Genomic DNA, 54621 nt, shown 5'->3' with positions numbered 1-54621 from the left:
TACCAACATGAACGTTAACTAACAACTTCAGTTGCACTCACCCTAATGAGAGTCATGCCTACCTCTACTAACTGTGAGAGCAGCAACAGCCTCCCCAGGCTTTCAATAACGTACCACTCATGCAACGAAAATCATGGGTTTTATATGGTCATTTTGCACTGCCATTTTTAGATGTGAGACAATTCCTGGATCTCAAAACTATTGAAAAATTTAATATGTTGCTTATTTCGATGTTCTATAGCTACATTTCTACAACATAGTTTTCTCTCTCTAGTTTGTTTTTCTACTGCATGCCACTTTTTCATTTTTTTTTACAGCAATAAATGGAGTGAGGCAACTTAGGGAAATGAAGATGCCATTTTTTTATATTTTGAATTTTAATATCTTTATTTTCTAATTTTCTGGGTAATTTTTTTTTAGTGTCATAATATTAAAATTTATAAAGGCTTTTACTTTTTTTAATCATGTTCTAAAAAATGAATTAATGAGCATTAATAATATTAATGAGTGTGTCAATTAATTTATAAATATTAACATATCATGTTTCCAAATGAGCGTGTCGTATTCAATAAGCCACATCAACATATTTCTCTAATTAAATGACTTAATTAGAGTGCCAAATTTAAAAACTTTCATAGAAAAGTTTTTGCTATTTATTATTAAAATAGTTTTTTCGGTATATACTATTTCCATATATATATATATATATTGTAACTATTGTGCACGTTGTCGATAGGGTTTTTTTTTTTTTTTTTTTGAATTTTGATATCTCTATTTTCATTTTTTTTGGATAAAGTTTTTTTGAATTTTTTAATATCATAATATTAGAATTTATTGGGGGTTTTATTTTTTATTTTTAAGCATATGATATGGAAACATTTTTTGATACTTTTTTAATCATGTTTACTATAATATTATAATTAATAATAATGGTTAACAGTAGTTCATATAGGGAAAAAGCATCTCAATTTTAGCATATTGATGCAAAAAAATGAAAGTTCTTAATGGAGTATCCCCATTTCTTATTGGATTTCGAAAAAAAAAAAAAATTTAACGAATTTTAATACTTTTTTTGGATTTTTAAGGTTTAATTCAACAGATTCGGCCGATTCCCGATCCGAATCGTCGATTCCCTGATCCGTATGGGTTTTTGGGGTGCCCGATCCGTGGCACCAATCCGTTTTTTAAACCACTAGTCTGATCACTAATTCAATAATGACTTTGGTTCAGTCAAAACAGGTCCGACCGTTGATCACCCCAGTTTGACTAAATTTTAAAAATATTAATAAAATATAAACAATAGTTTAACAATATATTATATATTTGACAAAAGTTCCCCAGTTTGTTTGGACGGTCAAATTGGTTGAAACCCGTAGGGCGAACTACTAAAACTGGTCAAACACTAATTTTGACCGGCGTTTGATTAAACTTGGGTTCTATTGTGGTTCAGATCAGCCAAGACATTAGTCCGTAATTCGACCAGCTGGACCATCAACCCGGTCCTAATAACTAAATTTTCAACCAATCAAAAGAGGTCCAGTTGGACCACAATTAACCACCCACACCGCAATTAACCACAATTTATCCTCACTCATTAGATATCAAATTGGATGGTTTGGGGTGAGTCACGAAGTCTGAAAATTTTTGTTTGGAACTTTGTATCTAATAAATGACACTCTTACAACAACCCATTTTGATATTTAAGGGACAAAAATAATTGTGACCTCCATGTACAAAAGTTAAATGGTCTATTTATAGACAATCCCTTAAATTAGAAGTACTTGTGATTGTATTTATATACAACTATAGACCTAATCTCCAAAAAAATTGGCTATGGGTTTGGAGACTATGTTATATAAACCTCCACAAGTATAAATCTAAATTTTTTTTTCAAATCTTAAAAATGATCCACTCATTTCAAGTATTTATAGATCAACTAGATCCAAATTTTTGGAACTAAAAATTGAACATGCAAATCGAAAGGCTTTGCATGTCATTGCACTATTTTATGGTGCAACCATATAAAGTTGTAGCCTAATCAAAATTTCATCCTTTATAAAGACTAATAACTGGTAAAGCAGCCATTAAATAAAGGGTGTGGTTTATATAAGGCTGAGGCCCTAAACAGTCGAAGTAAGGTGCACGTGTTGGAATATGATGTTTCAATAATAGAATTTTTCATGATAATCTTAAATTTTATTTTCAACTTAAATTATAAAATTTAAAGGATTAGAAATTAATATAAATCAAAATCTGTAAAAACTTGAAAATTTTAAAAATTGATGACCTGCTTGATGGCCCCATTTGCCAGAGTGTTTACCTTGACTCCATTTTTCTCATCAGTATTTACCCTCAGCAAATGTCTTTATTCCTTCGACCCCCCTTGAGAAAACCAATAAATAACCAGAAAATCAAATTGTGCAGTCTAGACCCACTGTTTGAAAAATCGAACCGGCCAAGGTCCGGGTCCGAGTAACAATAAACCAACTGGTTCAATCAGCCTAACTGGGCAGGTCTCAAGTCCAAAAAGTGTTCAAAAATAAAAAAGAATACAAAAGGAATCTAAAAAAATATGAAAAAGTACATCTAAAGCATGATTAAATAAAGTGTGCGGTTTGTATAGAGCCTAGGCTCTAAACAATCAAATTAGAGCCTGCCTTCAAATAGTAGTGAGAAACGTCGTTTCAATACTGGAAATATTTGTTATAGTCTAAAAATATATTTTTCATCTTTATTTATAAAGTTTAAAGCTTCAAAATAGGGTAGATCGACAGATCTATAAAAACTTGAAAATTTTGAAAATTGATGGTCAAAAAATGCATTTAAGAATACACTATTTCGAAAATTTGAAATCAATTTTTTTCTTATGTCCATGCATCTTGATGTGGAGATGATCAATTTGAGAATATTTGAGCATCAAAACAATCTCTTCTAGTGAAATTTTTGAGGTAGGTTCAATTTTGATCGTTTAGAGCCTCGGCTCTACATAAACTTTTCTCTTAAATAAATTGGAATTAAAAAATAATAAAAAAATATATTTAAAAAAAGAGTACTGATCGTACGATAACCTTCAACACCCATATTTCTACATGTAGGACATTAGAAGTTCACTATTTCTATATGTAGGACCTTAGAGGATCAGGACCTTAGAGGATCACTATTAAATGTGGCGTGATTTTAGGTAATAAAAAATATCCTCTTTGTGTTTTCAGTTGTGTTAGGTTTGGGGGTGATTTTAATAGTTTTGAGTTTTGAGTTTTGAGTGAATTTTGATTTTCATATAATCTATGTTCTCCCATGGATTCTTGGTTTTTTATTTGGGTTTTGGAATAGCAACTCTCTCTTCATACCGACTGTATTTTCTCTCTGTTACTGGGCAATGTGTTTTCTCTCTTACTTGGGTGATTCAGGACTGTGTTCTCTCTCAATTGCTTCTTCTTCTTCCCATTATTGCTTCTTCTTCTTCCTATTATTCTTCTGGGTGCTGCTCCTTGTTCTCTGTGGTCTCACTTCGATACACATGGACTTGGCACATTCGCAGGGGCTTAAATTTGGAAAAAGAGAATTGGGAAAGAGAGGGAGTCCATCTCTACGGCTATATGTTTTATTCAAATTCAAATTTCCCGCATATTTCTGATAGCCCATCTATCATAGGAAAACCAGAGCTTCGACATGAAGCAGGCTTACCAGTATATAAGGCAACGATGTGTTCATACTTTGCTCCAAGAAAACACTTCACAACTCTATGGCTCATTGACCCGAGGAGCTCACCCCACCTCTTGTTTTGGAACCAACCTTATTTTGGATGAGCTCGCCAAATCTGGTGAAATTGAAGAAGCTCGTAAAATGTTTGATGGAATGGACCATAGGGATGAGTTCTCTTGGAATACCATGATCTCTGGCTACGCGAAGTTGGGTAGGTTAGATGAAGCTCAGAGGTTGTTTGAAGCAATCCCAAAGAGGGTTTCAGCGACATGGTCTTCAATTATTTCTGGTTATGCTCGCTATGGGCTTGGGCATGAAGCTATGGAGATGTTCTATAGGATGCAATTGGATGGGCTGAGGCCTGATGAATACACTTTCGGCGGTGTTCTGAGAGCCTGTGCTGCTGGTTCTGTGGTCACACGTGGCGAACAGGTCCCCCCCTCTCTCTTTCTCATGGGGGAGATTAAGATAGGCGTCCATCTCCCACTACACTTAAACTAAAAAGATTCAATTAGAAGGACCAGTAGAGTTTAATAGCTAGCATTAGTAAAAGGAACTTTTTTTGGTGAGCCTTCCAACTTATGCATCCGCCCCGGTTTACGAGGGACTTAAGATCCAAAACACATCACAAAATTGCTGCAAATCTATTTCCGCCTCCAATCCATGAATTTTGAGCTCCAATAACAGTGTGATTGATGATGTTTTAAGAATTGAAATGAATTTTCCAAGATGATGTTTTAAGAATTGAACTGATTTGTCCAAAAAAGAGGTTCAAGATAGACCTTTTTTTTAAGTCTCATTGCACCTTTTTCTTTTTTTTTCTTTCAAATTCATGATGGTGTTGGTCAAGATGATATACCTGTCAACTTTTCGATCATTAGTCCCATCTCCTACAATAGGTGCATCCCCTCCCCCTATGCTACAAAAAATTAACAGTTTTTCTTTTTGAACAGGTCCATGCTTATACAATCAAAACCAGTTTAGATATGAATGTTTTTGTGGTAACGGGTCTCGTTGACATGTACGCGAAATGCAAGAAAATAGGATGCGCTCGCTATCTTTTTGACAATAATCCAGAGCGCAACATGGTCCTATGGACTGCCATGCTCACAGGGCACACTCAGAATGCAGAGTGCCAAAAGGCTGCAGAGATCTTTTGTGAGATGCAAATGGCTGGGGTCAAGTCTAACCAATTCACATTCCCAAGTATCCTTAGTGCTTGCGCTGCCCTGCGCTCTAAGGAACTTGGACTCCAGGTTCATGCTTCCGTACTTCAAACTGGTTTTTCCATTAATGTTTTCGTTCAAAGCGCTCTGATCGATATGTATTCGAAATGTGATGATTTGGCTAGTGCTCAAAGAGTGCTTGATGGCATGGCAGTTGCAGATGAAGTGTCATGGAATAGCCTTTTAGGTGGGTATGTTAAGCACCAGCGAGAAGAAGAAGCTCTATTACTTTTCAAGGAAATGCACATTAGAAGCTTAAGAATAGATGATTTCACCTTCCCTTCCGTTCTCAATGCATGTGCTTCTCTCATTGATCTAAAACAGGGGAACTGTACTCATGCCATGATTGTGAAAACTGGTTTTGGTACTTGTAAGCATGTGGGCAATGCTCTTGTGGATATGTATGCAAAATGTGGGAGCTTAGAGTGCGCATCTCGAGCCTTAGAGGGCCTCCCTGGACCCGATGTGGTCTCGTGGACATCATTACTAACAGGATACACCCACCATGGCCTCCATGAAGAAGCTCTCAAGCTCTTTTGCGAAATGAGAATCGCAAGGGTCAAGCCAGACGAATTTGTCATTGCGAGTGCCCTGAGTGCTTGTGCTGGCTTATCAGTTCTCGAATTGGGTCAACAATTTCATGCCATTTTTGTCAGATTAGGTTTTGGGTCCTCCTTGTCCATTGATAATTCACTTGTGACCATGTATGCAAAGTGTGGTTGCATAGAGGATGCTCACCTGGTTTTCGATTTGATGTTAATAAGGGATGTGGTTTCTTGGACTGCCCTAATCGTGGGTTATGCTCAAAATGGGAGAGGAAAGGACGCACTTAGTCTTTATGAGCAGATGATCCTCAATGGTGACAAACCTGACTATATCACTTTCATAGGTGTATTCTTCGCATGTAGCCATGCTGGTCTTTTGGAAGCTGGGCGCCAACATTTCAAATCAATGCATAAAGCCCATAACATAAAACCAAGGGCCGAGCACTATGCGTGCATGATAGATATGCTCGGAAGAGCTGGAAAAATCCAGGAAGCCGAGAGTTTGCTCAATGAGATGAGTGTGGAACCAGATGCAACAGTTTGGAAAGCTTTGCTTTCAGCCTGCCGAGTTCATGGGAATGTCAGGCTTGCTGAGAAGGCAGCGAAAAGCCTATTCAAATTAGAGCCCGATAATGCAGTCCCCTACGTTATGCTCTCGAATATCTACTCATCAGCTGGAAAGTGGGATGATTCTGCAAAGATTAGGAGACTAATGAAAGAGAGAGGGGTTACTAAAGAGCCAGGTTGTAGCTGGATTGAGGTGGATAATATGGTTCATGCTTTCTTGGTCGAAGATAGAGGCCACCCTAAGATAGCAGAGATATATGCCAAAGTCGAGGAGATTTTGGGTCTCATCAAGAAAGAAGGGTATGTTCCTGATATGACTTTCGCTCTCCATGATGTTGATGAAGAGGGGAAGGAGCTTGGGCTTGCTTCTCACAGTGAAAAGTTGGCACTCGCTTTTGGCCTTCTAAGTTTGCCAGCTGAGAAACCAATAAGGATTGTGAAGAACCTTCGTGTTTGTGGAGATTGTCACTCTGCGATTAAGTTTGCCTCTAGAGTTTATGCAAGGAAGATCATTGTGAGAGATTCCAATTGCTTCCATCACTTTCATGGAGGGTTTTGCTCTTGCAGAGACTACTGGTAAATCATCACGTTTGAATCATGTCTTAAATTTTTCGAGTTGACATTGGTTGTAATTTATTTCATTAAATTGGCTCAGTTAGTTTATTTCATTATATGTTGGGTTTATTGGTGAAGTCCTTGATACTAACTCTGGTTTTATTCAAAGACTATTCTGCCATTTTATTACACTATCTCAGAAAACATATACAGGAAATCTCTCTCTCTCTGAAAACATATACAGGAAATCTCGCTCTCAAAAATACCTGGTAAACCTACGAAGAAGGAGAAAACAACTCTCTCTCTCTCTCTCTATGTATCTATCTATCAAAAATAACCTGGTACACTATTGAAAAAAGAGAAACAACTCTCTCTCTCTCTCTCAAATCACCTAGTACCCCTATGAAAAAGGAGAAAAAAATTCCCCCAACTCAAATCTTAAACCACACCATAAGTCTTATAGGCTTTGCCAATATAGGGAAACCACATTTTCGGAACAATCAACACATTCAAGCAGCTGAGACGGGGAAAAGGAGAAACCGCATTTTAGAAACAATCAACACATTCAAACAGCTGAGACAGGGTGAGGGAGATTCATTCGTCCATCTCAAATTAATACAAATACATAAGCAAAAGGGTGAGGCCCGAGCCATTCTCAGCGTACATTGCAGAATACATTCTAACCACATTACATAAAAACACATTCTAATACATCACAATCTACGAGCATAAATCCACCGATAACATTTGAAAATGAAAAGGAAAAGAAAAGGAAAGAGAGAATGGCATAAATACACCGCACTCATTTGAAAGGCTTGAACTTGGGGCACACACCTCATTCGGACGTGGAAAAACAGTGCTCGACTTTGGTCAATAGATCCACACCCCTTTGTCCCTAAGCATAGGAGCTGAAGTAAAATTGGGATGCTCACCATGTGATGTGATATAAACCAACATTAGCAGGGGTCCTGCTTCCAAAGTATGAAGACATCCATGTTCTTTGGAATAGTATCACAAGAACTTTACCCTGCTGGTAGAAGTAAATTTATTTCCAAGCATGTTCTGGAGTAAGACGCTGGAGCAGCTCAGGACAAGCACCGACCAACTCTGTAAAAAAATGACGTTTTTCCATTACCACATTTTGAATATGGCGATTTTTGACCAATTCCTTTTGATGATTATGATTTCTAACTAATTTATAAAGGAAGACAGGTTTTGGAAGGCCACAGCTTTACAAACTTTGGTGAGGCCGCACCAAAGAACCCCAGAGCAAAACACCTGGATGTGGTTTGCAAATCTATTTGTCACTGATTGTGAAATTTGAAGTTCCAAAAATAGTTCAGATCAGTGAAAACTTGAAACAGACCATCTAGAAAAGTGTCCCAACATGAAGGACCATTTTTAGGGATTTAAAACTTTTCTTCTTTTTTTTTTTTCAAATCCACGAATAATTTGCAGGTTTTCTGGTGCTAGAACTGCATTTAATAGCAAGATTTGAGGTGTGGCCATATAAAAGCCCCGGCTTTACAAAATACTTTTCCTTTTATGAAAGTATTTTCCATTTTCCCTTAGTTCATAGCCCGTCCAATCCTATTCTAATCTGCATAAGGGAGGTAGTGTCAATTGCCCAAAGCTTCTTCTATATACCTCTGTGAGCCGTGAAGAAAAGAAAAAAGAAAAAAAAAACATTATTTCTCTATTGTGTGACAGAAGAAAAGGAAGGGTATTAGCCCAACATAAAGAAATAAATCTGAGAAGGTCGAGAATTTTAAATACCTTGGGGCTTGAAGTCAAATAAGGGGGGAAGCAGGCGTCCATTGGGCAAGTGTGTATTGGGGTCCCGCAACTCATCAAAGAAGGGATGTCCACAGGCCTCTAGCTGCCAAAACAAAAAGAAACAAAATTAAGTTTCCATGCTTTGCAAATCGAACATGCCAAGTATGCCACTTTTGTAATAATGCTTGTCGCATTGGGCTTAGAGCTCAAAAGCCCTTTCCTCGTGGGTTTCTCAAAATTGTTCATGAATATATAATTGATTTCAAAACCCCAACTCAATGCATAATTATTGTATTTTGATTGGACCAATAAACTACCAGTCCAAGGAATCAAAACATAACATTTAGGTTGAAGAAAATTATGAAACTAATGCAAAATTTATCTTAGCCTACTAAAACACTCAATGACGAGTTTTTTTCAACGAAGGAAGAATGATGCAGGATAAAATTATTCTTATTTTTAATTTTATTCAATTTCAAAGGATGTATACTTCAATTTTAATTATAATATTTATTCTTTACAGGTTTTTAAATTTTTTAGGGATTTTTATATATTTTTTTACTGTTCACAGGGGTACAATTGTCATTGCAAATTTTGTGGTTAACATAGAACTTTTGGGTCATTTCACTTATTGTATGGACATTTATTGTCCTTGAATATTGAATATTATTATTTAAGAGGTGCGTGAGGCCTATAGGGATCATTCCATGTGAATTTCAAAAGAAGGATGAAAAAGATTCATACTTTTGGTGCCTTAGCTCAGGTGTGGAAAAAAATCCCTAGGTTTCTTTGAATTGTGCTTGTTCCTTGCTGATTTTACTGTTTTTTTCAATTTCCCTACATCACTAATTATATCCTCAAATGCCACTATGAATAGGGAAGTAGATTTCTCCGGTGTTTCATATGTCTATCACACTAGAGGCTCCAGTCTCTGGGGGATTGTGGTCTTGTGGACTCAAAAAGGAGGGGAGGCTGAGAAAAGTGCTTCGATAGGCTATGTTTCAAAGGAAAAGAAATCACTCTCGAGAGTGATAGGTAGGCTATGTTCATATGGGAAAGAAATCACTCTTCTGATGCAATTTTGCCCATGTATGTGGCAGCTGTATTGACAAAATTAAGTTCACTATCATAAAACTAGCTCATACAAAATTGAAGACACTGAATTCACACATACCCGAAAGCGCTCTAAGAAGAAACCACAAGAAAAATAAAAAAAATAAAATATAAATTGCCCCTTAAAGCTAAAAAGCCATCGAAACAAGAAAAAACTTGATCACTCACACAATTTCAGTGAAAAACATAATAACTGCCCTAAAAAGAAAGTCCAATAAAGTAAAATCGAAATGAAGAGCATGCTTACAGCTGTGCAGCGCAGATTGGGAGAATATTGCAGCAGCCTTGATACCAAATCAACTGCTTCTGGAGGTGTTCGTTTAGGAAAAACCTGGGAACATCAATATCAGTCAAATGACCTAATGTTGAGCAGTTAAAGATGAATATCATCATCTATGCTAGAAAAAAGTTGTTGGAAGCTGCAGACTGGGATCAACCCATGGCTACAATGGGAGCATTGTTAAATATGCAACCTGGGAGCAGCATGATATGTACATATTTATATGGAAGCGCTTAGGAAGCACCTTTATATATATATATATATATATATATATATATATATATATATATATATATATGGGTGCATTTTGTAGAGAGCCGAGGCTCTAAATTATCAAATTAGAGCCCACCATAAAATAGTATCAAGAAATGTGATTTCAATATTGAAAATCTTTGTGATAGCCTTAAAATATATTTTTATTTGTAATTATAAAATTTAAAGCTTCAAAAATAGTGTAGATCGAACAGATATATAAACACTTGAAAATCTTGAAATTTGACAGTCCAAAATTGCGTTACAAGATACACTATTTTTAAAACTTGAAATCCAGTTTTTCCTCATGTCCATGCATCTTGATGTCGAGATGATCAATTTGATAATATTTGGGCATCAAAACAATCTCTTTTAATAAAATTTTTGAGGTGGGCTCTAATTTAATTGTTTAGAGCCTCGGCTCTGTATAAACTTTTCTCTATATATATATATGGGAAATGATATAATGCAACGGTTGTATAGTAGTATAATACAACCACACCTCTAGAAAACCATATTTTTGGCATTTGTATTGCCCCAAATTTTGCACGCACATTTTCTTCATCCTCACAATCAATCCTACGAAAACAAAATTCCAATTTGCACCATAGATATGATCAAAATAAGTACCCATCCAACAAGGAATCTTGACCATCCATTTGGTGAATTTCACGATCTAGGCCTTAACAAATTCAAAATCACTTTTTTATTTTTTAGCATTATTAATCTAATGATGATAACGCTATATAAAAATTTAGGGAATAAAAAAATCCTTCTGAGGCCTATATCTAACCATCTCAATAAAATGGACAGCTTATATTAATTGGGCTAGAATGAAAACTTTCTAGAACATTTTTTCAAAATTTTCTTTTTTGTCATTGTTCTTCATAATGAAAAGAGTATACATTTAAAAATTTGTGTCAAACAAATGTCTCTAACATGGTTTTTGAAGATGGTTGCATTATATTACTACAACCGTTGCATGAAATCATTCCCCTATATATATATATATGATAATCTAAACTTCACAAAGGTTCAAGATAGAGAGAGTTGTGAAGGGTGGATTTATTAATTTTGTAGTCTATTTTAAAAAAAAAATACTTTTGTGGGGCAATTTTGTAAATTTACTACAAGACAAATGGTACTTTTGTCATCTCCATAAGGGGTAAATTTGAAATTTTAACTAAAAGACAAAGGCACTCTACAAATAAAGTTTCAAGACACTAACTTTCAAAATGCCATTATACTTTTGTAAAAATTTCAAATTTACCCTTACTTAATAGTAAAGTGACCTATTTAAATAATTTTATAATAAAAAAGTAATGATTATTTTGATAAATACACCCATCACACCCCTTCTAGCTTGAACCTTTGTATTTTGAGGGGTTGTTAACTCTAGACAAACCCTATATATATATATATATATATATATATATATATATATATATATATATATATATATATATTCTAAATTGATATTCAAAATACTGAAAAGTGTATTATTCACTTTTTTGGCATTTATACACATTCACAATAAGAACTCTAAAGCCTGAAAGTCTCATTGTAATTGCGAAAAAAGGAAGTGTAAGGCTTTAATAAGAACTGAACTTGGGAATCGAATGGCATAATACAGTACAATGAACCACCTGATTCTGGATAATCCAAGCAATTCCCAGTTGCGACCATCCAGGGGCAGGGACCTGCACCCCAGTCTGATCTGGCTCGAGAGATTTCGAGTAGGCATCATAGGTTTTCAACTGCTGATGCAAACCATGACCATGAAAATGGAAAATAAAATGGTCATGTGGCCGTTACTTTGAAATTTGTCATGAAGCCAAAGAGAATGGGTTCAAAATTCAATTTTTTTAAAAAAAGTTACCCCTGTGATCAACATCATTCAAATCGTAATCACACGCCCATTTTCAGTGGGGTTATGATCCTCTTTCCATATAATCGAGATCCCTTTAGTACAAGATCCCTTCTAGTTAGGGATCAAGTTTCCTATAAGATAGTGATTGAGATCCTTGATGAGGGGGAACAAACTCTGCTCAGGCTCAGGCTCGGGGATCACCGAAGCAAGATTCTGTGAGGGGATTGCCACCCCCAAACAAGTTCCCAAGTTAGAAAAAAGACATCAATTTGACACCCCCCAAACCAAATTGATGCAAGCTGCTGTGAGCAACTTAAAGCACCGGGAGACATCAGGCCAATTTAGTTAACCTTGCAACACAGCAAGCACTGACAGTGCATTATGCAAGGCAGCAACCGGTGATTGTGTCAAGGTATATGAAAATTTGAACTGTTAAACAGAATAATAGGCAGTTGGAGGGGAGCCTTAACCTTATGCCATGGATGTGCTTTAATCTGTGGAAATTTGAATTCTGTATAGTTTGGATTCATGCATTTAATCTCTTCTCTTGTGGGAGTACCCAAAACCTAATAAGCCAAAAATATGAACTTCAAAGTGAGCTCCACTAGGCAATTCAAAGTTAAATGATTCCTCAAAAGTGGTATGAACATCATTAGAACAAATATGGGACCTTGATAATTTCCACCAGCTGGTCCACACCACTTTCTCCAGGGAAGAGAGGCTGCATGTGGAAGAATTCAAATAGGTAAGACAAAGAAGTCGAAGAACAATGAACAATGCCTGCAGCAATGTATATAACAGAGAAAAAAACATCACAGCTAGAAGAAGTATTTACAAATTATGAACACAAAGGAAACTATGACAAGGCAAAGCATGTATACAAGAGTAATAAAAGTAATTTTTATTGTCAGGAAAAAATTTGCCAGATAGTGATTCTTATTTTCAGGAAAAAGGTTGTCAGTCAATTTTCAGAAAAATGAATCTTAATTATAAAGGAATTTCACATAATAGTTCTTCAATTAACCTGAGCAATCTACATACTGAAATCCCAAATTCCATGCCAAAATTACACTCTTTTATAACAATTGATCATATACTGTAAATAGCCTTTCTGATGTGAGCCATTTTTTCAAAAAGAACTAGTTCAATCTATCACTCGAATGATCAAAAGGGATGCCAACCTGTCCCAGAAGCAGCTCTGCTAAGACACAACCATCAGACCACATGTCAATTGCAGTTGTATATTCAGTAGCTCCAAAGATCAACTCCGGAGCCCTATAATACCGGGAACAGATGTATGAAATATTAGGTTCACCAGCAACCTGTAATTATAAGTACAAAGATAAATCTCTTGTATAAATGTTATAAGAAAAAAGGGAACCATCCTCAAGGACAATAAGTAAACTACTCACCAACATTTTTGCACTTCCAAAATCACAAAGCTTTAGTTGATGAGTGTGGGGATTAACCTGCATGGCATACAGTAATTGTAAGAGAAACAAGTCCTGTTTTTTCAATGGCTTCACGACCACAGCTCACATTTTCTGGAAAAAATAAAAGGGACAAATTTATAAATTTACTCAAAATGACTACAGAGCCAACCACCACATTTGCCATCTCATTCTGTAGCTAAAATGTTGAACCTCAATTCTAGCTTTTCATATGATGTCTCTAACTAGGAGGACTAATCGGACAAAAAATCTTATTATACCCGTAGAATCACAATAAACTTGTAATTTAGTTAAAAAATATCCATGGAGCTTAAGTATTTTGTTTTTAAACCCATGCAGGAAAAGAAATCATAAAACTACCCATAGCATAAAAAATATATCATGTGAATAAAAGCATTTCAAGTCCTTAATATAGACAAAAGTACCATCTAAAGTTCAGGATAACTAGTCATGCCATTGAGTGATACCATGAAATATAAGTGAAGCATGTCCAATAGCCATGCCACGGCACCCATTATGATTTATGAAAAAGAGGAAGATATGAGAACAAATGTTTCGCACAGTGTTTTAAAAAACGACGAGTCGAAGCGGACTCGCCCGGTTCAACTCGAAAACACGCGTGCCCGTTCCGGTTCCAACCAAAAATCGGGAACCGCCCGGTTCTAGAGTGGAACCGCCGATTCCCATCCGGTTCACACACATAACGCATGACACGCACGTGCGAGAGTGCCCCACGCACACTCACGCGTGTGTCCAAGCGCACGTGCCCCACGCACACTCACACGCGTGTCCAAGCGCACCTGCGAGCGTGCCCCATGCACTCACACGTGTGTCCAAGCGCACGTGCGACTGTGCCCCCCGCATACTCACGCGTGTACACGTGCACACGTGTGTCCAAGCGCACGTGCGAGCGTACCCCACGCACACTCACGCGTGCACACGTGTATCCAAATGCACGTGTGAGGTTGCCCTAATATGTTTACACACATTTTATAGTTCATATTGCATAGGTATTTTATATACCAAAGTTGAATACCCATCTTTCGATATGGGATAATTCCCAAACATCAGTAAATGAAAACGAAATGTAAATATAGTCTATTAATCAGCAATTTATAATCACATGTAGTTAAATGGCTTGATGGTTATGACTTTGATTTTTTTACTTGAGGTCCCAAGGTCGAATCCCCTTGAGCATCCCCTTCGGCATGTGGGCATCCCCTTCGGCATGTGTTGCATTCGAATCCCATTGGGCATGTGTTGTATTTATGTTGTGTATATAGCAATGGTTTAAAAAGCGGATCGGTGACCCGAATCGAGCACCTCAAAAACTGATCCGGATCGAGAATCGGCTGAATCGGTCGGATTAAAGCTTCAAAAAAATCCGAAAAAATTATTAAATTCATTATAAATGTTGTTTTCTAGGAATCCAATAAAAAATGAGGGTACTACATTATTAACTTTCATTTTTTTTATCAATTTGTGAATATTGAAATGTTCTTTCCCTGTATAAACTTACTTTAACAATTAAATTTGCATCACATAAAAAAAAAATCATAAAATTATCATGGATAAAATATATAATTATATATGGACTATTATAAAGAGTAGACTAATCAATGAAAGAAAGGCCATTAAAATCTCGTTTTGGCGAAAAACCCTAACCCGCTAAAAAAACACAAACTATTACAGCCTAACTAACTATAATCCAAAATTATTACAACCTCACTAATTATAATATTATATACTGAAATTATAATTATTAGCTTACATTTTATAATTATTTTATTAGACAAATAATAACTAATTAAAAATGTTTTATAATATTATCTAATTTAAAATGTATTATTGACAACTGTAAGAAAAATAGTACATTACATGATTTATAATGTAAAAATTCATAAATAAAATAAAAGATTTGGTTATCAATGTAAAAATTAATAAAGTGCGTACAAATTTTGGAAATAACACTTCAATTTTTCAAAAATTTATTTTTTTAGGTTTCTATAATAAATTTAGTAAAAGAGATTGTTAGTAGAAAGATGGAAATTTCAAATAGAATAAACTTTTTATTTTTATTTTTTTTATACCTTTCATATTATTTACAAAAATAATTATACCACTATAAAAATTAACTGTTATATAAAAAATTAATTTTTTTATTTTTCATTTTTTTATGTCTTATATATTATTTACAAAAATATTTATATTTATACCAACCACTATATAAACAACAAAAATGCAACACATGCCCAAGGGGATTCGAATGCAACACATGCCGATGGGGATGCCCAAGGGGATTCGACCCTGGGACCTCAAGTAAAAAAATCAAAGTCATAACCATCAAGCCATTTAACTACATGTGATTATAAATTGCTGATTAATAGACTATATTTACATTTTGTTTTATTTAATGATATTTGGGAATTATCCCACATCGAAAGATGGGTATTCAACTTTGGTATATAAATACCTATGCAATCTGAACTATAAAATGTGTGTAAAAATATTAGGGCAACCTCACACGTACATTTGGATACACGTGTGCACACGTGAGTGTGTGTGGGGCACGCTCGCACGTGTGCTTGGAAACACGTGTGCACGCGTGAGTGTGCGGGGGGGCACGGTCGCACGAGCTTGGACACACATGTGCACGTGTGAGTGCGTGGGGCATGCTCACACGTGCGCTTGGACACACGTGTGCACGTGTGAGTGTGCATGGGGCACGCTCGCACGTGCACTTGGACACACGTGTGCGCATGTGAGTGTGCGTGAGGCAAGCTTGCACGTGCGCTTGGACATACGTGTGCGCGTGTGAGTGTGCGTGGGGCACGCTCGCACGTGCGTGTCATGCGTTACGTGTGTGAACCGGGCTGAACCGGATAGAACCGGATGGGAACCGACAGTTCCACTCTAAAACCGGGCGGTTCCCGATTTTTTATTGGAACCGGCACGGGCACGCGTGTTTCCGAATCGAACCGGGCGAGTCCGGTTTGACTCGCCATTTTTAAAAACACTGGTATATAGTGGTTGGTATAAATATAAATATTTTTGTTGTATTCGAATCCCTTTGGGCATGTGTTACATTTTTTTTGTATGTATAGTGGTCGGTATAAATATAAATATTTTTGTTGTGTATATAGTGGTTGGTATAAATATAAATATTTTTGTAAATAATATAAAAGACATTAAAAAATAATAAAAAAATTAATTTTTTATATAACAGTTAATTTTTGTTGTATATAGTGGTATAATTATTTTCGTAAATAATATGAAAGGTATAAAAAAAAAAAAAAGTGCATTCTATTTGAAATCTCCATCTTGCTACTAACAATCTCTTTTACTAAATTTATTATAGAAACCTAAAAAAATAAATTTTTGAAAAATTGAAGTGTTATTTCCAAAATTTGTACGCATTTTATTAATTTTTACATTGATAACCAAATCTTTTATTTTATTTATGAATTTTTACATTATAAATCATGTAATGTACTATTTTTCATACAGTTGTCAATAATACATTTTAAATTAGATAATATTATAAAACATTTTTAATTTGTTATTATTTGTCTAATAAAATAATTATAAAATGTAAACTAATAGTTATAATTTCAGTATATAATATTATAATTAGTGAGGTTGTAATAATTTTGGATTATAGTTAGTTAGGCTGTAATAGTTTGTGTTTTTTTAGCGGGTTAGGGTTTTTCGCCAAAACGAGATTTTAATGGCCATTCTTTCATTGATTAGTCTACTCTTTATAATAGTCCATATATAATTATATATTTTATCCATGATAATTCTATGATTTTTCTTTTATGTGATACAAATTTAATAGTTAAAATAAGTTTATACAGGGAAAGAACATCTCAATATTCACAAATTGATAAAAAAAATGAAAGTTAATAATGTAGTACCCTCATTTTTTATTGGATTCTTAAAAAACAACATTTATAATGAATTTTAATAATTTTTTCGGATTTTTTTGAAGCTTTAATCCGACTTACTCAGCCGATTCCCGATCCGGATCGCCGATTCACCGATCCAAATCGGTTTTTGAGGTGCCCGATCCGGGTCATCGATCCGCGTTTTAAACCATTGGTTTCGCATATGAAATTGACCATATAAAAATTATTTTTGTCATAAATAAGAAGAGCAAATGTCTGCGTTTGGCACCCATGTGAAACCCCTGAAAACCTCAAGATGTTGATCCCTCTAAATCCAAACAAGAAAATTGACACACCAGTATGCTAAATCCTACCTTCATTATACTCTTAATTCTTTCATTTCCCAAGCTCGTAGCATCTAGAAGGGCCAAATTTATACAAATCCAGATTCATAACTTCCTCTAAGATTTTGTTTTGGAGAGATTATACCCCACCCCCAAAAATAAAAATAACAAAATCAAATGCATAACACAATATTATAAGGAAAATATACAAAGAGAACACAATCACTTTTGTGTGTTAGATTTTAAATTGGCTGGTTATAAATGTGTTATTGACTGGACTCTAACATGCAAAAAAAAAAAGTTATCAAACTTCGTGACACACCCCAAGCCATCCAATTTGACATCTAATAGCTAGGAGTGATAGTGACCCCTTTGTAATAAAATGGTCTCATAGTATACAATCATATACTATAATATTTAGAGATCCATGAGCTTGCCAGTGCCATGGAGGAGTCCTACCTAATATATACATGGAAAGCCAATCAAATGGCCATGTTCTGACCCATTTGGTTTAGTCAGGTAGAAGTCCCTCCCTCCATTGTAAGTTCCTACATTCTTAAGTATCAAGCAGTGTACCAGGACTCTGTTAAGTCCACTCCGACTAGGACTCAGCCGGACAAGTAACTTGGCCCGAATTCTAGAGGCCAACTAACCCCTCGAACTATCTCTCTCTCTCTCTCTCTCTCTCTCTCTCTCTCTCCTCCCTAAAAAGAGCTCTCTCTCTCTCTCTCCCCGACCTATTTTTCTCATATTTTGGGATTCTGTTTTTGTTTTCGTTTTTTTTTTCATGGTTTTTATGAGGTCCACACTACTTCGCCAAGTCAAAGAGCCAAACGCATATGGGGAAAGGGCTGAGCCCGTGGTCTGAGCTGAGTTATAAAACATTTGTCATTTGTATCAAGCTAATTGTAAAGTAGTCTCTCACTTCATGCATAAATAAAAAATAAACAAAAGAAATAAAAACTTTGAAATAAAGAACCTTTAAATATCATGTTAAAATCAACCAAAACAAACCAATAATTCATTTGGGACAAAGAGAAGGAAAAATTAACTTTATGCACCTATACAATAATTTAGAATTACTTTCCTACCCCTAGTTCAACCCTTACAGTCGTATTTAATCGGTTTCCATGTGGCACTTAGGTGGATAGACACAAGAAACAAAACAAAATAAACTACGTAGAAGTGAGAAAAGAGAAACAAAATACATGGAATGTAGACACCCTTCTTGCTGTCTTCTCCCAAATCCCCTCCCTATGAGCTCGTGCAATGGATCCATATACAAAACTAGAGCCACTCCTCCCTCTCCCTCCCTCCCCTTCCTCTTGCTCCTCACCATCCCACCCCTTCCCTTCCCCTCTCTAAAAGATTGAAACAAGGATCAAGACACCACAATGCAAACCCATCTCTCTCTAGGGGCAACACCACGGGGCAGACAGTTTCAAATAGATCAAATGGAAGGAAAGTAGAACGAGGGGAGAGAAACAAAGGTTTGTATGAGGGAAGAAGAGTAGAACGAAACGTGAATAGAAATAACGAGGACTTCTACTTTCAACATTCCATCCTTCCTTGATCCTCTCTCCACGTGTTCCTCAATTTTGTTTCTTTTCTTCAAAGTACCACATAGAATTTAGGAGTATCTAATTAACAGGAGGATACATACATACAATCCATTCAAAGTTTTAAACCAAGAGCAGAAAGCTAATTTCAGAATTGGACAGGGGCATAAAAACTTAGATTGTTTGAAATTAAGTTCAAATATTAATACCAACACCTTGTCATAGAAAAATAGTAGGACTACGATAATACTGGCACATGTGCACCAATCAATAAACAAACTAAAGTAACCTGAAGATTACAAGTAAACTAAAAGTTATTGTCTAATTAAATTTTATTGATGAATTACAAGGAATAACAGAGGTACATCCCAAACCATAGAATTATACTTAGGCCACAGATACCACACAAAATCCATCACCAGATACCCTCACCCTAGCTAGAAATTTTGACTCTAAGCTTCTCTAAGGAAATGCTGAAAGAAAGCTTCAACAGAACTTCCTTGTATCTAGTTAACACATTCAAAAAAATACTTCCTTATATCTCTCATTTTCTTGAAAAGGTTCACATGTTCGCTTAAACTTGAAGCCTTTCAGCTAACCCAGAATGGCATCGAAAGTGTTTCCACATGGAAGGGACCAGAGGAAAATCACTACAAGCTTCAGCAACTCACCTTATCAACTCTGTTACCCTGATTGATCGCATAAATCACTTGCCTAGATTAATGTTCCTACACCTAAGGGTCCAAATTATACCAAAATGAGCTACTAGAAAAAGTATATTGAGAATCTTCACTACAAATATCTTTATTCCACCCTTTTTACAATCATGCAACGATCATAATTATCCCAAATCCAACCTCCACCATCCCACATAGGTCAGAAAGTGAATGCTCACTAGGAAGCAAATATACAGTGTGCTACCTAACAAGCTTAGTAAATTTTCCCTAATGCCACTATGGCCCTAGTCATAAAAAAAAAAGTAAAAATGACAAAAAAATGAATAAGCGATTTAGTCAGCTCACCAATAAATTTTGCGGCTTTATATCACGATGGCAGACACCAATAGCACCATGAATGTAAGCAAGCGACCGACAAATCTGCTCAAGGAAGAGTTCAGTAAAATTAAGCAGCACTAAATTTAATTAAAAAAAAACATGTTTTAAGAATATGGTGCCTTTTTTTTCGATAAACAAGAATATGGTGACTTTGCAATGCACTTGAAGAAAACGATTGTATTTCAACAATATGATCACCTGATATGTATATAATTTCACATAAATAAGGGGCATCCGTTGGCTCATTTTGCTGTAGTGCTTGGCAACTTTGTACACAGTCTCTGATACAAATTCCATTACAAGATTAAGGTAGACTTCATCTTTCTCAGTGGTTGAAAAGAAACAATGTTTCAGCCGGATCACATTAGGGTGGTCAAGTAAGCGCATAACTTGAAGTTCTCTATTCTTGTATCTTTTATCCTGCAGCACCTTCTTTATAGCAACCGCTTCACCTGTTTCCAGGCATTTAGCCTGGAATATAAGGTATGCAATTATTTTTCAGTAATATAACAAATAAAGAAACAAAGGCAAAATGATAAGGCACATATAAAACAGAAAAGTTAAGGTCCATACCTGGAAGACAACACCAAATGAACCATGGCCTACTACACGTTCTGCCATGTATGAGATTGTCTGCCAGGATATCATGCACAACCACATATTACTAAAAAGAAAAGCTTGAATGCAACAAGAAATATCATAGCATGCACATAAAGGTTCTATCTTCCCTCCCTTCCCCCCCCCCTTCTTCTTTGTATCTTTTCCTTCTCCCTCCTTTTAATTCCAACAATTATTGCATACAAAAAATGATATGGGGACTTATGACCTCACTAAGGATACGGCCTTTAATAGAGCAGAATGGAGAACCAGGATTTATGTAGTTGACCCCAATTAACGGAGAAAAGACTAAAATGATGATGATGAGCATACAAGAAATGTATCAAACACAAAGGTTCCAGAGATGATATCACAGGAAGAAGCATAACAGCGAAAAAGCATTCCACCTGTTTTGGTTGACCATTACGGCCCCCAACAGTCGTTGAAATTATATGGCCAGCTTCAGTCCCCCGACCATTCACCACAGCCGCTTCTGTATCCTGCATGAGCCATTAACCACTATAGAACACTCAAGAAAGTTAAAAGGTAAACATAAATCCCAGAATAATCAGAAGGGAGAGTGTATTAAAATCCAAAACCGTAGTCCATCGTGAAAACACCATAATATGAAATGATCCACAGTGGAGAGTGGAACCTACAAGAACAAGACATGACCCCAATCGTTCTCTCCATAATGCCCTATCGTTTCGTTGGAGACTGATGACCCAATGGGTCATAAATTTCCCAACGACCATTGGGTTCGAGTATACTTTCCCTAATCTGAATCAAAGAAACAGAGACAGTAATCCTCTGGGGGGGAAAGCATTACTAGTGGGTCCCACTCTCAATTGCCATCCATATGATGCAATGACAGATAGTGATGGAGAGTGAGACCCACCATAACAAGACATGGCCCCAGTGGTTATCTCCATAACACCAATCATTTTGCATACTGATCACCCATTGGGTTGTCATTTTTCTGTAATCCATTAGATTCTAGTATAGTTTCCCTAAACTGAAGACAAGATCACTGCAGTAATACTTTCAAAGAAAAAACTGAGGTGCACATCAGATAATATTTCACCTTGTGATCCAAGCTGTTAGCTTTATCATCTCTAATCTTCATTTCATGCAGTTCCTTAGGCAGCTGATCAAGACCAACATTTTCATTTGTTCCCAGAGGAACAACAGCATTTGATGCGCTTGCATCAGTTGCATTAGCTTCCATTGACTTAGAATTCATATGCTGACCTAAGGCTGCACTTGTATCTTCAAATGTATCAGGTGCCCCAGGAACATTTCCTTCCGCTTCCTCGGCAAACTTAGCCCTTTTTGTACTGGAATCCCCACCCTGGTGAAGACAAGAGAAAAGAACTCTAATACACAGTAAATGACTTAAAGACGGCTTGCAGACATCTAACCAAGACATGACATCCTGATACACTAATGTTAATCATAAATCACCTTAAGATTGTGATAAAGTTTAAACCAAAAATAAGCTACACATTATAGAAACAAGTACAACAGCAAAAAATAAAAGCTGCCAGAAAATAGTTCACTAAACTCTCCTAGTTCATTAGGACACAAAAGAATCTCCTAAGTCATAAGGACACACGTTTCGTAGATTTAATTCATCCAGAGGCTGAACAAAGTTATGAAAATAACCCAGCATAGCAACTAATTAATTCACGAGCACAACTCATTTGAAATGCCAAATTAATGACACAATGAATCCATGCTTGTCTTTAGGAAAAACAAAATGGGTTTGTTTTTCTAGTTGTCTCAAAGCAACACATTTTTCATTCATACCAAAAATAGACATCTTCAATCTGTTACGCAGAAGAACTGCATGATAAAAAAACAACTACAGGAAATAGTTAGGCTTACCTTGCTAAAATACATATCAAGATATCATATTTAAGGCTCTTTGGATCAAGGAGGAGAGACATCAAAAGGCTCATGGTACACTTCATGATCCAAAATGAAAATGTAAAAGTTTGTTGACCAAAAACTAATATTTTGAAAATTTACCCTCATTCCGGTATTCTAAATTTACATAAACATTCAGCAGATTCTTGGTATTACGTATGTAGCTCTTCATGATTTAATTTCACTGCAGCGTTGATGAAGCTTGGTATTATTTATTTTTATAAAAAAATATACATTTTTTTCCGTTTATACTTCATTCTTTAATAAACATCAAGCCTTCAATTTTTAGTTAATAAATAGTAAATAAATGCTGATTTCCAAACTCAGTGAGTTTAACAGGGTGAACCCTAAATCGACTTACTAAATGGTTCATTGAGCAAAGCCTAACTCCTGTGTTGTAAACAATGCCTAAAACACTAACTACTATTCTTTTGGTTCATAATTATCAGTATTCTAAAAATAGCCAAGCCGACTTCCGAGTCACCTCTAGTTAACTAGGTTGGGAACCTGGCGAACCTAGGGACTCACCTAAAGTCTTACCAAATATTAACCTCCTTTTGTTATTTTTTCACAAACTCTGCCAAGTCGAACTGGCTCAGCTAGGAACCCTAGCGAGCCCCAATCCAATTCATGGTTTTAATCACTGATAACTATCAATAATCACTCATTCTTGAAAATGCAAAGAGCCCACAATTGCTAAAACGAAAGTCCTTGTGTACCATTTTTCATGTGTGTGTGATTTGGGATTTTTGTAACTCCAATTTGAAAGGAAAATAAACCAAAGAAGGCACACAATAAAGAACAACAACTTTCAATTCTGCTAAAGAACAAAAAAAAAATTTACTTACAATTGGTTGGATCATTGCATTCCAAATCGGTGCAGCTGATCCTCTTAGACCACCAGTTTATATGATATCAGGGATGCCCTCGATCTAGTAGAAATGTGTTTTAGACTAGTTCCTTGTTGCTTTTGAGAATTTGGAATTATCCTAGATATTTGAACTTTGGGAACTTTTTTGGAATTTTGGAATGTTTGGGATTTTGGTAATTTTTTTAGGGTAATTTTCGAATTTTGCTACTTGGCTAAGGGTAATTTTGGAACCTTGATTCATTTCTCACACTAGGGTTATGGTAGAAGAGAGTGGGTTAACTAATTTTCTCGTTCTAGGTTTCTCTCATAGACCATACGAAGAACTCAAAGAAACATAAAAAAAATCAGCAAGAAGCACCTTGACACAAGCAATTTTGGAGAAACTCTAAGGTTTTCTCCTACTTAGGGCTCAAGCCTTAGTCTTCTTTTATAAGACAAAGTATTTCTTTTCTTAAAGAGGAATGCATGGATGACTCTCCAGCCCATCCATGCCTTTATTTATAATGAAAAATTATTGTTTTGGACAATATTTGTCCATATAATTAACTTTTGACCAAAAAGTCCTAACTTAAATATAACTTGAAACTATAACTCCCTAACTATAATTAAAATATCCAAAAAATCCCTAGGGGTTTGGGGTTTCCAATTCGATCCAAATCAACTTAACTTTTTGACCCTTTTCCTACTTTAATTCTCCCTCTTTGGTGTTTGCGGTTTTTAAGGTTTTCTAGGGGTAGTTTGGGTAATTTTAGGATCCTAGGGTTTTGATGAATTTTTTTGGGAATTTTATGAATTTTCTAATTTCTAGCAGTATTTTGGTATTTTAAATTTTTGGGAGGGCAATTAGGTGATTGGGAATTTTTTTCACTCTAAGCAAGAGAGTAGGAGGGTTTCCCTCTCTAAAGGAAGATGGCTAAGTAAACTTTCTAACCCTTAACAAAGAGGGGTTTATACAGAGTTTATGTAAAACAAGGGTGGAAAACTAAAGTTAGGGCCTATAGGTGGAGTTTAAGTGAAACAAGGGTGGAAAACTCGGGCTAAGCAGGAAATTGACAATTTCGGGGGTCAAAAGTCATGTAATTTCAACAATTTTCCCCCTTTTTCCCATGCCTTATTAATTTTCCACCAATTTGATGAGTTTCCCTCACATCCACTTTTTGCTCAAATTTTCTCCAAAATTTTGTGGAGAATGTTGTTATGGTCATTTTGTGCCAAATTTAGATAAAAACTTCAAGAATTGAGAACGCTATGATCAATTTTTTCATTTGGCAACAAGTATTTAAAACATAACCCATGCTTCACTGAATTCATGAAAATACATCCCTTATTTTCCGTTTTTCAACATTCAACCACCAAAATTTCATGAGGATCATCTTTGCCACATTTGGGAGAGTGATTTACATCAAAAACTCCCAAAATTGATGGAGTTATGATCAAATCCTTTGACGTTTTCTCCATTTTCAGCAGTCTTCACTTTTTGGTGAACTTCTCTGTAGAATTCGCCCCCTAAATCAGGTCGAAAATCCTCAACGACTTATATTGACGCAAAGGGGATTGATTGAAGAAGGTTCCTGTAAAATCTGAGCTCAAAACTCCCCACAGATTGCAAGATATTGAGCTGGGAGTGAATCGGGGTCATAGGAAATGTTATACAAAAACGCACTTTTGATCACCCACTTTTCTCTTCGATTCGACCACGTCCATCAATAATATATATACATATATATATATATATATATATATATATCTATATATATATGAAACAAAAAGCTATATATATATATATATATATATATGGAAAATGCTGAGATTAGCCCACTAGCTCATATGAACATATGAGCCCAACAGCCCAAATTGAATCTAGGCCGATCTAACGATCGTGACTTCAATTCGTATTGTAATTTTAATTTTTTTTTTCTACGAATATAAATAACTTGAAATTTTAGGCGTGTGTTCTTCAAAGATAAAAGAATCTAATAAAAATATCAAAAAAATAATTTGCAAGAAAAAAATTGACCAAAATACCCCTGAAATGTTTCGGGAGTATTTTGGTCAATTTATTTTTTACAAATAATTTTTTAAATATTTTTATTAGGTGCACCTTGATGAGAAGAATGGATGCCTATTATTTGATGGTATTTGAATTTGTATAAAAAAATTTAAAATTCAAACACGAAATGAGGTTGTAACCGTCAGATCGGCTCAGATTCAATCTGGGCCGTTAGGCTTATATGTTCATATGAGCTTGTAGGCTAATCTCAGTAGTTTCCTATATATATATATGGGTGCAGTTTGTATAGAGCCGAGGCTCTAAAAAATCAAAGTAAAGTGCACCTTCAAATAGTGTCGAGAAATGTGGTATCAATACTTGAAATCTTTGTGATAGCCTTAAAATCTATTTTCATATTTAATTATAAAATTTAAAGCTTCAAAAAATAGTGTAAATCGAGCAGATCTATGAAAACTTGAAAATCTTGAAAATTGACATTCCAAAAATGCATTACAAGATGTACTATTTCCAAAACTTGAAATCCATTTTTTTCTCATGCATCTTGATGTCAAGATGATCAATTTGAGAATATTTGGGCATCAAAACAACCTCTTCTAGTGAAATTTTTGAGGTGGGCTCTAATTTGATTGTTTATAGCCTCGGCTCTATATAAAACTTCTTCCATATAGCCATAAGAATCATGAGTTAAGGCCATTTCTTTTCGATGAAGAAAACTTGGACGTTGTTGGAAATTGTTCCCATGCCCACGATATGCACTTTCAGTAAAAACTTGGTGGTCCTTTGGCGGTCTATCAAATGTTGCATAAAAAATGGTACTTCACGACATCGGATCGACCCCAAATTTGAGATGTAGGCCCCTGAGAATTGTGTCTTTCTTCTATAAGAGTTTCAGCATATTCGGCAAAAGATTTCAGGGGAGTTTCTTTGTATATTTGGCAGTTCAAAGGGTGATACCCCCCCTCCACCCTGAGTAAGATATCCAAAGTTCCATATTGGAGTCATCTGACATCTGATTGAGCCAAAATTTTGGACTTGCCAGTTTGTTGTATCTCTCAATTTCTTCATCATTGGGATCACGAAATGGATCTGCGAAAACCTCTCTTCCAAAAGATTTTTCTCGCTGCCATGGGTTCGTCAAAATCACAAACCCTACATAGATAATCAACAAAAACTCACTACAACAGCAAGATCTAGGCTGATTAGCAAAACCAAGCCCAAAATCAGCTAACCCTAGGCTTGGTTATAGTTTCCCATTCTGTTGTTGAAGGAAACTTGAGCTCTGATACAAATTTGATGTCGGGCAAATTGAAGAACAGTGAAATCAGCAAGAAAACAAGACAACGCAAGCACAATTTGGAAAAACCTAGTGTTTCCTCCTCACCCCAAGGGTTCCAAAAGACTAAGCTTTTCTTTCTTTTTCATCATCATCATTATCCAAGCCTTTTCTTTCTTTTTCAATTCTGAGGGAATGGCCCCAACACCTCTAATATATTATAATTTATTATTCAAAAAATTAAATGTCGATACAATAATTAAAATAACCCAAAAATTCCTAACTTAAACACAAAATTTGTAATGACAATTTTACCCCTATGAAGAGCAACCAATGAATAGTACCTAACCACTGAAAAGTAAATAAAATATAACAAGAGAAACCTTAGAATCCCTAAAATACTTCAAAAGTCCAACAATAAACTCTAAAACAAAAAATTGAAACATACATCTTTGGAAATTAAACAAAAACTAAAAAGTAGAATAATTTTGTCCTGTATTATTTTCCCTTGGTTGGAGAAAATTCATCCTCGAGTTTTGAAGTGAGTTAGGATGAATTCAACATCAAAACGACCTTCTTCAACTTCTTCTTCTTTGTTGGTTCAAATATTATTTGTGGTAAGAATAAATCCCTAATAAATGGATCCTAGTATGTATGGTAAGGAATTGACAAAAACTTATCAAATTTGGCTATCCCTGAATTCGCTTGTAAACTTGCGTAAGAAACTTCACACTCAATTTTCTAGCCTTTAAAGGTTTTCTGGACATCCATTTCATTGCTCTCTGAAACCGGGCCCACAATTTGTGGTTTATGAGTCGAACACACTTCTGTTGCGCTATTCTGATTCCAACGCCTGAAATCTCTTGAAGGCTCCACCTCTTCGATATCCTTGAGATTTTTATCTTTTTCCACATAAAAGACCTGTTTAACCACAAAATATTGATCATCATTACAGATTGGATCTCCTACAAGTCTTGTTCTTCATCTATATAACCTTGATCATCATTATAGTATGTATTGAAGATTGATGGTAGATCCCAATCCACAACTCGTTGATTTTTTCAATACAAACTGCGTCAAAATCAAGAATGTCCAAATCAAAAACCCTAGAGTGATCTTCCCCATGCCTAAATCTTCTATCGCTTTCCTCTTCACTCAACTCTTCATGCGGAACACAAAAGATGAAAAGGGTGGTATTCGACATCTTCTTAGGCAGGAAGATCATCGTATTGCCCATGAATGATGCTTGCAAACTACTGCACCGGCTGCTGAACTTGCTTTTTAAGTTCTTCATTCATGTTTGGGATCACAAAGTAGATATGTGAAACCCCCCATCCATAGTCCCTTCTCGCTGCCAAGGATTTGCCGAAATCACAAACCCTAGATGGATAATCAACAAAAACTCACTAAAAATAGCAAGATCTAGGCTGATTTGGCAAAACTTGGCCCAAAAACAGCAAAAACTAGGCTTGGTTGTTGTTTCTTAGTTTTGTTGTTTAAGGAAACCTTAGCTTTGATACCAATTTGATGTAAGGCAAATTGAAGATCAGTAAAATCAACAAGAAAACAAGCCAAACACAAGTAAAATTTGGAGAAACCTAGGCTTCCTCCTCACACCAAGTTAGGGTTTCTTTTTCAATTCTGAAAATCACTTGGAATGATGCCTCAAAGCTATGCCACTTGTTATATATTATAAAATAATATTCAAAGACATTAAATGTCCATAGAATAATTAAAATGACCCAAAAAGTCCTAACTTAGACACTTGTAATGACAATTTTACCCCTGTGAATAGTAACACATGAATAGTACCCGTGAGTAATACTTGTGAATAGTAACCCATTAAATAAATAAAAAATAAAAAGAAAAATCCTAGGATATGTAAAAAACTTCATAACCACAAAAATAAACTCTAAAACTGAAATTGAAATATAGATCTTTTAAAATTAAAGAAAAATAAAAAATTAGATTAATTTTGTCTTGCATCAATCCAAGGTCCTCCTTTTCTCTTTTTGAGGGGTCTGAGCAATTTTCAACTCAATCTAAAGCTGCTTTCCTTGATGGTAGCCAGTTCCATTGATTCTTGCAGCATTTCGGCAATTATCTTGACTTATTTCTTTATTTATTCTACTTGGGGTGACAAAAGGGACCCTTGAAAAACAGCTTCAGATAAAAAAAAGTCCCTTGTAAAGGTAGAAATTTGGGGGCTTCACTTTCTCGGGACTGCAGTATAGTATTGTGCTCCACAACCACAACGACTACTACTAGTGACTTTATTTTGCTTCAAAATGGCCTCAAACAGTCCTATTACCAAAAGGTCTATTGCAACAATTCATCATCATCAAAGCCTTATCCCAAAAGATATATTGCAATAACTAGAAAATTTATATCTTTCATAAGAAAACATAAGCAGTAGACAACTGCAGATTTCAGGAGCTAACAGATCTTTAACAATGCGTCCAAGTGAACCATTATAGAATAAGTCATAATCAAACATAAACCATTCTAAATATAGAAAAAAACAACTGAAGCCACAATATATCCATATATCAATGTTCACTAAAACCATCTAGTGATTCCAACACTAACAAATCCTAACAAATCCCAATTGTTCCTATACAAGAGTCCTTTCTATGATATCGTAACCTTTCTGGTAGCCCACTTATTTACATTGGCCAACTCCAGAATTTCACCCCCACAAGCATTTGATAATTCAGATATCCTCACTGGTGCGCATCTTAATGTCCAACAACCAGGGTTGATATAAAAATAAAAAATAAAAAACAAAACCTTAGAATATACGATCCTCAATTACCTCATACTTATAGAAATTACTTACTCTCATATCAATTAGCTAGAAGTCACCCATCAACTCCTAGATATTCTGAATTTGAGAGCTCCCAGCCTTTGACTACCATCTCCAACCCCCAGACTTCAAAAATCAATACTCGACCCACAACAACCGTATTCAAACTGCTACCAATCTCCCCACCACTCTCACTCAACCATCACAACTCCGTAAAGATACAAAGGCCCCTAGACCCGTTAACAGTATCCTAAAATTCCTAACTAATCAAATGTAATAATTACATAATTTATGATTTTCATCTATGCGAAACCTCTATGCAAACTCACCAGCTGGTTGTTAGTAGTTGCAAACTTGCAACGATTGGAATCCCAAGACATCGATTTTGTCAAAAGTGAAGTAGAGCGTAGGAGTTCTTGGAGTAGAGGGAATGAGAGGTTTACAAGCAATAACAGTAAGAAGAATGAAGCTTTCCAAATGATACATACCAATCAAACATTGAGGAAAATAGAGCAGGCTAGGAGAACGAGAGAGCCCATTCGTTTTAAAGAATGAATCGTAGAGACATTCTTTTTCAAAAATGAATCGTAGAGACATGTGAAACTTCTTGGATTCACAACTTCAACAACAAATCACACTAACTGTAACATCCATCACATGTGACTTTTATTTGACACACCTGAAATTCATTATAGCATAATACATGAGCCTTCACAAGGCCGAATATCAATGAGTCACAAGAAAATCAAGTTTTCGGTTTTCCAAACCCAAATACAAGGGAACTCACTCAATGAAGTTCCATAGTCAACAAACTAGACTCCAAGTTCTTGGGGACTTCAGAAAATTTTGACAATATTCATCATCATTTCTCCTACTTATGCAGTTAGTGAAAGTCATGTTGCGTCAGTGTTACCCGACACTCCATCTGGGGCTTGGTGTTGCATCAGATACATGTCGACATGTGGAGATGATTTAGGTGAAATAAATTATGAAAATCTCATAGCTGAGCTTTACTTTCATGTCTCTTTCACTGGAGCTCAACAATCTACCACCAAGCCACTTAGTCTTTTGCATTAGACTGAAGGAAAACATATTATGTGTATCAGAAAAACAACCATTTTATTCAAAATAATGATTACATAGGCATGTCTTGCTGTATTGGCTTTTCATGCCAAAGTAATACGCACCTTATACAGGTAGTAGACATGTCACTCTAAGTCAGTATCCATGCGACACAGAGAACGATGGAGAGCAATGTAATAGCTGGTAGCATAGCCAATGAAGAGGTCCATAGAAAGCATCTTGGCCTGAATGATTTATTGCGGGCCTAAAGCTTTCTAGGTTTTAATAAAAAATAGAATCACTTTCGTCAGATAAAATAATTACTTTAATAATTAATTTTCAAAAAAATTGACACATGAATAGAATATGACAGGGAAAATGTCATTAGAAGTTCGAATTTTAAGACTTTTTGGCAAGAAAAAAATGCCTATTTGGAGTTTATAGTCTAATCTTTAGGCACAAATGTTTCATTTCAAAAGGTTTGCATGCAATCATTTCCAGGAAATCAGCTTAGACAACCTGACCCAATCACATATTGAATCAAACTTAAAAAAACGCAATTAAGTCAAAACCAGAAATAAAAAACCCAATACATATATACCCCAGAAATTCCCATTTACTGGTGTCTAAGAGAAACTATGCGGAGATATGCACAAATCCCGATTCAAATAGTATCAAATGTTAAAAGCAATAGAATTAGAATAATCAATCCAAACTAGCATCCACAAATAGAGAAACCAAAACCTTCTCAATCAAAAAATCCCGAATGGATTGAAAAGGAACATCAAATTGATAATAATCTAATCCACATTTGAGTAAAAGCGAAAGCAGAACCACATTCTATTCTACCACCACATGAAAAAAACCAAGTTACAATGCATCAAACACTAAAACCCAGAAAACCCCAGGATCCAACACAATGCCCAAAATGACACATATATACAGAAAGAGGGCCACGATGGTACCCTAAAGAGGCTAATGCCAAGTGCAAATCCATTTTGAAGTCACCATTTTACCAAAACCTAGATTTCATTCATCTGTCATATGCAGTAGAAAAGAAAAAGGAAAGTAGGAATTCTTTTAAAACAAAACAACGGCAAAGAAAAAACATACAATCAAAAAGCAGTCGTACAAATGCCAATGCCATGTGAAAAACCTGACAAAACACGGACCAGAGCCTCACAAACTGTCTGTGACTTAGAGATAGAAAATGAAATTACAATGCGAAACTTACAGGATCTGAGACGGAGGAGCGACCAGAAGCAATGCTCTTGAGACGTCGCATAACATGCATGGCTCTCTCTCCAAACTTTCTCTCTCTAAAACCACACAATCTCTCTCCTCTGCAACACCGCAACCCTCCGCCCCTCCATTCCAAGATGGGGAGAGAGAAAGAGAGAGAGAGAGAGAACGCGCCCTTCTTTCCCTCTCTTCCTGACTCTCTTAGAAAACCGCCCTTTTTTCCCTCTCTTCCCTACTTTCCCTCTTCTTTCTCTCACTACCCTTCTCCCTCTCCTCTTTTCCTCTTTAAAATACGCCTCTACGTTTCCCCTATGGCTAACTTGTCAAGAAACAGAATATGGGCAAAATATGCTCAAACTTATATCTAAATGACTTAGAATCCAGTGCAAATTACTATTCAATTAAGTCTTTTATTAAAAAGAAATGGGCATTTCTGTCTCCCTTTTTCCAAGCTTATAAAAGAGTAGAAAATAGGCAAAATATGGTCAAACTTTTACTCTAAATGACGAAAAGACCCAACACAAATTACCCTCGAGTACTTGCTCCTATTGAAAGAAGCGAAATTAAGGGGCGCGTAGAGGTGAGGTTGGGTCGGGTCGGGTCGGGTAGTATCATTTGTACTCGAGCTAAGATCTAGATTTTTATTCTCACCTAACGTATTTTAAAGCCACTAACGATTTCAAAAAAGTGGGTAGGGGCTCGTCATTCCCATTGAATTATCCAAAAAAATAAAAAATAATTATGGGACCTGAACGTCATTCAAATATATAGAAGGTGTGGTTGGCATACGGATGCTTCCATAGCTGTAGAGGTTAGGTGCACCTTCAAATTTTATCATGGTCTATAATTTTGATGTAAAATGTTCTTAAGATTATCTCAAAATCTATTTTTATATTTAATTATAAAATTTTAAATTTCAAAAATGGTTAAAATCAAGTAGATTTGTAAACATATGAAAATCTTGAAAATGAACGGTGTAGATAATATGTTGTAAAATGCACTATTTATCAGACTTCAAATCTTTTTTATTTTTCATGGTCATACATCTCGATGTCGAGATGATCAATCAAAGGGTTTTTTTAATATTAAAACTCCTTTTTCGATGGATTTTTTAGGTGTATCCGTAGTTTTACATTATAAGGTTGCATCCTTGTATAAAATGTTTCTATATATATATATATATATATATATATATATATATACACACACATTTGCTAGAATGGAGGCCTTAGGTTTCTCTTATCTCCTCATCTCTTGGATTCACCACTGCATCACCATACTCTTTTTCTTAGTTCTTCACAATGGCTATCCTAAAGGTTTTTTCAGAGGGAAAAGGGGCCTACGACAAGGAGACCCCATGTCTCCATATCTTTTTCTGTTGTTTATGAATTTATTGAGCAGACAGTTGGATCACGCTATAATGTAAGGCATGATTCTTTCAATCTTCCCATCAGGTTGTAATTATGGTGTGTCGCATCTTTTCTATTCAGATGGCGCAATTATTTTTTGTGAGGCGTCTCATAATACTGCTAGTGCTATGCACTCTGTATTGAGCAACTTTAAAAGGCTACAGGTCAACAACTTAATGTAGCCAAGAGTAAGGCTTTCTTCTTTGGGGTAGCACAAGAGGACAAACACATTATTTGAACGATTTGGGATTTGGTGAGGGTTCCCTACCAGTACAATATTTGGGATTGCAACTATTTCATGTGAGCTTGAAACATAATCATTACAAGAGCCGGGTGGGAAAGATCATTGGCAAGATTGGGACTTGGCAAGCTCTGTCCCTCTCTTATGTAAGGCCATTTACAGTTATTAGAATATGTTATAGGCTCTTCAGCGATTTGTTGGATCTTATCGTTTATTCTACCCAAATGCACATGTAATACAGTAGAGAAATTGCAATGCAATTTTCTATGAGCCGGTTCAGTTAGGAAAAAAGGAGTTCACATGGTGAAAAGATCTTACTACTTCATAAGGGGGACTTGGTATCCGTGAGATACCATAATTCAATATTGCTGGCATGATGAAATTAGCCTGAAGAGTTGTAGCCAACCCTTCTGCCATCATATCGCGTTTTAATGACTCATCTATTAGGGTGACTAAGAGGAGGAATTGTTTTTATGCATGGAAGGGCATCCAATTAGGGTTATCCTATCTTTGTCATAATGTTTGATGGATTCATCGGGGATGGTCGTTTGGTGGATTTATAGGCAGACAGCTATCCGACAAATCTGTATGAAAATCTTATGGAGATCAAATGCCTAATGATCTACAAGTTCTTGCCAAGCCCAAAGTGGCGAACTATCTGCAAGGGTCGCCAAAGGTATGGAGTCTCCCTACTCTTACATCTGGCACCCTCATCCAAGTTTGCGACTTTCACACTTCCCCTATACCCCTAGAGAGACTTCTTGGTATGAATTCACTTTGCCAATAGTATGCTCTATGTCAAAGGTGCATGGGATCACATTCGATGTCAAGACTATTGGGTTTATGTGGCCTTTAGAGGCCTTATGAGTGATTGTGAGGAGACCTTTTATACAGTGGATCATGGACTCCGTGAGAGTGTGGTCCCTCATTGACCATACAATGCAAACGAGGTTTGCAGATACCGCATTGTGCTAGACGGTCTAGGTCAGTCGATTGGGAAAAACCTATATTGCCTGGGCATAGAAAATAAACCAAGGAGGGTTCTAGTGAGTTATCCCTTGTTAAGGTCGGAGTATACCCAGATGAGAGCCGAGGGACTGTGTGACCCTTGTATGTGATGGTAGTCTATGGAGAGGGAGGCCAAAGCCTCATCAATGTACCATCACATGGCATGCATATTGATAAGCCGTTCGGGAAAGCAAGCAAGTCATCTTTTAAGGTAAAGCGTATGCATGTGCGAGAGATACCCCTATGCGCCATAGAGTTATGGTCGTATCAAGTCTAGGTGACCTTGTCTCGTCTCTAGGGAAAACCTGAAATCCACTGACTGGGATTACGATCACTTGGCTCATTTGCCAAACTTTGGTGACCCACTAATGAGCTCCTACTTGGACTGTGGGTCATGGGCAACTCTGGGTGAACATTATAAAGCAATCGTGGTTTGTAGTCCACAGTTAAAGGTGAAGTGCTCCATTATTGATTTAATTCCTTGACTATATGGATTATTTTTTCATCAAATTAATTTAATTATATTTATTTTATGGTAGATATTATTTTAGAATTATTATTTGATTTTTATAAACCTCTGAATATTTTATTTATAATATTTAGATTTATAAAATTAAAGATATGGATTTTTAATAATTTAAATATTCAAATAATATTCTAAAATTTATTTTATTATTTTTAATATATATAAAGTTTTATGAGGCCCATTGTGTATGTGAGCCCACCGTATTCTAGAAGGTGGGATCCTATCTTGAGTGGCACGCCACATTTTGAGGGGAGGCTTATCTTATGGGTGGCACCTCCCCTATTTATGGGATTTGTTGATATATTTTATCTCAAATTGGTTTTAGTTGATAAAGTGTTTTATCTTTAAGAGATTTAAGTAAATCTTTTAGAGGGCATAATAAGGCTTATAGATATATTTTAATTAATTTTTAATTGATGAGATAATGGTCAAAGGAAATGGGGATAATGGTTTAGCACATTCCGTAATATTGATGACCCATCTATGAAACAAATGGCTCAAATCTATCACCCCACAAGTTATCTTTGATCGACGATTAAAATTCAATATTGTGATGCAAGCAATGGAAACCTTAGACCATTCTCTATAAATAGGGGTCATCCCCCTTCATTCCAAAAAAATTTGCGCACCTCTCTCTCTCCTCTCTTTCACACCCCTCTTCTCTCTCCCTCAAGAATATCTTTAAAGAGGCATGCCCCATCTATTCTCTCTCTTCTTTGGCTTCTGAATTCTCTCTTATTTATTTTCTCTATTCTCTCTCTTCCTTTGGCTTCTGAATTCTCTCTTCTGAAATGGAGAGTTCGTCTCTCTCTTGCATATAGAAAAATTTCATCTCTCCCAATTTTATTCAAAGTTCTAGGGCTCAAAAAAAATAAAAAAGGAACAATTTTTGGCTCAGTATTTTAGGGGATTGATCCCAAGAATATAGCGTGTGCACAAGGGTTTCATTGAAGAGCTTAGCCGAAAATAGCTTTCCCGGTTGAGATTGAAGGAGGACCGTCGATCCTGCGCCATCGGATGGTGGTGACTCGGTGTAGGGTATAATAAACCTGGTTATGGTAATCTCCGGCATTCTCTTTTGTTTCTTGCATATTTAATTGTATAGTCATTATATTTTCAACCACAAGATTTGTGGTTATTTTCTTTAATTAAAAAAAATTGGTTCAATGACATCAAAGTTATTAAGATCCTGGATTGATAAATTTTTATCTTATTTGAAGGAAGAGTTATTGTAATAAGGTTACTTGCAAGTGATTTTTGACAGAAAAGAAAATGGGTGAGAACAAAAAAAAAAAAAATCCTTGGCAAAGATCACACTGGTCGAACTTTCACTGGTATCAAAACGAGGTTGATATTTGATGTCATTAGATGTCTTTTCTCATTATTGAGTCAAATCAAGCTTGGGAATGAGATATGAGAAAACTAATAATTTTTGTGGTCAATTAATACACCATGGTTAAGAATTATTGAAATATTCAAAACACCGAGAAAGACACTTTGCAGAAAGGGTATTCTGTGTTATTTTGGAGTAGTTGTAAGAAGAAGATAATGATGCATTTCTCTATTGCATACTTCAGTAACTTTGTGTGTCTTTGAGAGTAGGATCTAGCTACAAAATTTCAGTGGGAGATCCTAAGGGTTGAGAGTTATGGACTTATGAATAAAGGGTGCCAGTTTTGACCCTGTAAAATCCAAAAACTATCCATTGAGTTCCGTGATTTTTCCCATATCTATCATGAGGCTAATATGATGGCCAATACACTCACTAAAAAAGCCACGATTTTTCTTAATGCCACCATTTGGTGCACTAGATTGCGTGATTGTATTTCCCTTCATTTACTCCATGATGTTGCGCAATTTCCCCATCAAAGGGTTGTGAATTTACAAATTGTATTTTTTTGTACTATTATTTAATGAAAAATAGGCAGGGGCCTTCTCCCCCACTGACTTACCCAAAAAAAAACTAAAATATATAATTATATTTATTTAAATATTATTAAAATATTAAAATATTATATATTAAATATTATTTAAATAATTACTATTTGAGTTAGGCCACATGGACCCATAATCAATCAGGTTCAAATCTATTGCCACCTCTAGAAGTGATTGGCCCAAGGCCTTGGGTCCTTGGTTAAAAAAGTAAAACCACACTTCAAAGTCTCATCGGAAAATGTAGCTATGGTGCCAAAAACTTTTAGATGGATTGAAAATTTAATTTTGCCCATGATTATAAAATCTGAAGCTTAGAAAATGAGGCGGATCTAGTGGATTTATTAATGCTTTTAAATAGGGGTGAGTTTTGTTGCTGTCTTATATGTAGAAGTAAGGCCCACCTCTAAAAAGTGCTTAGAGATGCCTTCCAGTAATGAAAATTTTATGATGGTTTCAAAATATTTCCATCCCTATTCAATAAATTTTAATTTTTAAAAATGATATAGATTAAGTAGATCAATAAACACTTGAAAACCTTGAAAATAGACCATCCGGGTAACTTGTTACAAGAGGCACTATTTTATTGACTTGAAATTCCTTTTTTTTCTTTTATGTCTATATACATCGAGGTCAAGATGATCAATTGGAGGGTTTTTCAATGTCGGAGTACTCTCTTCTTTAGGATCTTTGAGGTGCGCCTTATTTCGATAGTAGAAGGTTGCAACTTTGCAAAAACTATTTCTCTTAAATAGATAGTGTGTTATAATACTTGTCATTTCTATGATTCGAAATCAATTTTTTAACATTTCTAACTTTTAATGTATGATGATCAATCTAAGGTTTTCCTGGCATCAAAAATGCATTTTCCAAACGTCCTTAAGGTATGTCACCACTATTCATTGTAAAGCCTAGGCCTTATGCGAACCTTTTTATTTTGTACCTCTATTAGCCATGAGTGATCACCAAGCGGAGTTGAAAGAGACCTGTAAGGACATGCATGCTTTAAGCTCAACACTTCGCTCTTTGGCTCACTCAGTGCTTACGCCGCTCTTTGGCTCGCTCAGTGTGCACATTGATTTCAGTTTGATGCACTTGAGAATTCACGTAAACAGAGAAAGTCAGCCGAAGAACTTCCTCACCTCTTTCTGACGGCCTACTACATGCCAAGGAAGAGTTAAAAGTGACTTTTTTTTTTCACTACCATTCTCTCCTGTACGAGATCAATAATCCAGAAAAGAGAGAAGACCGCAAGCTGACCTTGATCAAGAGATGAATGAATCCCGCTACCACCTCAACTATGAGAGATCCAAGAGGGTTTTTCATTTTTTTGGTTATTTAGTGGGGAAGAGAAACCCCCTACCCATTTGCTCAAATAGTTTAGGAGTTATAATTTTTAAGGTGTTAATAAAGTGGTCTCAGAGGGAATGAAAACTACAACGTTCTGGGGGTGCTACCACCACCACCCAGCCCCTTTCCCGATTTGGAGGATCTTTGATCACTTGAAATTGATGGCGAGAAAGACTTATCACATGTAAACCATTGTTAATGCTCGACAATTTTTTTTTTTGGTCCAGCTGGGTATTTAAAAAAAATTAAAAAAAAAATAAAAAATAAATAAATAAATAAATATATATATATATATATATATATATATATATATATATATATATATATATATATATATATATATATATACATATATCTATATAATCCCAAAAAATAAGGGATTTGTTTGCAATGTGTTTTTTAAGTTTTTTTAAATTTTTTTTTTATCATTTTGGCAAATATTGGAAAACATTTTGGCCATGAATTATTTTTTTATATCTTTCAATATTTTTTGAAAAAATTCAAAAGTACCTAGGGCCCAAATCAATTTTTTCACTAATTTTCAACTTCGTTTGGATGTACTTTTTTAATCACACGTTAAATATGGGAAAAGTTTATATAGAGCCTAGGTTCTAAACAATCAAATTAGAGCCTATCTCAAATCTTTCGGTTGTTTTGATGTCCAAATATCATCAAATTGATTATCTTGATATCAATATGCATGCAAACAAGAAAAAAAATGGATTTCAAGTTTTGAAAATAGGGCATCTTGTAACGTATTTTTGGACCATCAATTTTCAAGATTTTCAAGTTTTCATAGATCTACTCAATCTACATTATTTTTTAAGTTTTAAATTTTATAACTAGAGGTGAAATTATAATTTAAAGCTATCACAAAACTTTCCAATATTGAAACCATATTTCTTGACACTATTTGAAGGTAGGCTCTAATTTGATTATTTAAAGCCTCGGCTCTATACAAACCGCACCCTTTAAATATAGGGTGCGGCTTGTATAGAGCCTAAGCTCTAAACAATCAAATTAGAGCCTACCTTCAAATAGTGTCGAGAAATGTGGTTTCAATACTATAAATTTTTGTGGTAGCCTTAAAATATATTTTCATCTTAATCTATAAAGTTTAAAGCCTCAAAAAATGGTGTAGATCGACATATCTATGAAAACTTGAAAATCTTAAAAATTGACGTCCAAATATGAGTGACAAAATACCCCATCTCCAAAAACTTGAAATCCATTTTTTTCTCATGTCCATGCATCTTGATGGCGAGATGATCAATTTGAAGATATTTGGGCAACAAAACAACATCTTTTAGTGAAATTTTAGAGGTAGGCTCTAATTTGAGTTTTTAGAGCATCGACTCTATATAAACTTTTCTCTTTATGTTGGGGTGCAGTTAGCATACAGACGCCTCCGTAGGTGTAGAGGTACGGTGCCCTTCAAATTTTACATTGGTATATAATATTGATGTAAAATGTTATTAGGATTATCTCAAAATCTATTTTTATATTTAATTATAAAATTTTAAATTTCAAAAATGGTTAAAATCAAGTAGATCTATAAACATATGAAAATCTTGAAAATGGACGGTGTAGATAATATGTTGTAAAATGCATTACTTTCAAGACTTAAAATCTTTTTATTTTTCATAGTCATACATCTAGGTGTCGAGATGATCAATCAAAGGGTTTTTCAACATTAAAACTACCTTTTCCAATGGATTTTTGAGGGCCATCCATAGTTCTACATTATAAGGTAGCATCCTTATATAAATTTTTTCCTTTATGTTGTTTGGCTAGATTGACTTATTTAAAGCCAAATTACCGAAATTCCCCACTCATTCCATGTTTTGAACATAGAACAAGATTTTAAAATCAAAAATATATTTTAGATTTGGAACTCATAAGAACAAAGATTTAGTTCACGTGATTTTGTTGGGAGGTGATGCCAAATCACCACCCCATGTGGTATTTCTCACTGCGGTGAGGGCTATTTTTGTCACTAAATGGAAGTCTTTTTTAGTGGAGGCTTATAAAAGATTTTTCTAGAGAGAGAAACATAAAGAAAAAGAGGGTAAACTCTTTTGCAGAAAAAGGGAGCTTGTAGAGAAGATTGGGGGTTGGAAATTGGGGGTTTTGCAACAAAACCCTAGCACCACTATTTGGTGCTCATCTTAGGTCATTTTTATCGGCATTTCTTCGCGGCTGCTGTGAATCGAAGAAAGAAGTCGACTGTAGGTGGTTTTATGGTAGGAAGTTCCTTGTTTGAGCATTCCTTGATATTGTATGAGATAACTCTGTATAATCTCAATCTTATAAGTTTTCCTCTTGAAAGTGAATACACATTTGCCGTCTTGCCCATGGACGTAACTCATTTTGAGTGAACCACGTATATGTGCATGTCCCTCTCTATTTTTATTTGTGTTGTGCTTGGATGATTTCCCATATTGCTTGATTTATTGTTCTTATATTTTTCCCAATCATATTGCACTTGTTATTGCATCTTGAGCGTGTTATTTGAGAGTTGAAATCATTGTGGTGAAGTGTTCACCACATCTAGTGGGATTTGAGATATCCCGATTTGCTCAAAATAGGTGATTGGGTTGTCCTGATTTTACCACAAGTGGTATCATAGCTCAAGGAATTAGTGTAGTATTTTTTGAAAAATGACATCTCACAAGTTTGAGGTGGAGAAGTTTAATGGGAAAGATAATTTTGAAATTTGGAAATTAAAAATGCAAGATTTATTGGTACATCAAGGGCAACACAAAGCATTACTTGGAAAAGATATGAAACTGGTAAATATGACTGATGATGATTAGGATGAAATCGATATGAAGGTACGGGCCACTATTGTGTTTAGCAAATAAGATTTGGTTTAATATTGTTGGCAAAAAGATGACAAAAGATTTGTACGAAAAATTGAAAAGTTTGTATCAAACAAAATCTCTCACAAACCCAATTTTCTTAAAGAGAAAATTTTATATCTTGAAAATGAAAGAAGGTGCAAATATGTCACCACACTTGAATGAGTTTAATAACCTCATTTGTCATCGTAAGAGTTTTGGTGTGAGAATGGATGATGAAGATAAAGCGGTCACATTGCTTTGTTCATTGTTAGAATCCTATGATAACCTTGTTACTACATTGAGTTGTAGTAATGAGGATTCTCTTGGTTTGGGCTCGGTGTATAATACCCTACTTGCCGATGAACTTCGAAAGAAGACACATTTGGGAAGTTCGATGGAATCAAATACGGAAACTCTTGTGGCAAGAGGTCGATCAACTGAACAAGATGATTCGTCAAGGAATCATTTAAGAAGTAATTCAAGATCTTGATCAAAATCTAGAGTGCCCAATAACAAGAATGTGTGTTGGCATTATGGGAAACCTGGTCATATAAGGAAGAATTGTTTTAAAAGAAATTGAGTGAATTCTTCCAAAGCTCTTAATGTGGAGGTGAAAAAATAAGTGAATAATAAAATGAAGCAAATCAAGTTGAAGAGTCTACATCCGGGTTCATTGAAGATGAAGTATTAATGGTGGCATATAATTCAATATTCTATCAACATTGGATACTTGTCACATAAATCATGGTTTGATTCGTATAAGTCTTGTAAAGGGGGATCGATATCCATGGGTAATAATTCCACTAGCAAAGTGGTTGGAATGAGTTCGATTCACCTAATGATGTTTGATGGGAACCATTCGGGCAATTAAGGATGTTAGGCTTGTGCCGAAACTAAAAAAGAGCTTGATTTTCCTCTCTTCTCTAAATTTAGAAATTTATAAGTTCACCGGTCAATATGGAGTATTCAAAGTATCAAAAGGGGTTATAATTGTGACGAAAGGAGTCTTAGTTGGGTGCTTGTACAAGTTATTGGGAAGCATAATAATAAATGATGACGTTCCATTTTGCCTATGGCATAGAAGGTTAGGGCATATGAGTGATAAGGGTATGAAAGTCTTGATGAAGAGGATGGATCTGAATTTTACGAGCATTGTGTTTATGGGGAATAACATAGACAACCTTTCAAGGTCGGGAAACATACGAGCAAGTGCAAACTTGATTACATTCACTCGGATGTATAGAGCCCTTCACAAACTACATCTTATGGCGGTGCATCATATTTTTTTTCATTTGTTGATGACTTCTCAAGAAATGTATGGATTAGAATTCTCAAGTCTAAAAGTGATGTGTTATGTGCATTCAAGAATTTTAAAGCTAAAGTTGAAAAATCTACGGGGCATCACATAAAAGTTCTTCGGACCGATAATGGTAGAGAGTTTGTATCAAAGGAGTTTGAAAATTTTTGCAAGTCCGAGGAAATTACTAGGCATTACACAAATGCTTATAATCATCAATAAAACAGTGTCGCCGAGAGGATGAATCGCATTTTGATGGAGCGTGCGAGGTGCATGTTAAGCAATGCCGGCCTAGAACAAGAATTATGGGCCGAAGCTGTATCAATGGTTTGTTATATTGTCAACTGATCACCTTCAGTGGCATTAGGCAGCAAACCTCCTAATGAGGTATGGTATGGAACCCTGAGTGAATACTCCAATTTTAAATTTTTTGGTTGTAATGCATATGCAATTATTCCAAGTTGCCAAATGAATAAATTGGATCCAAGGTCGAAGAAGTGCATCTTTGTGGGTTAAAACAAAGGTGTGAAGTGATACCGATTATGGGATCCAAGTACCCGAAAAATAATCACTAGTCGTGATGTGCATTTTGATGAATCCAATGTATTGGCAAAGGGGATGATGATAAATGACAATGGTCAAGAAGTACAACAAGAGAGCCACGAATTTCAAGGCAACCCCGAAACACTTCTACCACGTGCAACTGTGCCTTATGAGAACATACTCATTGATCATGGTGAAGAGCATGAAGAACTAAGAAGTCAAGATGAAGAACTACATGGCAATCATGATGAAGTTGTGCCTTTGCCACATAGGCGCTCTACTAAAGAAACTCGAGCACTCGAGTGGCACAAAGATTATGTGGATCCAAATATTCTGCATGCTTTGATAGCCGAAAATGAAGAGCCAACATCATTCCATGAAGCCATTGATAGCAATGGTACTGAGCATTGGAAAAGAGCTATGGAAGAAGAGATATTGGCCCTTCAAATAAATAAGATTTGGGATTTGGTGGAGCTACCAAAAGGTAAAAAGACCATTGGTTGTAAATGGGTGTTCAAGATAAAGAAGAGGTTTGATAGCAAGCTTAAAATCTATAGGGAAAGATTGGTGGCAAAAGGTTTTTCACAAAAAAAAGGGATTGACTTCGATAAAAATTTTGCACCGGTTGTCAAGTTGGTCTCAATTCGCTTGGTGTTTGGTTTAGTTGCTATACATGATTTAGAGCTTTAGCAAATGGATGTAAAGACAACTTTTTTGTATGGAGAACTTGAAGAGAAAGTGTACATGCGACAACTGGAAGGCTTCATAGAAAAAGGCAAAGAATGACTTGTATGCAAATTGAAGAAGGCCTTGTATGTGCTCAAGCAAGCATCAATACGATGGTATAGAACATATTGAGCTTTGGGCACACAAGAAGTAAGTATGATCATTGCATCTATTTAAAGTTCTTTGATGATGATACATACATGATTTTAGTCATATATGTGGATGACATGCTTTTGGTGTGCAAAGATAAGAGAAAAATTGATGAGCTCAAGACTTCTTTGAGCAAAAGATTTGATATGAAAGATCTCAGGCCGGCACGGCAAATCCTTGGAATTTAAATTGAAATGGATAGACAAAATAGAATTTTGTCATTATCTTAAAAGGGTTATATAGAAATGGTGCTTGAAGAATTTGGCATAAAATATGCAAAGCCGTTGAAGATACCCTTAGCGCCTAACTTCAAATTGCCTTCAATACAAAGTCCGAAGACGGAAGAAGAAAGAAGAAGCATGGTTAAGGTTCTTTATGCAAATGCGATTGGAAGTTTAATGTTTACCATGGTATGTACAAGACCCGATATCGCACATACGGATAGAGTTTTAAATCGGTTTATGGCAAACCTCGAAAAGGTTCATTGAGAAGCAATAAAATGAGTGCTTCGGTCCTTAAGAGGTACAACTAGTTATGCAATCACTTTTGGCAATGGCTGAATTCCAATACAAGGTTTTGTGGATGTAAATTTTGCCAGTGATCTTGATAGAGGTAGGTTTACTACAACGTGTTTTTTTATTTGCAAATGGACCGATAAGTTGGATATCAAGGCTCCAAGATACGGTAGCATTGTCAAATACCGAAGCCGAGTACATGGTGGCAATGGAAGTATCAAAAGAAGTTGTGTGGCTTCAAGGGTTGATAGGTGAGATGGGCATTATGTGCAAGTCCATGGAACTATTTTGTAACAAAACGAGTGCTATTCATTTGGCCAAAAACCCGGTTCACTATAGGAGGTCAAGACATATATTAATTCAATATCACTATATCCAGTAAGTTGTTGAAGATGGAAGAGTTCGATTGGTCAAAATCAAGACTGAAGACAGCATTGCGTATATACTTATAAAGAACATCCAAGTAGAGAAGTTAGAATGGAACCTAACTTCTCTAGGTTTCATTAAAGAAATGAAGTAATGGATTGACAAGACAAGGGTGTGATTTTGCATCAAGGTGAAGATTGTTGGGAGGTAATGCTAAATAACCACCCCATGTAATATTTCTCACTATGGTGATGGGTATTTTTGTCACTAAATGGAAGTCTTTTTTAGTGGAGGCTCATAAAAGGTTTTTCTAGAGAGAGAAACGTGGACAAAAAGATGTTGAACTCTTTTGTAGAAAAAAGGGAGCTTGTAGAGAAGATTGAGGGTTAGGAATTGGGGGTTTTGTAACAAAACCCTAGCACCATCATTTGGAGCTCATCTTGGGCCATTTTTGTCAGCATTTCTTTGCGCCTACTGTGAATCGAATAAAGGAGTCGACTGTAGGTGGTTTTATGGTAGGAAGTTATTTGTTTGAGCATTCCTTGATATTGTATGAGGTAACTCTATAAAATCTCAATCTTGTAAGTTTTCCTCTTGATAGTGAATACACATTTACCGTCTTGCCCGTGGACCATCTTGAGTGAACCACGTATATGTGCATGTCCCTCTTTATTTTTATTTGTGTTGTGCTTGGATGATTTTCCATAATGCTTGATTTATTGTTTTTATATTTTTTCCAATTATATTGCACTTGTTATTGCATCTTGGGCATATTATTTGAGTGTTTAAATCATTGTAGTGGGGTTCCCCATATCTAGTAAGATTTGAGATATTCCGATTTGCTCAAAATAGGTGATTGGGTTATCTCGATTTTACAACAGATTTGAGTGGGTCAAATTATAAAAAATGTCCTCCCTTGTTCAAGTTGCAAGCTAGGAATACAAGCAATTTAGATATTTTTTAACAATTTGTTGAGGAAGTACCTATTAAATAAAATATTTTTTTAAAAGTGTAAAAGCTTGCAACCTTAGTTGTTGAAGTAAGGTTATGGTATTTTATATAATCAATTTTAGTTTGACGGTGTAGATTTAATATATTTTTAATGCGGCACAAAAAAGTAATACAATTATTAAGATAGTATCAAATTTATACCATTCAGATAAAATGGACAGATCACCGCAACCTTACTTTTACTAAGAAAGTAGCAACCTTATATAAAAAATTTCCAAGTTTAAAAAGGTAATCACTTGGTTGGCAAAAATTGTTAATCTAACTACTTCCAATTATTTATATGGTTTGATTAAGTGTTTACAAACTCAACCGATCCAACTCAAAACTGGCCAATCAAATTGGAACCAGTCACTATCCAATCCGGCTTTGGTGGTCTAGTTGGGTATTTAAAAATAAATAAAACAAAAAATATATAAAATCCTAAAAATAAGGGATTTGTTTGCAATGTGTTTTTTACTTTTTTTTTTATCATTTTGGCAAAGATTGGAAAACATTTTGGCCATGAATTATTTTTGACATTTTTCATAGTTTTTGAAAAAATTCAAAAGTACCCCAAGGTACAAGTCAATTTTTTGAAGGGAAAAGTTTATATAGAGTCGAGGCTCTAAACAATCAAATTTGAGCCTACCTCAAAAATTTCACTAGAAGATGTTGTTTTAATGCTCATGTATCTTCAACTTGATCATCTCGACATCAAGAAGCATGGGCATGACAAAAAAATGGATTTCAAGATTTGGAAATAGTGGATTTGTAACACATTTTTAGACTGTCAATTTTCAAGATTTTCAAGTTTTTTTAGATCTATCGATCTACATTATTTTTTAAGCTTTAAATTTTATAAATAAACATAAAAATATATTTCAAGGCTATGTCAAAGACTTCCAATAATGAAACCACATTTCTCGATACTATTTGAAGGTAGGCTCTAATTTGATTGTTTAGAGCCTAGGCTCTATACAAACCGCACTTTTTTTTAAAATCTGTTTTTTTTTTTCACTAATTTTCAACTTCATTTGGATATACTTTTTTAATCACACTTTAAATATACTTTTTATATATTTTTTAGATTTTTTATATTTATTTATTTATTTATGTGGATTTATCATGACATGCCAAGTTAAACCGGTTGAATAACACTTACTCGGAATAAGACAAAAGTACAAGAAGTCCTCTAAGAGAAGGAAAAAGTACAGAAGAATCGCAGTTCAACACGTCCCATTGACGAATATGGATCATAGGATCGAGCATGCCGTGCCCACTGCTCTGTCTCTGTAGCTCTGCATTACTCTCTCTCTCTAGCTCTGCATTACTCTCTCTCTAGCTCTGCATTACTCTCTCTCTAGCTCTGCATTGCTCTCTCTAGCTCTGATTTCTCTCTCTCTCCTTTTTTTTCCTTCTCTCTCTCTAAAAAGCATGGGATTTGCTCCTCTCTTCCTCCTCTTTTTTACACGTCTTTCATGGATCATTCTTGGAATGCGTGGAACGTAAGTCGAGTTGAACCCATATGGTTTTCGTACGAACAATTAGTTTCTCTCTCTAGATTTCTAGCCCATAGTTTCTCTCTTTAGATTTCTAGCCCATTCTACTGGTTAGGGTTGGGCCTAGGCCATGTACTTCTCCTCCAAAGAGAGGCGGCCTACGCACTCTATATTTTAGACTGCCCTCCACAGGTATCACACTCTGACCTCAGTTCATCAGGAACATGCTCCAATAACCAAATGACACCGAGGACTGCTTTTATCTCAATTTTTTGAAACAACTTTGGATTAAAAAAAAAGGGATTTTAGGTTCTTAAAATTAAGAAATATGAAGTTCCTATAAGGCTTAGGTTTTATGAAAATAAAATAAAGCCCCACTTTAATTTGAAAGTACTTTGGGCGACGTAAATTTTTATGATGGCTCCAAAATTAATTTTGGACACTGATAATAAAATTTAAAACTCAAAAAAATGGTATAGATATTGTGGATATGTGAACAATTGTTTGTAAAGCAAAATGGAAGATCTAGATAATTTGTTGTGATGTACACTATTTTTAGAGTTTGAAATTCGATTTTTTTTTCACAACTATAATGCTCAAGTTGAGATGATCGATGTAAAAGTTTTTCGATGACTTGAAATTTTTAATAAGTTATGAGGTGAAGGTTTACTTATTTTGATAGGGCTGCCATTTTTCAAATAGGAGAATTTAACAAAGATATCAGTTACTTTTAGTACAAGGAGGTAAAACCAATGATGTTCATCAGATTTCAAATCGAGTGGTTGTGGGTATGTTATTGACTAGACTCAAAATTCAAAACAAATTTATGAATTTTTCAATACACCCAAGTCATCCAATTTGGCATTTAATGACCAGGAGTAATAATGACCTCTATTCAACAAATATAAATAATCTCATAGTATACAAAATAATTAAAGTGGTCTATGTTAAAGATGTTACTTTTAGTTTAGATGTAAAAGTACATATCAAATTCCTTCTCTTTGAGGTAAATATGGAATGCATTATCTCTTAAACACTCCCTTTATCTCACGTGTTATTTTTCAAGTGGATATGAAGTGTATATTAAATGGAATTTTATATAAATAGATCATTTACTTTTTGTACAAAAAGGTCACAACTATTCCACTCATTAAATGTCAAATTGGATGGCTAGCGGTGAGTCATGAAGTTCGAATTTTTTTTTAGAACTTTGTCTCTGATCAATGACACTCTTATGACCGCCCATTATGAAGTCTAAAGGAAAACAATGATTGTGACCTCATTGTATAAAAAGTACATACTCTATTTGTAAATAATCCCACATTCAATTATTGCTTTTTCTGTTAAGTTGGTCATTAGATTGAGGAGGTTATACTCCAAATTTTGGTGTATAATTTAGGCTATAAAATATATGGTGAATTATTTTTTATAGGAAAGGTTTCTATACTTCATCTACGACATAGAATATCTATGCTTCCCCTACCATCCAACCGTCCAATTTTGATCAAGAGAGCGACTCACCGTTTGATCTTAGATCTGATGTCTCAAAGTATTTTATTTTTAGTTTTTTTTTATACAAATTGTATGAATATGAAATTTGGTATGTGCTATCTTCTCATTGGGGCGCACCTATAAAAAATATTAAAAATAATTTTTCGATAAAAAATAATGACCAAAATACCCCTTAAATATTTCAGGGGTATTTTGGTTATTTTATTTTTTTTGAAAATATCGTTTTTATATTTTCTTCTAGTGCGGGTTTAATAAAGGATTGGACGTCCAAAATCTGGTATCAAAATAGTTTATAGAAAAAACATTCAAAATAAAATAGTGTAGAGATGTGACATTGTGATTGAGGCAATCTTCGCCCTCCATTCAGAATGGAAAGTTGAATTAGGGGAAATACATAAGTTTTATACTTTAGGGGAAGCATAGAAAGCTTCCCCATTTTTTATTAGGTTGGTAGTTAGATTTTAGTAGGTTATATCCCAAAAAGAAAATATGCAGTCGAGGCTCTAAACAATCAAATTAGAGCCTATACCGTAGAAAAAAAAAGCACACCTTAAACTCTCAAATTAATCATCTGGACCTCTAAATGTGTTAAAAAAACAAAAAAAAGAAGGATTTTAAAGTCCCGAAAATGATGTCCGGTTATACATTATCTAGACTCTCTATGCTTAAGAAATTTTTTTTTTTTTTTCTGAGTTTTAAATTTCGTAATTAGACCTGAAGTAGTTATTCAGGTCATTATTAAAATTTACAACACCAAAATTACATAAATTCATCGAGCTTTGGACGTACATCTTACTAGAATTGTTTGAAGTGGACACCTCATACAAACCACAGGATATTAATATTCCTAGCTAGGGTTTTACTCCAAGGAGTAAGCGTACATTTTTCTCCAGCAGGACCTTGTGGGCTGTAGAAAAAAACCTGCATGTCCTATGCCTGATAAACTGTCTCTCTCCCACTACAAATAATAAAGTAAGTTTAGGAGATAACAAAGAAGACAGTGAAAGTTTAGGAGATAACAAAGAAGACAGTGAACAAACAAACAAACAAACAAACAAACTCCAGCCATGCATGTCTGAGATGTAAATTTTTTTTTTGATTTGATACACATCTTACAACATATATCGTATATATTATAAAGCACACATACTACTACCTCATGCTAGGATCACTGCACATTTCTCTCTTAAATTTCACATAATCCACTCAATTATTTACTCATAAAATAACCAGCAGCAAAGTTGGGCACATTTGTCTGTCTCTCTCTCTTGCTTAATTACTCTGGAGATGCAAATATCTTTTTCTCCCTCTAGCGCCGTCGACCCGCAGTTTCTCTCTGTGCATTCATGTAAACAGCAGCAACAGGTAGGCCTAGGCCGTTATCTTGCGCAAATTTCCTTGTGTTAAAACGGTCTCTACACTCTGGTGCACCAACCGTTTTCCTCCCCTTTTGCTTGAACAAAACGAACACGTACCTGTGTATTCCAATTTCTGGCCTTGGAATCTCATAATTTACCAATTCAGTCCCTATATCACATCAACAACAGTGACCGCACGTTCCTTTCATTCAGCCCACATTCTCCAAAGTTTCACAAGGTAAAAGTTTATATAAGGGATGCAGCCTTATAATGTACAACATCGGATGTACCTTAAAAATCCATCGAAAAAGGTACTTTTAATGTTGAAAAAGCATTTGATTGATCATTGAAATGTATGACCATGAAAAATAAAAAGATTTTAAATCTCATAAATAGTACAACATATTATTTATACGGCCCGTCGATTTTTAATATTTTCATATGTTTATAGATCTATTTGATTTTAGCCATTTATTAAATTTAAAATTTTATAATTAGATAAAAAAATAAATTTTTAAATAATCCTAATAACATTTTACATCAAAATTATATACCATGATAAAATTTGAAGGTGCACCTTACCTCTACACCTTCGGATGCATCTATATGCGAACTGCACCTCACCTATTTAACAGTAGGTTTTCTTTTTCAAAATTTATTGAAATGGCACATTCTCTTATAATTCATGAGGGAAAGAAAATTAAATGCGGTCTTACGCAAAGGTATATTTTTTACCTCAATTTTATTTAGAGGTCCAACGTGCCTTTTTTTATTTTTCCAATTTTGACTAAGATCTAATGGCATGCATTTAGGATTTAGCACATAAATTCCATTTTTGCCTCAGATCCAATGGCGTGCATTTAGGACTTAGCGCATAAAATTGAGGAAAAATTGTTCCTCCATGTAATACTTCATTTGTTTTACAGTTACGGACATATTTTTCCCTAACTCAAATACTCTTTCATAATTTTATGACTTGTAAATGAAGAGGGACTTTCTATATGTCCTCAATAATGATCAGACGGCTAGCAGTATGCCAACAATAATACCACTATCATGAAACTAGGGTTTTTCATGTTTGTCTATCTTCATGTCAGTCAAGATAGACAAATATGTAGAAACTTTTATTCATCAATCAAAGATGCTAAATTTAAACCTACCAAAGGAAGAATCCGTTGTGCCGGGTATGTCTGTGATAATCCTGTGATCAAAATAAATAATAACGATAAAAAAAAAAAAAAAAACAGAATATTTTAAAAAAATTCAAACTTAATCAAGAGATTGAACATGGAAGAAAAAAAGGATTTGCATCAAGGATATAACGTACCAATGGAGATGTTCCCTTAGGTGTGGGTTGCTAGGACTTGGAGCATCTGGGTCTGTCATGATCTGCTTAAAAGACAAGACAAGATCAAAAGAAGATCAAAAAGTGAATTTGTGAGAGTGCAACAAGGTGGCGCAGCTCTCTCTCTATACAATTTACCAAAGTCTCTCTCTGTCACTGCAATTTACAAAAGTCAAACCCTCCCATTCCCCCCTTCTCTCTCTTTCTTTGTAATTTACCAAAGAGAAATGAGTCTCTCTCTCTCTCTCTCTCTCTCTCTCTCTCTCTCTCTCTCTCTTTCTGCAACACAAACACACACACTCTGTAACACAAACACACACACTCTGTAACACAAACACACACACAATGTAACTCACCAAAGTGAAAAAGGACCTCATGTCGTCCCCACCAACCTCTACTCGAGGTTTGGCCATGATGTTTGATGGCAAGAACTCATAGCCATTACAAACCTGTTTGGTCGAGTTGTATACAACTCTCATTTTCACAGTTGGGTTAAAAGCATCCAAAACATCTCCTATCACCCTCTCAACACTGAGAGGCTCAAGCACTCTGGCCATGATTCTAGAGAGAAAGAGAGAAGAGAGAGAAACCCTAAAATCCTTGGCAAAAAGACTTGAATGCACAAGGAGTGCACCAAGAGAGAGAGAGAGAGAGAAACTCTAAAATTCTTGGCAAAAAGAGTTGAGTTGAATGCACAAGAAGAAGTGCACCAATGGTGAAATGCATTAAGGAATGGAAGACATTATATGCAGTAAAGCCCCACAGTTTGAGTGTGATTCCAAAGTGCTGTAGCTTGTAGGGGATCTTAATTTAGGCTAATATCAAGTTTGAAAGCATGCAAAAGGACAGTTGTGTTGTCAAATGGGGAGAAGGGCTTGGAGAAGGTGACATAGGGAAAGGAGGAGTCAAAAACACTTTTTCAAAGCAAAGCAAGCAGCTTTAACATGTGAGAGGGACCTTGATTGTACAAATATTTTATAGTGCAAATATTTTAGAGGGAGAATTCTATCCCTAAAGGATATGGGCCATTAGGATTGGGGAATAAACACATTTTTTTTTTCCCTATTTAATGTTATCCTATTTAATGGGTTCCCTCTTTTAAGGTGCTATCTCTTCCCCAAAAGAAAGAGAACATTTTGTCCCTCAAAAAAGCCATTTAGAGAGAGGAGATGGACAAATGTATGTGCCATACTTTCTAGCAGTTTGGGTGATGAGATGATGCATAAGGAACAGATACCCATTCATTCAGTCATTCTTGAACTGTAGGATGTTGGGTACTTTTGACTAGACAAAATTATTAAAAATCCCTGCAAAAGTTTGTGATCGAGATTTGGTCGGATCGGATCTGGATCTACTTGCATCCAGATCTGATAGGATCCAGAATATTCAGATCCAAATGTGGATTAAAAAAGTATACATGGGATTTGGATCCGGATTTGGATCTGATCGGATCCAAAATTTGTTTTATATGTTATTTTATATCTATAAACTAATATATAACCAAAAAATACATATAATATATATGTATATAAAATAATATATAATGTTTGAATAACTGGGTTGGATCTGGATCGTATCTACATGTACTTGGATCCGGATAGGATTTGAAACAGGTTGGTTTTGATCCAAACTGCTTAAATTCTCAGCCCTAATGGATTATATGTTCTCTTAGGAGTATACTGTAAATTCACTATCTCAGCTGAAACCCTTTCTAGGAGGATTTTTGAGACACCAAATTTTGAGGTAACCTCCTCAACCTAGCAATCAACTCAAAAAGCAGAAAGTCATATTATGTCATATTTGCCTGAAATAGCCCTAAGTTTGAACAAATACCATTAGGTTTTTTTGACAATTGTAGGAACTCAAATCCTTTATTTATTTTTTTCTGGTAAGAATATTCATTTGATGATTTTAAGTTGGATCACAAATTTTCCGACGTGAGAAAACCATTTTAAGTTGGTATTTTGCCTGAGAGAATAAGTGTATAGTGTGCTCATGTGCGGAAGTAGAAAAGGAAGCATGGCGGACACAAAAAAATCTTGCCCTTGAATTTGGTTTTCGAATAGATATAAAAGAGCACCATCGTGATTTCATCTTTACATGATTAGTAGGGCTGGCAATGGGCCGGGCAGCCTCGATCCAGCCTGGTCAACCCGTGGCCCAAGGGCCAGGCTAGGGTCAGTGCCCCCCGCCCCCGCCTCCTCCAAAAAAAAAAACAACCTTTTTTTTTTTTTTTTTCCTCCATTCGTTTTTGGCCCAACTCAGCCCTAACAAGGCTAAAGCCGAGCCTGGGGCGGCCCTATGGGGACAAGGGCCGAGCCAAGGCCAAAACCGGCCTGTTGCCACCCTTAATGGTTAGACCTTTTTTGGGTGGGTCACACTCTATGCCTTTTCTCATATTTAAACTTCTTTGAGCATGTATGCTAATTTGCTAAATGATCACCAATTTCTACTTATAGATAGGAGAAACGTCTCCTATGATATCCAACGCCTTCTATGCTAGACGGAGCTATTGTCACCATCTAGATAAAGATAAGAGGACATTTTGTCTGATTTTTCATGTCACCTCACCTATCTCTTGCTAAATAAAGTTATCAAGTCCTTCTAGAAAGAAAATATATGAGCTGGGAAAGGGGCTCGGGTCGTGGTGGTAGCATTCTCTCTACTTTCTCTCTACCTTTTATTGATAGTGAATAGTGAATAGTCATAAAAAAACCAACAAATGATGGTATAGCACTAAAAGAAAAGAGAGGTATAATACTAAAAGGAAAGTTTGTTGATGAGAGGTTATACAACTACTCTAAAAGTTTTTAACAGTCTTAATAAATTAACAACTATTACTTTATTTACTAAATAATAAAATTTGAGTGTATATAGGAAAATGCCCGAGGTTAATTGGTTAGCAGCTACGTCCAAAGCTCAATTTTTACCGATGGTAGGGTTCCTCCTCCCACTGACTCAGAAAAAATAATTTAGCTAAAACCTACTTAGGAAGATTTTCTTGATTGGAAATTTTTTGGGATCCATTTTAGAAT

General features: G+C 35.3%; 3 protein-coding genes across 9 annotated transcripts; 1 reads left to right on the top strand and 2 right to left on the bottom strand.

Annotated features, from left to right (window-relative positions):
- The first annotated feature begins 3116 nt into the window (after positions 1–3116).
- On the top strand, positions 3117–6787 carry LOC18447690 (Tetratricopeptide repeat (TPR)-like superfamily protein). 2 transcript variants are annotated; one of them, XM_011630105.3, is made up of 3 exons: positions 3117–3181; positions 3542–4137; positions 4659–6787. In XM_011630105.3, the coding sequence occupies exons 2-3, from the start codon at positions 3673–3675 to the stop codon at positions 6621–6623; spliced, it is 2430 nt and encodes an 809-aa protein (XP_011628407.2). In that variant the 5' UTR covers positions 3117–3181; positions 3542–3672; the 3' UTR covers positions 6624–6787. The 2 variants fall into 2 exon arrangements, with proteins under 2 accessions (XP_011628407.2, XP_088704537.1); XM_088848411.1 differs by lacking the exon at positions 3117–3181 and having other exon boundaries at positions 3223–4137.
- A 388-nt stretch (positions 6788–7175) lies between these two features.
- LOC18447692 (shaggy-related protein kinase epsilon) lies at positions 7176–32238 on the bottom strand. Of its 6 annotated transcripts, none has more exons than XM_088848413.1 (14): positions 31969–32238; positions 31848–31890; positions 21867–22133; positions 21190–21282; positions 20759–20818; positions 20384–20656; positions 20153–20227; positions 13302–13358; positions 13071–13211; positions 12560–12610; positions 12360–12455; positions 9735–9818; positions 8375–8477; positions 7176–8247 (listed from the first exon to the last, which is right to left on the bottom strand). In XM_088848413.1, the coding sequence occupies exons 1-14, from the start codon at positions 32022–32024 to the stop codon at positions 8189–8191; spliced, it is 1458 nt and encodes a 485-aa protein (XP_088704539.1). In that variant the 5' UTR covers positions 32025–32238; the 3' UTR covers positions 7176–8188. The 6 variants fall into 6 exon arrangements, with proteins under 6 accessions (XP_088704539.1, XP_088704538.1, XP_088704543.1 ...); XM_088848412.1 differs by having other exon boundaries at positions 7176–7705; XM_088848417.1 differs by lacking the exon at positions 31848–31890 and having other exon boundaries at positions 21190–21301.
- A 17719-nt stretch (positions 32239–49957) lies between these two features.
- On the bottom strand, positions 49958–52304 carry LOC105421712 (CEN-like protein 1). The gene is made up of 4 exons (XM_088848410.1): positions 51943–52304; positions 51569–51630; positions 51402–51442; positions 49958–50410 (listed from the first exon to the last, which is right to left on the bottom strand). Exons 1-4 carry the CDS (start codon positions 52141–52143, stop codon positions 50193–50195), a joined length of 522 nt encoding a protein of 173 aa, XP_088704536.1. The 5' UTR covers positions 52144–52304; the 3' UTR covers positions 49958–50192.
- Between the last annotated feature and the right edge of the window lie 2317 nt (positions 52305–54621).

This window comes from Amborella trichopoda, chromosome 9 (genome assembly GCF_054954075.1).
Source record: "Amborella trichopoda isolate Santa Cruz 75 chromosome 9, AtrichopodaSantaCruz75HAP2 v2.0, whole genome shotgun sequence".
Taxonomy (NCBI): Eukaryota; Viridiplantae; Streptophyta; class Magnoliopsida; order Amborellales; family Amborellaceae; genus Amborella; species Amborella trichopoda.
Note: the sequence above shows the minus strand (reverse complement) of the source record. Positions and strands in the feature narration are given on the sequence as shown.

What these genes read in the sequence shown, in the direction of transcription:
- LOC18447690 (XM_011630105.3), top strand. Translation starts at nt 3,673, where the DNA reads ATGAAGCAGGCTTACCAGTATATAAGGCAACGATGTGTTCATACTTTG. An exon ending in TGGTCACACGTGGCGAACAG is followed by an intron (nt 4,138 to 4,658) that starts GTCCCCCCCTCT and finishes CTTTTTGAACAG; the next exon opens with GTCCATGCTTATACAATCAA.
- LOC18447692 (XM_088848412.1), bottom strand. Translation starts at nt 32,024, where the DNA reads ATGTTATGCGACGTCTCAAGAGCATTGCTTCTGGTCGCTCCTCCGTCT. An exon ending in TAAAGCCGCAAAATTTATTG is followed by an intron (nt 13,359 to 20,152) that starts GTGAGCTGACTA and finishes TATGCCATGCAG; the next exon opens with GTTAATCCCCACACTCATCA. An exon ending in AGCTGGTGGAAATTATCAAG is followed by an intron (nt 12,456 to 12,559) that starts GTCCCATATTTG and finishes TTGGCTTATTAG; the next exon opens with GTTTTGGGTACTCCCACAAG.
- LOC105421712 (XM_088848410.1), bottom strand. Translation starts at nt 52,143, where the DNA reads ATGGCCAGAGTGCTTGAGCCTCTCAGTGTTGAGAGGGTGATAGGAGAT. An exon ending in TGAGGTCCTTTTTCACTTTG is followed by an intron (nt 51,631 to 51,942) that starts GTGAGTTACATT and finishes TCTTTTAAGCAG; the next exon opens with ATCATGACAGACCCAGATGC. An exon ending in CTAAGGGAACATCTCCATTG is followed by an intron (nt 51,443 to 51,568) that starts GTACGTTATATC and finishes TTTTGATCACAG; the next exon opens with GATTATCACAGACATACCCG.